We start from the raw sequence: 72,089 nt of genomic DNA on the forward strand, positions 1-72,089 counted from the left end.
CCATACGCTCCAAAACCTTACAGACACTACTCGTGAGAGAAATGGGGCGATAGCTAGAGGGGAGATGTTTGTCCTTTCCAGGTTTCGGAACGGGAACGACAATAGCTTCCCGCCATCGCCTGCGAAAGGTACTGTCGGTCCAAATTCGATTATAAAGGCGAAGGAGGTGACGCAGGCTATGGGTTGATAAATGCAGCAACATTTGGACATGGATACCATCCGGTCCTGGAGCGGAGGAGCGAGAAGTAGAGAGTGCATGTTGGAGTTCGCGCATGGAGAAAACAGTATTGTAGCTTTCGCGATTTTGAGAGGAGAAAGCAAGATGCCGCACTTCTGCTGCACGTTTCTTCGGGAGAAACGCTGGCGGGTAATTTGAAGAGCTCGAAATCTCAGCAAAGTGCTGACCCAATGAGTTAGAAATTGCGACGGGGTCCACTAAGGTATCATGCGCGACAGTGAGCCCAGAGACCGGGGAGAAACTAGGCGCGCCTGAGAACCGTCGAAGCCGACTCCAAACTTCCGAGGAGGGAGTGAAGTTGTTAAATGAGCTAGTAAAGAATTTCCAGCTTGCCTTCTTGCTATCGCGGATGACGCGACGGCATCGCGCACGGAGCTGCTTATATCGGATACAGTTGGCCAAAGTTGGATGGTGACGGAAAATGCGAAGAGCACGTCGCCGCTCACGTATTGCGTCACGGCAGGCCTCGTTCCACCAAGGAACTGGAGGGCGCCGGGGAAATTCGGAGGTGCGTGGTATTGAACGTTCCGCAGCTGTGAGAATAACGTCGGTAAAATGTGTGACCTCATCGTCGACGCTGGGAAAGCGACGGTCATCGAATGTCGCTAGAGACGAAAAAAGTGTCCAATCGGCTTGGGCAAACTTCCAGCGTCGCGAGCGCATATATGGCAGTTGAGGCTGCAGTCGAAGAACACATGGAAAGTGGTCACTCGAGTGTGTATCATCAAAGGCGAACCATTCGAAGCGCCGAGCTAGCGGAACAGTACCGACCGCAAGGTCCAAATGGGATAAATTTGCCGTGGAGGCAGACAAAAATGTAGGGACCCCAGTGTTGAGGCAGACTAGATCCGCTTGTTGGAAGACGTCTAGCAATAGTGAGCCACGTGGACAAGGATGTGGAGATCCCCAAAGCGGGTGGTGGGCATTGAAGTCCCCAACCAGCAAATAGGGGGGTGGAAGCTGATCAAGAAGATGAAGGAGATCAGCTCGTGCCATTGGTGTAGACGATGGAATGTATACCGTACAAAGAGAGAACGTGTATCCAGAAAGGGAAAGACGGACGGCGACAGCTTGGAAGGAAGTGTTTAAGGGGATTGGGTGATAATGGAGAGTATCATGGAGCAGAATCATGAGTCCTCCATTGGCTGGAGTGCCTTCAACTGAGGGGAGGTCATATCGGACGGACTGAAAATGAGGGAGAACAAAGCGGTCATGGGGACGCAGCTTTGTTTCCTGAAGACAGAAGATGACCGGCGAGTAGGATCGTAAGAGGATCGACAATTCCTCCCGATTGGCGCGAATGCCGCGGATATTCCAGTGGATAATGGACATAGGGTGAACAGAAAATGGAGGAACGGCACCAAGGGTGCTGTCAACTCAACGACTGCTCAGAGCTTGCGACCGACAGCATGGAATGGCATTCAGTCGAAGGCAGAAGATCCTGATCCATAGGTTGGTCAGGAGCAGCTCCTGCCACCAACGATCGGCCAGTTGACCGGCCACCAACAGTGCGCCTCGGCGACACAGAAGATGGCCGAGGGCGATTTCCGCCAGGTGGTGCTGTAGATGGGACACGCCTTGGCGGAGAAGGAGAGGAACTGTGTTTCTTCGTAGCCTTCTTGGAGGTATGTTTAGATGAAGGAGGAACCGATGGTTGTGAAGTTGCAGTACGTAAAAACTCTTTACGAGAATGCTCTTTTTTCGAAGACTTGGCGTCTGACTTTTGGGCTCGAGATTTAGCAGAACCCGACGAAGGGTGAGCCATAGAGTGGGCAGGCGAAAGAGGTGAGGTTGAACGGGCGATCTTTGCGCTGGCCGATCTGACGACCGTGGTACTAAATGTGAGGTCGCAAGTCTGCGTGGCCGCCTCCTTTGTTGGCCGAGAAGAAGCAAGGACAGCGCTGTATTTTCCTTTCTGAGGCACGGTGGGCTGTCGACTGGCGAGTAACTTTCGAGCAGCAAAGGTCGACACCTTTTCCTTCACTCTTATTTCCTGGATCAGCTTTTCGTCCTTAAAAACAGGGCAATCTCGAGAGGAAGCAGCGTGGTCACCCATACAGTTGATGCAGCGAGGGGATGGAGGTGGACAAGCACCCTCATGGGCATCCCTGCCACACGTAACACATTTGGCCGGATTGGAACAGGACTGGCTGGTGTGATTAAACCGCTGACATCGATAGCAACGCGTAGGGTTTGGGACATAAGGGCGAACGGAAATTATCTCATAGCCTGCTTTGATTTTTGATGGGAGTTGAACTTTGTCAAAAGTCAAGAAGACAGTGCGGGTTGGAATGATGTTCGAGTCAACCCTTTTCATAACCCGATGAACAGCGGTGACGCCCTGGTCAGACAGGTAGTGCTGAATTTCTTCGTCAGACAATCCATCGAGGGAGCGTGTATAAACGACTCCACGCGAGGAATTTAAGGTACGGTGCGGTTCCACCCGGACAGGGAAGGTGTGGAGCAGAGAAGTACGCAGCAATTTTTGAGCCTGGAGGGCACTGTGTGTTTCTAACAACAGGGTACCATTCCGTAATCTGGAACAAGACTTTACAGGACCTGCAATTGCGTCGACACCTTTCTGAATAATGAAAGGGTTGACCGTGGAAAAGTCGTGACCTTCGTCAGACCGAGAAACAACAAGGAACTGTGGCAACGATGGAAGAACCGTCTGTGGCTGAGACTCAGTGAACTTACGTTTGTGAGCAGACATAGTGGAAGGTGAGGAAACCATTGCGGAAGAATCCCCCATGATTACCGGCGTCTCCGATGGCGCGCTCCTCCCTTGTGGGGGCCCTCACCGAGGGCACACCCGCCTTAGGTGATTGTTCACACCTCAGGTCACACCTCCCGACATACGGACGGAGGGACCAATCGGCACTTTCGGAAGGTATCAGCTCGGGTAATCACCCCTCCCTGGGCCTGGCCTTTACCAGGGGGTACGTACGTGTCCTACCTGTCTACCCGGGGCGGGGAATTACGCGTTACCCCGTCACCGGCTACGCATGGAAGTGCGTGGGTCGGCCTTCAGACACGCACAGGGAGGAAGAAAGAGAAAGGGAAAGGAAAGAAGAGGGGGTCTCAAACGCCGCAGCGGAGAAAAGGGTAAAGAGAAGAGGTAAGGAAAGGAGATGGACAAAGGAAGGAAGAAGACATACAAGCAAGGAAGAAGAAGAATGCGGTACATTTACAAGCGTCCGTCTCCGGACGTAGGCGCAAACCATACTCCCAGAGGGGGAGAAAGTGAAGGAAAGAGCAAGAGGTGAGGGGGGGGGGGGGGGTGAAGACAGGGGATGGGGAAGGATGCGGAAAGGGAAGGTATGCAGCCCGGAAAGGAAGGAAGGCCACATTAGCTCGGGGCCCCGTGCTCGCTACGCACGTATCCACAAAAGAGTTGTGGATCCCCTGGGGGGTCTCTGGGCACTGCAGTAGATCGCGAAGTCATCGACAAAGAGAGAGCCTGAGACATTAGGTGGTTTGCAATCCATAATTGGATTGATCGCGATGGCAAAAAGGGGTACGCTCAAGACGAAGCCCTGAGGCACTCCGTTCTCCTGGAGGAAGACGTTTGACAATACGGAACCCGCACGTACCCTAAACTTTCGATCCGTTAAAGAGGAATCAATAAAAAGGGGCAGGCGACCGCGTAGGCCCCACCTGTGCATAGTGCGGAGGATACCTCCTCTCCAACAGGCATCATAAGCCTTTTCCAATTCGAAGAACACAGCTACCGTTTCGCGCCTTCGCAAAAAGTTGTTCATGATGAATGTCGACAAGGTCACAAGGTGGTCAACAGCGGAGCGGCGGCGACGAAAGCCGCATTGGACATTGGTAAGTAGCCGTCGAGATTCAAGAATCCGAACTAACCGAGCATGAACCATGCGCTCCATCACCTTACAGACAAAGCTTGTAACAGAAATGGGGTGGTAACTAGAAGGAAGGTGTCTATCCTTCCCGGGTTTGGGTATAGGAACAACGACGGCATCACGCCAACGCATGGGGACCTGACCTTCGGTCCAGACGCGATTGTAGGTACGAAGAAGGAAGCTTTCGCCCGCCGGAGAAAGGTGTGCCAGCATCTGAACGTGTATGTCATCTGGCCCCAGAGCAGAACACCGGGACAGTGCAAGCGCACGCTCGAGTTCCCGCATAGTAAAGGGGGCATTATATATTTCCGAGTGGAAGGAAGGTCGCCGAGTCTCTTCTGCCTCTTTCCTGGGAAAGAAGGCAGGGTGGTAATGGGTGGAGCTTGAAACCTCCGCGAAAAACCGGCAGAAGGCGTTGGAGACAACCACAGGATCAATGAGGACCTAATTACCTGAGGTCAGGCCAGGTACCAAGGAGTGGGCCTTAATGCCCGACAGCCGGCGCAGGCCACCCCAGACGACAGAAGAGGGAGTAAAACTATTAAAGGAGCTGGTGAAAGAGGCCCAACAAGCTTTTTTGCTGTCTTTGATGACTCTACAGCACTGCGCTCGGAGTCGTTTGTATCCAATACAATTCGCCAACGTAGGATGGCGGCGAAAGGTGCGTAAAGCACGTCGTCGAGCATGGATAGCGTCTCTACAAGCCTCGTTCCACCAGAGGATGGAGACGCGACATGAAGAAGAGTTAGTACGAGTAATGGAACGTTCGGCAGCATTGATGATAACAGCCGTGAGGTATTCGACCTGACTGTCACAACTGAAAAAATCGTGGTCCGGAAAGGTCACCAGGGAGGAGTAAAGTACCCAGTCAGCTTTCGGTATGTTCCAGCTCGATGGGGTGTGGTGTAGGAGACGAACGACACAGGGAAAGTGGTCGCTCAAATAGGTGTCAGAAAGGACATACCACTCGAACCGATGGGCAAGAGTGGTAGAACAGATCGGTAGGTCCAAGTGGGAGTAGGTATGAGTAGAGTCTGAGAGGAAAGTCGGGGCGCCAGTATTGAGGCAGACAAGATTGAAATGGTTGAAGACATACGCCAAGAGTGAGCCTCTTTGACAGGATGCAGGATTGCCCCAAAGGGGATGATGGGCATTGAAGTCGCCAAACAATAAAAACGGCGGGGGAAGCTGAACGATCAGGTGCATCATGTCAGCCCGACTAACAGCAGATGACGATGGAGTGCAGATGGTACAAACTGAAAAAGTAAAAGCAGAAAGAATAATACGGACAGCTATTGCTTGGAGTGGGGTGGTCAATGTGATGGGGTGGTAATAGACATCGTCCTGAACGAGCAACATGACTCCACCATGAGCTCGGATACCGTCCACAGGGGTGAGGTCATACTGCTCCGAGGTATAGTGGGTAAAGGCAATATGGTCGGTCGGGCGCAACTTGGTTTCCTGGAGACCAAGGACGAGCGGACAGTGCAGGCGGAGGAGCAGTTGTAATTCCTCCCGATTAGATCGAATACCTCTTATGTTCCAATGTAACAAGGTCATCACTAGTCAAAAAAGAGGAGGAACGAGACGGGGGACGAGCTGGTCACCTCAACGTCCGCGGAGGGCCAGGTTTCGAGGGAACAACGCTACAACCAGCGGGAGGCGGATCCTGTTCCATCGAGTCGTCGCCAGCTGCGGCTGCTGTCCCTGGTTGTGTAGGAGGGGCAGCATCATTTGCCGACGAGAGGCCAGCTGAGCACCTGGCAGCAGAGCGTCCCGGCGAAACTGAGGACGGCCGGGAGCAGCAACTCACGGATGGAGCGTCAGACGAAACGCGCCGGGGTGGAGAGGGGGATAGAGACTTCTTCTTGGAGGTCTTCTTGGAAGGCCGAGGAGGCACAGGGATGGTGGGCTGGACCCGAAGAAGGTCCTCACGCGCGGGGTCCGTTTTGGAACGCCGGACCTCGGAAGCTGGCGTCCGGAACGTTTTCCCAATGGACGCCTGAGAAGATGATCGCTTCTCAGGCGGCGGGGGGGGGGAGGAGGAGGAGGAGGAGGAGGAGGAGGAGGAGGAGGAGGAGGAGGAGGGTGGCCCCTGGGGCAGAGGGGGTGGGGGCCACGGGGGAGGAGGATTTGGGAGGCAGAGGCAGAGACCCCGGATGGGGGGAGGAGGCTGAGGGGGGACAGGATAGGGGTGAGGAAGGAGTGGACACAACTGAGGCAAACGAAGTGGTCAATGGCATCGGATGGAGGCGGTCATACTTCTTCCTGGCCTCAGAATAAGAGAGCCGATCCAAAGTTTTGAGTTCTTGTATCTTCTTCTCCTTCTGATATGCGGGGCAGTCTGAGGATCTGGGCAAGTGGATGCCAGGACAATTAACGCACTGAGGTGGTGGGGTGCATGTATGTTCCTCACGAAGAGGACATCCACAGTCGCCACAAAGGGGCTCAGCCTCACACTGAGACGACATGTGCCCAAAGCGCAAACACCGAAAACAGCACATAGGAGGCAGGACGTAAGGTCGCACGTCGCACCGGTAGCACATCACCTTTACCTTCTCCAGGAGAACGTCCCCCTCAAAGGCGAGGATGAAGGCCCCGGTGTCGATGCGACGGTCTTTGGGGCCACGCTGGACTCGCCGGACGAAATGCACGCCTCGGCGCTCCAGGTTGGCCCTGAGCTCCTCATCAGATTGCAGCAGGAGGTCCCGATGAAAAATAACCCCCTGCGTCCTATTTAGTGCCAGATGAAGGACAATGGACACTGGGATGTCCCCTAGGCGGTCGCACGCCTGGAGCGCCGCCGACCGTGTGGCGGAGGTGGTCTTTATAAGAACGGACCCCGAATGCATTTTACTAAGAGCCTAGATTTCCCCGAAGATGTCCTCAATGTGCTGAACAAAGAACATGGGCTTGGAGGTGGCGAACGTCTCCCCATTGGTTCGAGAACAGACCAAATAGCGGGGGAAGTACTTCGCCCCAAGCCGGCGGGCCTGTCCCTCCTCCCAGGGAGTGGCCAAGGGGGAAAGGGCAGGAGAACCAGAACTAGAAACAGTACCTTTCCTTTTTAAAGACTCGGCCGCAGTGCGACCTGATACGTGTTGACGTTTCATCTGCGAAACGTCCACCCCGATACCACCCACTCCGACCAGGGGCTCTCCCCACAGGCGCCACCCAGCCTCAGCAAGGGCCACCTGGCAGGATGACCGTTGCCGGGAGTCTTGATGCCCCAAGGAGACGGGCATCTACTCCTTGGCCGACATGGGGAGGGTGCAGCTCAGGTATCGGCAGTACGATCCCTGTGTTGTCAGGGAGCTACAACCTAGAGGGTACATGACGACCCCACCACAATGGGCTGGCTACCGTGCTGGATTTCTGGTGCTATGGAAAGTCCATCATGATCGTAGGTGCAGATGGGGACGCACTATGGGCGTAACTTGTACAACCCATCAGGCGTTTAGGCCCAATTTGAGGAATAATGGGTATGGTTACAACGCCAGTACAATACTGAGTGCCAAGGTCTTAGTGCACTGAGGACCAGTGGTACACCACCTAAGGCGTCCTTCCCCAAAAGGCTCGTACTTGTGCAGAATTTCGAAAAATGGAGGTCAAACCCCAAGGGGGACCATCACATGGAAGGCCGAAATGGTTGAAACTCCTTTTAGTCGCCTCTTACGACAGGCAGGAATACCTCGGGCCTCTTCTTACCCCAGACCCATTGGGGGAAGGCTTGGGGGGTAATCTCTGAGGAAAATGTTCCGCAGTGGCGTTTGCGTCGGTACATAACTCGCTATTTATGTTAACACCAGGGACAGTCGTTAGGGCCTGGTACCTGAAAAGACGTTTGATCTTTGGCCAGACTTCGGAAGGTGAAGTGTGGAACCCAATGGTGGAGATGTGTAACTCCCAACACTCCTTTCATTGTTTGATAAAGTAGTGAACACAGGCATGAAGCTATTTAGAGGCTATGATGTGGTCCAGCCTTATGCTGCAGTAAAGCTCACCGATGCTCCTTAATGGCTTCAGCGACTTCTGGAGATCACCGAGGGACTGCCTTATGCCTCAGGCACCCTAAATAGGGACACACAGCGTTTTCTACTGCAGGAACCATTGTGCTAATCACCTGCTCAACTATCACATCTATGTTACCGTGTGGGGGAGATTCAGCAGTGACAGCAGAGGTGAAAGTTCCCCAGTCCCACTTGTTCAAAGCCCATCTGGGCAGGCGTCCAGGTGCCTGATGCTGGGGCAGTGACAGGAAAATGGGGAAGGGTCACTACCACACAGGTCGTAATGTGCACTCCAGTGGATAGATGGGGGAAGTCCTGGGCTGCAATTTGATAAATCAATGGCCGAGTAACTACCATGAGCCACATTGAAATGTGTGGCGACCCCAGTATTTAAGAGGCACAGGTTGAATTGCGAAAGTAAAGTTTCTTTATCTCTGCCTCAGTAAGTAATCATGGTACCAGTTCACACAGAGTTATGGGAATTAAAATCTCCCATAAGTAGTAAAGGTTTACGGAGTTTATCAATCAGTGCAGCTAATACATTCAGGAGTACTGCACCATCTGGAGGAAGATATACATTGCAGACAGTTATTTCCCACGTCATTCTGACAGCCACAACTTCAAGAGGGGTTTTAAGTGGTACGTGTTCACTACTGACCATTTAGGATATAAATGCAAATTCCACCTGACTCTTGATTATAGTTGCTACAGTTCCTGTAATATCCCTTATAGCCACCCAGGTCAGGGGCCGCATTACTGGGAACCAGGTTTCCTGGACAGCAAACGAGACAGCAGGTGTAAAGTTGAACAGTTGCTGTAGCTCAGCCTGGCAGTGGAAAAAAACGCCTCACTTCCACTGCAGGCTGACATCTTGAGAATGGGAGGGTATGGAACGTTCAATGCGGGAGGTTACGCCTCAGTCACCTGCTGCCACCGATTTATTGCCTGAGCAGTCTGTACCCATTGTGTCCGATGGTCTGGCGAGATCTAGGTCCTCAGGATGCCAAAATCTCCGCCACATCCTCAGCTGCAGAGCTTTTATGTAGCAATTTCCTTGGTCTTAGGGGTTTTCTTTTTTGATTTCTCTCGCTGCTTCTTGGGTTTCTCTGGCTGGGAGGACTTCACTGGCTCAGCCTCTGGGACTCAGGATGAGCATGGAGCTCTACCACCAGCTGCTCTTGGGCTCTTCAGCCACTGGCAGGTGTCTTCTTTCCAACTAGAAGAAACCTGGGAAGGGAGCGACCCAAGAGACCCTTTCCTAGTGGGAGAAGCAAAGAAGACTTGCACTCCTCCAGTTTAGAAGTGGGGATGGATGTCCCCTATGGTTGGTGGGTCTTACTCCCAAAGTGGGAGGTGCAGGAGCAACAGGTAGGGAAATGCACCTGACCATCAAGGGGGCAGGTATAGTCTTCCAGCTCCGAGATGTGCCATGGGTTGGTGGAGCTGATGGTGCCAGAACTGTTGTTGCATCCTGTGTGTATGTCATCGTCTTATGCCACTGCAAGTGTTCAAATTTTCTCTTAGAGTCAGTGTAGGTGAGTTGGTCCAGGGTCTTCCACTCCATGATTTTCCTTTCTTTCTGGAGAATCCTGCTGTCAGGTGTGCAAGGCAAATGGTGCTCTCTGCAGTTGACACAAATGGGAGGCGGGGCACATGTAGTATTGGGATGTGATTCGCATCTGCAATGATGCTGGAAGTACCGTGGGTAGACATATGGCCAAAGTTACAGCACTTAAAGCACTCCAGCGGGGGAGCGATACAGGGCTTTACATCACAGTGGTAAACTATCTCCTTGACGTCCTCGGGCAATGTATCACCCTAAAAGGTCAAGATGAAGGCACTGGTGGCAACCTGATTATCCCTTGGACCCCAGTGGACACGCAAGACGAAGTGTAAACCTATGGACCAGTCCTCCACCTCCCCAAACTTGTTCTCGAAATGCTCAACAAAAAATTGAGGCTTCATCGTCACGAAAGGTTCCCCATCAGCTCTCGAACATACAAGGTACTGGGGCGAGTAAGATTCGCTACCATCCTTATGACACTCCTCCCATGGTATGGTCAGGGAAGGACCGATTTGGTGTTCATACTTCTTTGCATTGAATTCAGCTCGTGAACACTTAGAGACTGGTGGTGTTTCACCACCATCAAGAGATGATGGACTACGCTTTATCACATGTCATCTGCCCACTCCCAACAATGGCCCTCCCCACGGGCGCCACCCAGCCTCAGCAAAAGCCGCCTGGCAAGATGGCCATTGCCGAGAGTTCCAACGCCTCAGAGGGATGGGCATCTACCCCATGGCATACATGGAGAGTTAACGGCGCAGGCATCAGCAGGCCGAACCCTGTGTGGTTCAAATGGCTCGGAGCACTATGGGACTTAACTTCTAAGGTCATCAGTCCCCTAGAACTTAGAACTACTTAAACCTAACTAACCTAAGGATATCACACACATCCATGCCCGAGGCAGGATTCGAACCTGCGACCGTAGCAGTCCCAGGGTTCCGGACTGAGTGCCTAGAACCGCGAGACCACTGCAGCCGGCAAACCCTGTGTGGTCAGGGTGCTAAACCAACAGGGTACATGGTGGCCTCACCACAACAGACTGGCTACTGTGGTGGATATCAGGTGCAACCAAGCAAAGAAGTCTATTAGCATCGTCAATGGAGAAAACATACTGCACAGATTATGGAAAAATACCTACCCAGGTGGGTGACCTCACCCAACAATTGGAGAATGAACTGATGTGCCGATCTACATCAATGAACGATGCGAGGTGTCTCAGGACATTGACACTATGCACCATGTAAGGCGTCTTTCCCAAATTGGCTCGCTCTTCGGGAAAGTTTTCAAAAATGGAGGCCAAACCCTACAGGGAATCGTCAAATATAGGGTGAAACGTAAGAGGCAACTAAAAGGAGTCTCACGACAGGCAGGAATACCTCGGGCCTATTCTAATCCCCGGACCCGCAGGGGTCTCCGGTTGCCTTGCGGCTTTGGTTTTTATGCTTGGTGTGGCAACTACGGCGAAAGACGTGTAAATATGGCGCGAACGGAAACACTGGGCTGCACTGTGAGTCGTTCTGTTAAGGCGAGGTCGGTTGGGTTGTTTTCGGGGACCAGACCACACAGCGAGGTCATCGGTCTCAACGGATTAGGAAAGGAAGTCGGCCGGGCCCTTTCGAAGAAACAATCCCGGCATTTGCCTGGAGCGATTTAGGGAAATCACGGAAAACCTAAATCAGGATGGCCGGACACGGGATTGAACCGTCGTCCTCCCGAATGCGAGTCCAGTGTGCTAGCCACTGCACCACCTCACTCTGTGTTAAGGTGAGACCTAGGTCCTCACGTACTGTTGTGTCGGTAGACCAACGAACCAGTTTCGTAACCGACTGCAGTACGCGATCACAGTGCCCCGTGTTGTGATTTGTTGATATGATAAGTGTGTACGCGATTCCTGTTGGTTTTACACAAGAACAGAAATGGGAGTCTGTCTTGGCTGTCTGAAGAGTAACAAGGCCAGACAAGCCAAGATAAATGCTGGCAAAGAAGTGGCTAACAGAAGGAAAGTAGTTGACTTACTTTGTTACTTAGACGGTAGCTTATGATTTTCGTAATATCTGAGAACTGCTGAATATCAAACCGTTCTTAACGAAAAATAAATACATCGTAGGTTGTAAGCTGCGAGGAGAAGCGTCTCGCTACATTGCGATTTCTAGCCACTGGGAGGATTTAACCGGACTTCAAATTCAGTGCTGTTGTATGCACACAATTATTGACTAAATGATTCATTTCTCTGCAAAGCGATTTACACTTGACCGAGGAAATACAGCACGGTTAAGCAAAATAAAAGACGTTGACAAACGTTGTAATTCCAATGGCGAAACGTGACATTTTTGGTAGATTAGGTTGAGAATCACTAATTCGAACGCATCTGAACTATTCTTAAACACTAAAAATAAGTCATTTCCACTAAGACAAACTACAAATTTTTTTATAAATAAACGCAAGAAATATTGAACACGTACACATTCATCAAGATGTAATACTTAGGAATGCAGAGTTTAACCTTTTTATAAAGTTGTTCTGTCATCCAGCCCTTTTTCCTGGGCTTAAACCGGTGACGAGAGATATGAAATCCTGCCGAATTTATTTCCAAGTTCCCTTCTCTACAGCCAACACAGTCAAGCCGGACAATGTCACTTGCCAATGGGTTGTGAACGTATGCTTTAACGCGTTTCAGCGTTCACGCTTATTTATTTATTTCTTCAAGACACGGTGGTTCGTGGAATTGTAAGAACCAACGACAGTCATTTCACTCATCCAGAGAACGGTTTCTTTAATTAATTGTTTATAATGGATTGAAGGAGGTCCTGAAGCTCCAGACGTTTATCCTAACTGCTGTACAGAAACTGTTGTCTTCAGTTTTTCATTGTCAAAGGATATATTTTAAGTAGTTTTTTACATTACGTATAGGAAAATTGTTTCACGGTTGTCCTGTAATCTAGTTTCCGTGTTTACTACTACTGTGTCAATTACCTCTAATACTAGCCTTCTTCATTTCTGAATACATACTCCTGCAGAATTTATAAGTTTCTAACCTTCCACTTCGCGTTTTACACAGTCTCACTAGGCTTAATGCAGTTTTCTGTTTCAGTCATACAGCTTCGTAAGTCCAAAGTTTTACCTTGCAGGATGTCGAACAAGATACTTGTATGCTGGAAAATCTATTTCTACAGCTGCAGTAGAAAAAGGCGAATCTGGTGATCAGAAGACAACTTTTGCCATGCTGAAAAGCAGATAGTCGTAATGCATCTACTATACTTCTGTTTCGGTAGCCTTCTCGTGTTTCATAGTTCGTGCTGCTTCTGAAAGAGCATGGGCAATTCTTATTTAACAGATGCTGTGGCATGTCAAATTGAATCTTGGTACTTTTTAGCATTCGAAATAAAATTTTGAAGCCCCTTCGCCTAGTCCCCACTTATTCCATTAACTGTCAATCATTCCAAACATCACACAGTACGAACGAAACAAGTAGTTCCTTACAACGCTGCCACCTAACCATCGTTTTGAATTTTACTATTGTGTGGAATCTTCTTACAAATTTTCCCTAAAATTTAAGAGAAACTGCTTCAGATTTCGTTTTTACACTCATCCAGAGATACAAGTAAATAATGCATGGTTTTCAACTAAAAACTTGCGCGTCTTGTGATGAAAAACGCGTCCATGAGAGTTTGACGTAGACGGCAATAGCATGCTTTGCAACAATGATTTAAATATTACACATCTTACCGTTTTTCTTTCGACAACCGTGTCAAGACATTGTTGTTGACACCTGACAGGACACACCGAAACATACTTCACTAGTCGGTTTATCACCAACACTGCTTACCGCTTAATTCATGTTAGAGGTTTCACTGCAAGCATGCCTATGTTGATTTGAGAAACTACGAACACTCTGCAGTACTACTATCGTATGGGATATGTAAGGCTACTAAATTTTAATCTGAGGAACAATGAAAACACGAGCTGCGTCTCTCACGAGCTGTCATCTTGCAGCAACATCCAATGATGAATTCACATTTTAGACTAATTATAAATGTGTTTTTGTTCTTTGTGTTTCGCATTATTCTATACTTGCTGCTGGCGTGCAAGACGCTGCTAAGTCCAGTATTAGACCATCGTATTTCTTTGACAAAGGAATATCAAATATTCGTCGAAGATCTTGGACGTGGCGCTAAAAAGTGGATTACACTGTCATATTTTTCGTCAAATTTCAAGATGGCAGACGGTAACTTACGCGCTGCAGCTGCTAGTACCGCAATTGCATTTTGTGTGTATTTGGAAGAAAAGCGGTAGAGAAAGAGTAAACACTTGAATGAAGCCCTAGGTTTTACTTCTAGATAGTGAAAACATTCAGCAAAATTGGTTACGACAGCTGCAAGTGTATGAAGTCAAGTCTTAACATATAAAATTCTTACAAATGGATGAGAGTAAGTATTTCCTCAGTGAAGTGGCTTCTCATGTTTCAAAAGAGAATACTCTTAGAAATGCTATACGTCCAGAAGACAAAATGCGTCACTTTCATTTCCTGATACACGCGAGCACACTAATATCACATTGCAACAATCAAAATAATTCCAGAATCGAGTGAAACGATTTATAAAGCAACGAAGGGGAATATGTGAAGGTAGAAACGTTTAGTACACTTTATGGACTATGAGAACAATTTCCAATTTTGAATAGTTTAATTACTGGAATCAGTGTACCCACAACTACAAAATTAATAATAGTACGAAAGATTAAGCGCTTTTTAACTTCTCGCATCCAGAAATCAAAAATGGACGAAGTAGAAAGGAAAGATAAACAAGAATTTTTGAGTGACCACATCCTCTATTCCGGCTTGCTGCATGTATGTTTCCAGATGCAGAGTTGGACGGCTGTAGCTGTGTTTGTGGACATGAAGTCGCCTGCAGCGTATTCCACCTCCCATCAACACAATCGATAGCATCTACTATGGCACTATGGCTCTGTCTCCTTCCCCCCCCCCCCCACTACTACAGCCGAAGCTAGTTTGTTTAAAAAGTCTCAGAAACTGACTTCGAAGCAATGTTCAGAAACACTAAACAGACGTCAAATAGCTGTGGCGACGCCAGTGACGAAGCAATTACATTTAACATTTCATTGAACAGAATATGAACGACTTCTATGACCAAATCTACGGTGAGGCCCTAGATTTGATCATATTTGACGACACGCGTGTTTTGACAAAGTTCTTTATTACACCATCAAATTTCTTTCACATATTTTTGACAAAGATAAATGATAGTGTATTCCCGGTCCAAGTAGTGCTCTGTTAGAGAACTCTAAAAAGACGTTACACAGGCGTGTATCCATCTGCTCGCGAGAAGCAGAAAAATATGACGTCAGCTTTTAAAAAACGTATCCACGCTGCAGAAGCTCCAGTCCATCACGGAAAAGAAACTGGCTTATTGCGCATGTTTATAAGAAGCACAGAATTTCGAGCTGCTATTGGTTATACTGCTGCGAGTGATGCATTCTTCTTTGTGTATATACGAAGTTCAAACGTAAAATATTTGAAAACATTTAAATTCAGTATCGGAGAATTATTTTGATTTTTTTTTTTTGGTAGGCTCGGCCTCAACCTTCATGGACGCTTCGCCACCATTGAATTCATGTACGCAGCCAAGTTTAAGACTCATTTGGAAAACACTACACAGCGGTGCAGCAAATCTAATAAATAGAACATACATAAGAAACGAAGAATCTGAAATAAAAGACAAAAACAGAAACACGGAAGGTCGGCCGACTTGCACTGTTCTGGACGAAGTCACTATTGATTCGTTGAAAACTGAGGAAAGAGCTTAATTTATTGCATCTATATTGATACACTCCTCGACGTGTCCCACAAACATGTGCAGATCTCTCCAGAAACACTGAAGACAAACGTCTAGCAGGCGGTTGGCACAGCCGCCCAATATCCCGACAAGAAAAGTTTGTCGGTCGAGACGCCTACACACGTTCTATACGTCGACTTGTCGGCGCGCGTGCAGCGGTCTTACCACAACCTTTGGGATTTACTCACATCCATTAGCTACGCCAATTCACCTTTCAACCTAATTTAAACCTGCAGCCCTGCTGCAGACCGATCTGTCACACAACCAAGATTCCAGGGGCCGAGGCAGAGGGGGGGGAGGGGGGGGGGGGAAGGGGTCGCAAAATCTGTGCACTTCATACGTGGTCACAATTTCAAATGACTCTCAGTAACCACGAATCCCACCCATAGTGCCGACGACAAAAATAGCAGTTCGTCGCGAGCGGAAATGTGAATTTAGTCCTTGCAACAGGTGCGGTGGCTCTCCGAAGGCAGAATTAATCACTGTCACAGGTACCTCCGATCCCTTGTGCTGATAGTTGACACCCCCATAAACGACCAATCTTTGACGAATCCGAAACCAGTAAAGGGCAAGTTTAAGAAACACGAACAGGTACGAGTTTATCACTTGTCTCTCTTTGAAGCATACCCTGCCCGTATTTTGACAGAGGCCACTAATGCAGATAAAGAAGCTGTGGCTTCGATTTCGACGCCGTCTACAAATGACAAAAAGACGCTGGTTCAGGGAATGGCTTACAATGCGAGTGATTTACCTACGAAACTCCTCGAAAGGAAATGTTTCTCTCCAAGTTTGATTACATGAACTTTATTCCAATAGTCAATGAAACATGTAACTATTAATGTTACTTCGCTCTCAGTGGAACAGGGATGCGAAGATTTATGCTCATTTCAGCCTTTTATGACAGTTGCTTAAACTTTGGAATATGCAGCCCACGTCGCGCGTTGAAGAACCCGTGAACTTTTATTACTTTTTATTTCGTTGCGCTTCCGTCTCTACTATGGGTACGATATATATTCCCATCTTAACCCATTCCTAAAAGATACAGCACTGACACTTTGGTAATTGACAGTGCTACTTCGTTTCTACCCTTGATTGTAGTTTCCATACTTGTGGAGACTCACGATACAGTGAGATGAATTCTAATGAAACTATTTCACTTGAGATATGTGGCGAAACTTGAACATCCGGCATCTTGTCTAGCTTTTCGTCAAAAAATTCTCAAAACACGATATATGCTTAAAGACCGTAAAAATACACTTTACGTCTATTAGATATCGTAAAGTCTGACATCCGTTGCTACCGCACGGGGGGGGCAGCGTCTTCACGCTACTGTAGTCTAACCACTATCCCGTCACAAACTGACACGCGATAGCTATTGGTGAAAGCTGTAACAGTCAACATGTACATGGTTAGCTACTTCCAGTTATGGAACACCCTTTGCGCCCGACTTCCAACACTTGCCAGTTGTGGTCGATCTTTCCCGTGAGCAAATTCTACGAAATTTGACTACAGAGCTGAACTACGAAGCTAAGTCTCCCTAGGCAATTACTACACAAACCGCCAGAAATCTCGAATTAACATTTGTTCTAACCATTTTCATTTAGGTACTCCGAGTACGCTGAAGCAACTGACTTTTCATCTTTTTTCAACTAAGTGAGAACACTTTAAGCAATTAAAGTGGCCCAAAGTTCGTTACACAGCATGTACTGACATCCCGGATTAGCTTTTTCGTAGCGCGCCTATTAAAAAGTCAGTACTCTTTAACAGCACTATGCGGGGTATCACCAAAGAGTGTTTCGTACTTACCAGCTCAGCCGTCAGGCAGTCGACAGCGGCGAGATACGAACCCAGGGCGCCGCCCGCACAACACGTACAGCCGCCTCCGTAGCTGTCGCCCTCGCCTCCATTTCGTTGTCACCTACGCGCAAGTCGCCGGATCGCGGTCGAATGAAATGATTCGCAGACGGCGGCCCAACACCGGAAATGGAACTCCCGTCCAAAATACGCACTTTTGACCGTAAACTGTGGTACCGCCGCTTTCACTCCCAACTGAAACTAAAGCCTCACGCCACAAGCCCGAAGTGAGGCACTCAGTGCTACGAGAGTTAATGGGGTAGCACCGTGTGACAGATACCGCGTGTATCGACTCCGTACCAGCAATCGACACGGATCACTTCTCGATATCAGACAGACTCGCAACATACATGTCGGTAGGGAACTCTCAGGGCAGACTTTCCAGTCATAATTGTATATTTTAATATGTACATTTTAATATGAAGAGTCTTAGTTTCTGGCACTGTGCAGCTTATTAAGTTATGAATGAGGTGTTAGGTGTAGCAATTCCCTGGGCTATGGAAAACAGTTTCAGTTAACCTGTGAAGGCAATTTCATCAATGCGATATTCCACTTAAGCAGGGAAGATGGCAGACTAGCGTCCACTGTAACGTTTCTCTTCTTATGGGTAGTTAAAAGTGAAAGAAATATTCAAATCAATAAAAAAAATATTCTGCGAATTATTATTAGGTTGCCACGGAAGGACACGTTACGAATACGATGCCACGGTGTGGTTAGTATCCATACGCACATCTACATACATCTAAATAATCCTTTTAGTATACTGGACAATTACTATATTTTAACTTTCAGGCCAACGCTGTTACATTCTTTCGATGTATGAGACACCAGTTGTTATTAAACACTGTCGACAAGCACTGTCTGAAGGTTCGTTGACTGTAAAACACTACTGTGAATTATCGACCGGTCTTTATAAAAACGGATCTCCAGGTCCGACCTGTGGAGAACAACATACTTAACAGGCACAACGCGATAAGCAGTCGTTCATTTTGCTTTCAAATAACGTGACCGCCATTTCGTGATACATCTACCTCAAAAACATAAAATCATTAAAGAAATTTAATGTGGTAATATGAAAAGCTTCACTACAATAACTGCAGACGCCGATATTTACCAATAATAATCTTATTATTCCATAAACAATATATAGCATAGTGATTTCGGCAACCTACCTCTTAGTACATCGAATGTCAAAACAGAAGTGAATCATAACAAGACAAAGTCTTCGTTTCTTTACAAAGCCATCTGGTTTTTACGAAAAATTAATTTATTTTTTCCTACAGAGGTTTCCTTTAACGTTTCATACATATAGGCTCTGAGTTTTTCATTAACATCCGTTACTTAATCATTGACATTATATACAGGGTGTTACAAAAAGGTACGGCCAAACTTTCAGGAAACATTCCTCACTCACAAAGAAAGAAAATATGTTATGTGAACATGTGTCCAGAAACGCTTACGTTCCATGTTAGAGGTTATTTTCTTACTTCTCTTCAAATCACATTAATCATGGAATGGAAACACACAGCAACAGAACCTACCAGCGTGACTTCAAATACTTTGTTACAGGAAATGTTCAAAATGTCCTCCGTTAGCGAGGATACATGCATCCACCCTCCGTCAAACGGAATCCGTGATGCGCTGATGCAGCCCTGGAGAATGGCGTATTGTATTACAGCCGTCCACAATACGAGCACCAAGAGTCTCTATATTTGGTACCGGGGTTGCGTAGACAAGAGCTTTCAAATGCCCCCGTAAATGAAAGTCAAGAGGGTTGAGGTCAGGAGAGCGTGGAGGCCACGGAATTGGTCCGCCTCTACCAATCCATCGGTCACCCAGTCTGTTGTTGAGAAGCGTACAAACACTTCGAATGAAATGTGCAGGAGCTCCATCGTGCATGAACCACATGTTGTGTCGTACTTGGAAAGGCACATGTTCTAGCAGCACAGGTAAAGTATCCCATATGAAATCATGATAACGTGCTCCATTGAGCGTACGTGGAAGAACATGGGGCCCAATCAAGACATCACCAACAATGCCTGCCCAAACGTTCACAGAAAATCCGTGTTGATGACGTGATTGCACCGAAGTCAACATTACCTTCCTTCAATTGGGCCAACTGGCGGTGATTCGAGGAAGTACAGTACATACTGACGAAACTAAAATGATCTCTAACATGGAAATTAAGCGTTTCCGAACACATGTCCACATAACATTTTTTCTTTGTTTGTGTGTGAGGAATGTTTCCTGAAAGTTTGGCCGTACCTTTTTGTAACACCCTGTATAGTACTTGCGATACAAGAGTTTTTAAGATTTTGAAGTTTCCTTCTATAAGATACCCTTCAGTGACCTTCTGAATTCTGGAAGCTACCGTATAACAGAATCTCACTTCTAGCATTAGGCTGAAATCGGGGTGGCTACTTGACTAGATTACCCACAGGTTCCTTCGTTCACACATACGGACAAGTTAACAAAAACTGACTATTGAGCGCAAAACGTTTGTGCATTTAGTGATTCGTTCCAGAAGTGTGGAAATATTTTGTCCTTGGTCCGGACTGATATTTTGGTTTGCTCACCAATTTGGACTCGTGTTGAGAAAACCGGTCTTAAAAACATCTATCTTTAAACTTTTTTACTTTCAATGTTTTTGATTCATGACTTTCAGTAGCTGGTACATTTTGGAGCTGAAAAGCGCCGTGGAATAAGTGCTCGCTTTGTAAAAAGACAAAGAATAATTTTAGTATTTTTAGTTGCAGGATAAGAAGAATTAACTTTTGAATAGGTTTTCTTGATGTATATTGTTCTACCGCGGTACGGGAGAGTTTTAACACCAGCCTCATGAATTGTATGTTGTTAAGTGCTGATGCCCATTATTAAGCATTTCTTAAATGTAAAATTATAATAAATAAACAGCTGTATGTTACAATAAAAACCACCTTCAAAGACGTAATATTAAGAGCTAGAACATATTGCTGCATTCATAAATACTCGCTGTAACAACAGGAAGAGCACTAAAGATGTTTCTTCACAGGGAATTTTACACGTTCCCTGTTTTAACTTGTGTGCACATGTGCCTTTTTCTGACGAAGGTTGTTGGCCTGACGAACAGGGAAACGACGTCGTGACGCATTTCTGGAAACTTTCAAGATATTGTAGAAATTATCTTTTGCATCACTCCGTCCCATTTCGCCCATGAAAACTGCAAAATATCACTTCAAACATGATTATTTTATTGAACCAGTCAACTGAAGGGGAAGTGAGCCCATCCCTGGAGATTACGGAGGTGCTGTCATCGCGAGTGATATAATCTGAATCAGGAAGAAGTTTCTCAGAGACTGGACCCAAGAAACTGTCAATGTAACATCGAATCTGGCCTCGTGTGCAAAACGGTCTAATTTGTTGTTTTATTGAAGGAAAAAACAGATGAGTAGTAAAAGATATCCTCTAAATTCCCGTTACACGTTAAATCACTCACATCTAAAGACTATAAACTCAAGTAAATACTTAGGGATTACAATTACGAATAAATTTAATTGGAACGATCAGATAGATCATGTTGTGGGAGAGAAAGCAAGATAAAAACTGCTATTTGTTGACAAAAGACTTAGCAAATGCAACAGATCTATTAAAGAGACTGCTTGCACTGCGCCTATACGCCCTCTTCTTGAGTACTGCCGTGCAGCCCGGGATCCGCATCAGATCGGATTAACGGAGGACCTCGAGAAAGTTCAAAGAAAGGCAGATTGTTTTGCATTTCCGCGAAACAGGGGCGAGAGTTCCACGGGTATATGATATGCGAATTGGGAAGAATACCATTAAAACAAAGCCTTTTTTCCGTTGGCGCAGGATCTTCTCATGAAATTTCCGTCAGTAACTTTCTCCTTCGAATTGGAAACTATTTTATTGGCGCCCATCTACGTAGGAAGAAATGAGCAGCGTAATAAAATGGGAGAAATTGGAGTTCATATAGAAATATTTAAGTGCTCGCTTTTCCCTCGCGCTGTTTGTGAGTGGAATAATGTAATAATATTTTATACTTTCGTGAAATTTTCAAAAAAGAAAATCTGCAATAGTAATAATACTGAATTTGCAATGTATAAAATATAAGGTGACATAATATACGACCTGCTATTAACAAAGGCAACACGCCTTTACTTGATGAATAAATAAATAATAAATAAATGCCCTTACTCTCGTAACGTCATGACCGACACGAAAATCACCTGCATGGCGTTACATGACAAGTGTACAAGTGTACGCCTATGCCACTTCGTACCAGGATACAGCTTGTCCCTCATTAACGTTCTGAAAAGTGAAAAGGTTCAGGGTTACAAGCTAATTTGTGCATAGCCCGACTTACGACTGGGTGAAGAAACCGAGCAGGTGCATTTATTTTAAGTGCCCGTCAATCACAAGTACCATAATGCACGTCTTCTAATTTTTACTCTTGCGAGTTGCTGCGATACTATGGCCGCTAGATTCCATTCCTCCACTCCTAGCTCCCAAACTTAATCTGCAAGAAGGTTAGTTAGTTGGAAATTGCAAGGGTCATTTTGTACGACAAATCGTAACGATTTTGAACGAGTCATTTTTCATTCACGTCGCTGACTGATTTCTAAACTGGACGTAGCTACATGATGAACATTTATAGCTATGTTTCCGTACCTCAATCTGCAAAAACTGAACGCTTAGAGGATCGCTTAGCTGTCCATCTGCGTCTCTCTGTCTGTCTATCATTCCGACTCTTAACAACCCTTTTTCTCATGAATCAATAGATGAATCAAGTTCAAATTTCTGTCACGTATCAAGGTCTATAATCCCTTGGCAGTGTACAAATTTTAAGCTTCTAAGTCCAATTCAATCAAATGATACCGCTACTTTTTTCAACCTGTACAACCTCGGTGTCGGGTTAACGTCTCCGGTTGGTAATCAAAACATGCTAGATACCGGGTTCGAAGCCATCCACACCTTAAACTTTGAACAACAGTCATCGGCAATGGCGCCCGAAGACTTCCAGCATAAGAAGACGTCCTCATTTTGGCAATGATCTTGTCAGAGAGGGTGGAGGAGCGGACAGAGTTTATGGGCATTCTCTTGGGCTCAGTGGGAGAAACTGACCTTGTATGCGGATGGCAGAGGCAATGGAAACCACTGCATTAAGATACGTAACGTGTATCCACAGGACACGTGGCCTGTAATTGCTAAGTGTCATGATGATCTCTCCACTGGTAAAAGGTCCCGGACTATTCCCCTATTCAGATCTGCGGTGGGGCACTGCCGAGGGGAATGTGACCATGAGAAAAAATTAAGTAACCGACGGAAAGATAACGTTCTACGCGTCGGGGCGTGGGATGTCACGAGTTTTGGACGTGGTAGGGAAGTAAGAAAATCTGAAAAGCTAGATGGTAAGGCTGGGTCTAGGTACAGACTGCGCCAGTGAAGTGAAATGGAGAGAAGACAAGAATTTCTGGTCAGATGAATATAAATATCGACAGCATGAGAAGACGGTATAACTGAGTAGGATGCATTACGAATAGGAAGGTAGGGCAGAGAGAGAGAGAGAGTTACTGTGAGCTCAGCGACAATCTACCTTTAGCAGCGGAGCACCTGGCACGTGTTTACGTCGCGGTTGCAAAGCGCTCCAGGAAGCGGCGACGTTTACGCCAGTGGTACTCGCGTGTGCTACTTGTTTGAACAATACAATTGGTAGGTAAGTTTGGAAAAATCACGGTAAAGTTTACGTTCTCTAATGAATACGCAAGACCGTAAGCATTTGAAATAGAACTTTTCTCGAGAGATGAGGTGCATATTAATTACACAGAACTCATTGGAATTTATGTATTAATCGTGTGCAGCTCTGTTTATGTAAAAATGGTGGACGACACAGCGTGTCCAACGATTAGAGAAGCCGCCAAAGGAGGATTCCAGTTTCGAGACCGTCGACGGTCATATTAATGTTCTTTTAGTGGCTAGTGTGGAACCTGGCGCGCACAGTATTCGAATGTTCGAAGTGCCTTTCGAAGTACCTGAATCACTGATTACAGACATATGGCAGAGAATCTAGTCATACAGCCGAACGTTGGGCAAGTTTTTGCACGTATCCAGTGCTCAACAATGTTCAACAGGTGCGAATCATCTTTACAGAGCATGTGCCCTCCTAATGAAATATAGGCGTTTGTAGGTTATCTACAATGGCCAACCCCCGACGTGCTCTGGACGTGGTGGGGAAGGACATCTTCGATCTGAGTGCACAAAGAGGAGTCTCGAGCAGCTATCCAGCGGAAGCCTACCGACGCCCGCCGAGCCGCCTCACTACCGCTGACACTACGACTGCGCCCCGCGACGAGGTCAGCCGAGCTCGGGTCAACGCCGCAGGCGACTGAGGGGCGCTCAGGGCACAGTGTTGCCCAGGTGGTTCCTACTGCACTCCGGCCCCAGACGCTGCCGCTGACAGACCGCGAGGACGGCCACACGACGAAACACGCGGAAACTGAAGTGGAGGGGTCGACGGACGCTGTGGCAACGGTGATGCGAGAGGAGCTGCAGGATTCGAACGCGCCGGAGCGTCGTAAGAAACGCCGCCTCCACTCTGGAGTTTCGGCCCCTCCTCGTACCGAGACACCAGATAACTCTGCTGGTCCGTGTCAGACAGGTCCTCATCACCAGACACCGGACTTCGCATTTGGGCAGTGAAAAGGTGCCGTCTCGTTCCGACGAGGCGTCCTCTCGGGTGTCCGTCGATTCTCCGGCAGCGCAGGACGGTGCTGCGGAAAGTGCACGGACGCCGCATACCGGTAGAGCCCCCACGGTAGTGGAAACTGACTGGGCTGAGCTGGACGACGACGTCACCGACGTGGCTGCTCCCCCTGGTGGACACTCGCATTCCTCTTCCACCACTGAGCGCAACTGACGGCCCGGGAAGACGTCGGAGGGGCAGTCTTCTGAGTACCTGTAGTGAGATGACGGGCTTTGGAACTACCCCTGTCGGGTATTGTGCAAGGGTGACAGATGCTCGGACCCAGGCACACCAATTAGCGACAGATAACGTTAATACTATTACTTAGACTGTGAAACAACAGCTTTTCCACGACATTCTGTATGCGTCAGATGTGGATATGGTGATGGTGCAGCAAATCTGTACTACCGCGTTCCAGAAAGTAGACGGCTACGTCTCCTACACAGTGCCGAACTCGACAGCGAGAGTGGAAGGGCGATACTGGTCCGAGAGGGGATCCTGGCTTATACACCTTCGGAACAAGGATTGGCGATAACAGTACGTGGTATCTGTATTGTCCACGTTTACGCCCATCCGGCACAGAAAACAGACGAGCATGTGCAAAATATTGTTGGGAAGCGATCGTGTCCTTCCTTACTGGCGAATTCAATCATTTACTGGTGGAGGGGGACTTTAGTTGTGTATTGGCGCCAAAATTCGAGCAATGTAAAGGGAAATGGACTTGTACAACACTAGGGGCAGAACCCGTGAGACTCGCGAGGGATATAAGTTTTTTACTACTCACTAGCCGAGTCGACTCGATGTTTCTGGTGGGCTACGCGATAAGGAGGTCAATGCTGAACGATAGCCACTGCCTGTATTGACTATCTAGTTTATCTGTGTATCATCTCCCATCCTCAACAACACGTGTGGAGAAGCCGCGGCACACGAAAGCTCAGTTCGTCACTGTTGGCGGACACCGAATGTCGTCAGGAAGTCGAGGATGTGTGGGCGACGTGACAACACCGGGTTCTAGCATACCCCTCGGTGCGTCTCTTGTGGTCAGAATGTGTTAAACTTATGATACGACGAGTACTTATACAGTACGATCGGGATAAGACGAGGGGGATGCAGGAGACTCTTGATTATTATTGCACAATGCTTCGTGAGTTGTCATTTCAGGATCCCTCTTCAGAATATCGTGCAGACGTTCGTCGCGCCAAGGCACGCGTCCTAGCGTGACGACGACTGCCAAGTCAGCGTGATCCGGGCAAGGTGTCTAGGCAACATCGCTGGGGAACGCGCCTCGACGTACCATGTGTCGCGAAAACACAAACGCTACCGCCGATCATTAGTCACAGATCTTCGTGAGTCAGAGGGACCTCAACTGATAACATTTCGGTTGGATTTTTTGAGCATTTCTGCCACCTCTTTGCCGACTCACCGACGGCTCACGGGGTTCATAGTTGATGGTCGCGGAGACGACATTGCTGTTAAAGGTAGTCTGAGATAACCAGTTATAGACGTCGGACGCCGATGCATCGTGTATACGGATGGTGTTAACCCCGTCAGAGTCAGCTAAGTCCTGAAGAAGGTCCTCTGAAGCACCGAAACTGGTAGCCACAAAATAAATAACATCGTAACGACGGCTGTAGGTGTTACATTTCACTACACTATATTTTATCGTCAGTTGTGAGCCAAATGGCGGTTCCATCAGTCTTCATCTCCGTAGTTAGGAGCTGCATCAAAGATGATGGTAAACTGTCGCGAAGCAGGCTCGTCTCAGATTGACAACTCAGTCCGACTACGACGCCCGCTTTCAGTGGTGGTCCCTGCGATAGCACTGGAGCCACCGACGCACGTTATGCGACTCTGTCTCAGTGGAACAACGCTGCACGAGAGCTCATTCGCCTGCCGTGTCTGCGCACGCCACCTGATACTCCTCGTCCGCTCAGGACACGAAGTGCGACAGGCTGTCGGGCATCTCAGAACTTACATGATGGCGGCAGGTGGTGACGTTAACGTTACAATCTCCTGAATACTACACACTGTACGAGGCACGGAAGACGTACCGCGACCGTTGTGCACGGTGGAAACGCTGCTATACCTAAGGATCGCATTTACTCGTTCTCTTCGCCGGTCAGCGGAGGCGAGTTGTCGGCGGCGGTTTCGTAATGTCCGATTGTCCATACGTAACGCTTCGTTGACAGCCGTTCACCTCGCGTCACGGCCGCCACATTTAGGGCAGATCCTGCCGATACCGAAGGATATCGCGTACTGCCGCACGGCTTCCTTTGTGTAATATGTCAGCACTGGGATGTTATTTAAGATCAGTTACGACACGTTTCACTACCGTTCCGGAACTGTGGCCTCAAACTTACGAAAGTGCACATCAAAGCTTTGGCGCTTAATCTGCGAGCAGTACTTCGGAATTGGCAACAGCGAAAAGACACCATTACGTCATCTCTGGTACACGAATCTCTTCCGCCGTCGTTCGAACCTGCCATAGAGGTGGACCAAATCTCGGCTGCAATTTCACACATTTTGTGGATTACAGTAATGTTCATCTGGAAGTATCTTCCGTGGGAACGCCCACGACTCGGGAGATCTATCGCTACCGGATGAGTCTCCACGGGCGCGACGTCATGGATATCAGACACCCAACTGGAGCCTGGCAGCATACCTGGCGCGCAGTGTGTCCGCCGCTGCTGCCAACGGCTGCGTCATCGCCATACGTGTATCCTCATCAGCCGAAAAACTGTGAGACAGGACCGGCTGTGCGCCATTCGTATGGCCGCAGTGTCGGAGGACGTTTGGATGCTCACGCGTTTTCTTACTTTCTTTCTTTCTTTTTGTTTTTACCAGACACGACGTTCATTCCGAAATAAGAGACGCATGTAGTCAACTGCATCGCTGGACATTCGATGCAATACGTGTTTGCGCCAGATGTATTCCCCGTGATGGCTTATTGGATATACCTACAACATTGAAACGTCCCCTTTGAACAATTCTACATGACTGTGCTTAAACTGACACACAATATTTTGTTAGCGCAACGCAATCTGACTTTCAAAATTCCCTACAAAAGAATGGCCCTGACTAACATTAAACTATACCTTTCACAAATCACTTACCTCACAAAAATCTTCGCTGCTCAAGCTACTGCAATACAGCGAGCGCCACTACTGCCAGCTAAATAAAAGATTCAAACTATGGAAGGCACTAACTACTGATAGGGATAGTTCGCAAATGAAAGATATTAATAGAGAACAAACAATGTATTTACCTTGATATCATCATATATAAATATAGCAGTTCATGACAAATTTCAAAACTCCGCCATCTCTCTCCCCACATCCACCACTGCTGGCGGCTCACCTCCAACTGCGCAACGCTACGCGCTGTTCACAGCCAGCTGCCCAACACTACAATGGCGAGTATTACAACAATGCAAAGCAGACATAGACTGCCCACAGCACAGCCAGTGATTGTCATACAGAGGTGGCGTTACCAATAAAAAACCTAAACAGCCTACTTACATAGAGAAAACATAAACAGCCTACTTACATAGAGAAAACATAAACAGCCTACTTACATAGCCCCCATGCTCCCCACAAAAATTTTTACAAATGGTGTTGGGCACTGGCCAATACAGATTTGACAAAAATTTTTCACAATTACAGTAACAAAGAAATCAAATGCACACACTTATTGATATTGTTGGTCAAAAGCTAAAATTTTCTCACAGTCCATAAAGACAGTCCTGATCATTCATTACGGTAAAATATAGTGTTTTTCTCAAAGTCTGAGCAGTAGAAGAAAATGCACACGGAAGTAGTGGATTTCCATGCAGTCTTGAAGAAGTAGTGTTGTCCTTCCAGCGGAAAAACAGTGCTGACTCTTGACATGCAGACAGGTAATGCTCCACAACAGAGCAAACCCACAGCAGAGTCATTCGACGTTTTGAAGAATATTGGTAGGTAGGTCATCACAGAACAGACCCACTGTAGTCCTGGTAGAGATTACGGTATTGGTGGGCCACCAGAGGTGCAGACCCACTGCAGTCCTTGTAGAAAGTGTGAACAGGCCCACTGTAGTCCTGGTAGAGATGACCAGCAGCCATCTGTTATGACTGTGCAGGTGCACAATCACCACTGAAGAGTCTTGCGGACAATATAGCAAGTCCATAAACCACCACTTGTGCACTCACAAAGTTTTTGGAATTGTCCTTAGAACCAGCAATGCTGTTATCCAGTCCCTTGCTGAATTATCAACACACGTGCAAACACTAACAGTCCCTACTTCTCACATATTGTCCATATACTATGACCAACAGAAACGTGTGCAGTGAAAGGAATGCTTACAAGTTAATAGTATCATGAACTGGTGACAATTACAATTTTATAACAGAAGAATACAATAACAAAGGTACAAAATACATCATTAAAAACATAACAATATAGATAACATTTGTAGTAATATGGGCTTTACAAAAGAATCGAAATAAACATATACATCAGTGTTACAGGAATTATGACATAAGTACATACATAAAAGATCACAATAAACTTTGAAACATCAACTTCACACATGAGCATTAAACAGAACAGAATTAATAATATCTAACATCTTTACAAAGTAAATAACATATTATTAATGTCAATTATATTCGAGGATAACAGTATTCCTCATCATAGTGAATGTAGCTTAATATTAAAAGAAGAAAAAATTCTATGAAACTACACAGAGACAGGAAGAAAACAAATACACAAGGGTACACACACACATAGTGGGATAACACCAATAGGAAAGGACAGGGTTTGTTTCATTGCAGTATTTCGCAAACAAAACTTTCTTTGCTTCTTGGAGATCTCCCTTCATTCATCATTATTCCCAAAAGTCCTATCTAAGCCTGCCTTCTGTATTTCGTTCACATCGTCTGTCAAAAATAGTTTTTCTCTCTACTATCTGTATTCTGTTCACATCCTCTGTCAATAATAGTTTTTCCCCACTGTACAGTATCCTTTTTATTTTGCCAGACCATTTTCTGATAGCTTCTCAATGCATTTCTTATAAATTTATAATAGTTAGTTCCTTATATAGTCTCCTCTTAAGCTAACTTAAATCTACTGAGCTCAGATACTAAACTAAGGGATGAGGCAATGCAGCAGCACATAACAAATCAACACAAACAGCAATGCAAAAAATGCAAATTGGCAAAGCTAGCAGCATAAATGAGCAAAAGTCAAATTCAATAACACTATGCCTGGCAAACAGCAGCAACTTATACCTAAACATGACATAGCGCAAGCAGAAAAAATAATACACTAAAGATAACAATGCAGAAAAGGGAAATGTATAATCACATCTTAATGTCTAAGTAATTAAAGTGGTGCACCACAAGAAGTTATTCTACCAAAAAATTACCAAGTACTTGAAAAGAAAATTATGAATGCAGTTACTGGTTTTAGTCCCTTCTTATTGTTCTCTCCATTCCAAGAGCTCCTTTTTCGAAGAATGTGGATCATAAAATAATTATTTAATAGATCTGTTGACAGAAAGTGTTCACATTAGGAAATGCATTTAATTTTATTTTATGAAACCAATGCTGCAACACAGCTGGAAAACAGATGTCAAATGAAATAAGCAATTACGCAAACCAAAGCATAAAAATATCATTCAATAGTCATGTGACATTTCATAATTTAGTAGAAATTCTCTCAACTCTCGTAGAAAGACGCTTGTCATAATCAGGTGTGCAGATGTAAGAATATTTCCGAGGATAATGGCCTCCCCTTTTTTTTTGTTCTACCTGTGCCGCTGAAAAGGGCTCGCAATAATGGCTTTTTCTCCAGGCGTCTGACACAGCTGGGTGCCCGCGACGCATTACGTGCAGGTGGTCACTTAACTTTTTTACGGAAATATTTACCGCTACAGTGACAGTCTCACATAAAAATATTTCACAGGTCAAGAATTAGCGTTGCAAATCTGTAGAAACAAAATCCTATGAATATAAGTGCCCAAGAAAAATATTGGTCAGCATTGTGATACAGTCACACATTTCATAACTCTTAAAGTACGTTTCTTGGTTTCCAACATCCTTTTCATAAATCAGAGTCCCTAAACACTACTCATTATTCCTTACCTCATTATACATATACATATTCGTTGACACTTCTTCAATATTTCATCGTGAGAAATACGTAGCATAATAAACATTCCTCAACAACATAATACACATCGTCGTCGTAATAATAACATCATAAAACTTCAGTCAAATCTCAAAATCGTCGTAGCTTCCTCCAATAACTTCTAAGCCTAAAAAAATTCTCTGCTCATTTCAATAGTGTCATCTACCTCAAACGTACTTTAAAAATCATGATCTCATACCAAATACATCATTCAAAGCTCTCATAGTATCACAATGATTCCGAAAAAATATGAACAGTTTACAAAGTACAGACAAAATACAGTTTCATAAGTGTGAAGTTATCCAACTGTGTAATTATGTAAACATCTGTCACTGATATAGTAAAAATAAATGTTTGTCTCTCTCAGTTAAATGATCAGATAGCTGTGTAAATTGTGTGTTAGAGAAATATGGTACCGATGTGTAAAGTTGTATAAGCAAATACCATATTAGCTAGGGTTCCTTGTGCTTGCCAAACACATGGTACACAAAGTAGGCGTGTACCCCCCTGAGGATTAATGTAATTATACCCTCAGGTGTTACAGATTACACCAATGGAATGAAATATATCACGGAAAACTTTCTTTGTAATTCAAAAATCTTTAAAAATAAATGTTTTAAGTACAAAATTAATCACTGAAATGCGTGTCCTGTAGCGCTAAATGTGCATCTTGTTGTAAGATAATCTCTGTGGAAGTGTCGTAGTTATTTTCCTCCGAAAGCTAAGTTCTGCAGAAGTCAATGTACTTACCTCATGATAAACAAAAATGAAATGCTTTGCGTATAGATATCGTAGTTATTATGCTTATTGGCGTGATGAAGAAAGTACTGTACAGTAACGTATTGTTGTGCCACAAAAAAGGCTGTCTCATTGTTGCTATACCACAAAAGTTACTACTAAAACATGTTTTTCTTCCTAGAAGAATTCAGAAAACTGTGCAGATATAAAACAGATACACTGCAAAAGCAACATTGTAAATTGTCACTCATTAGTAGCGTCGTGATAAAATCGTGTAACTGTCACATAAACTAACACTGTGTCATCTGGTATCTCACAGAAAGTACTTTAAATCCAGAATGTATTTTCAAGTAAACCAAAATGTTGCATTAAAATCTCATTAGCAGTACTGGTAAATGTTCTAAGTATGTAAGCCTTATAGTCGTTCCATAATCGTGCAACAAACAAGCAAGAATGTACACACACAATAACACTGTGACGTCTGTTCACTATAACAATGCATTCGTCATTTCTGTTTAAATAAGTTATCTTGGTTCTTGATTGGATATTTAACTTCAAACATTGTTGTATGTTAACAGATTCTTAAGCATACTAGTAACGTGAAGTGAAACGTTTTATGGCAAAGACAAAGTTAAAAAGCAGATTATCTCTCAATAAATGGTTTTACATGTGAAATGTGGTGTAAACCTTTACTCTTCCTAGTACGCAGAGTTTCAACTTCAAAGCAATTATCATGTTGTATACATCGGTAAAGAATGCTAAAATTTTTCTCCAGGCTAGCGTCTTATGTTATTTTTCTCGGAGCCAGCGGGCGCACGCGGCTGCCTGCTGTGCGAGTCATTGTCTGTCTCTTTGTTGGCGCGCGTCGTTATTGGGATTATGAGACCTAACTTCTACAAATTCGCCTTGCCGAGAGGGCCCAGCTCTGTTTAAAGCTCGCCAGTTCTGATGGAATTCAGGTCTGTCGTTTTGTCGGTAGTTTACACAGTTTCTTTCGTGTCGGTCATGTGGTGGAGAATTTCTCCCTGAATCGTAACTGCGCGCTGAACTGTTGCGTCTGAAATTATTCTGCCTCCCTTGATAATAATTGTTTTGGTTCCCATATTGTCTGTTTCTCTGATTGTCTCTGTAATAGTCATTACTACGGAAATGCGATCTTTCTCTGTAACTATTATTACTCTGCCAATGGTTGTCATATGGGTGGTGTCTGTTTTGGTCACGATTTGCGTTGTAAGAATAGGCTTGTCGTGGCCAGTTATTGTTACTGTCGTCACGGAATTGTGACGTATGTGACCTGTAGTGATTGTTTTCCTGTTTTCGCATCCGGCGACTGTCTGTGTCAATTTCTAATTCTTGTAGGAGTCCCTGAAATGCTTCAATGTCGTCTTTGCAACGTCCTGCCAAAATAATATGTCGTAAATGTTCAGGCAGTTTGATTAAGCAAATGCGGATGAATTCTGAGGGGCTGTATGGGTTTGTCAGGTACTGATTCTTGTGCAACATGTCTTCAAAATATTTCACAAGACTGGAAAATTGAGACTGTTCAAAGTGCTTCATCATCATGATGCTATGTTTTACACGGTCTTGTGTGGCTTGAGACCAATATGCTGAGAGGAAGGCATGGTAAAACTCTCCTTCATTGTGGCAATCGTGAATTACCGATCGCATTCTTACAGCTGGTTCTTTCTCTAAGTAGCCACACATAAATTCTAATCTGTGCTCCAATGACCAGTTGGGAGGAAAACAATGAGAGAATTGATGGAGCCATGCTTGTGGATGAATGTCGTTGCCATAATTCTTAAATGTTTTGAATTTACATGTAGTAATGAACAGCTTATAGTCAAAATCGTCATGTCGGCGAGTCGCATATCGGTCATTGTTAGGTCGTGTCGGCCGTTCCATCTCACAATTCGGTGCACATTGCCAATTTCTTTCATAACTTCCGAAATGCCCTGTGTTATTATTTTGTGGCTGTTCCGTATTTCTGTGTCCCTCTTCCCGTATTGGGGCGCGAGTATCCTCTGAAATACGTAATTCTTGTACTACTTGTGCCAACTGATCTTGCACTTCCCGGATTTCTCTTTTGTACTGTGTATTGATTTGATTTTGATTTTGTTTGAATTTTCTAATTTCTACATACTCTTCAGTGTCAGTGAAGGCTACAGGTGTTGTGTTATTCAGATCATCATCTACCTTTGTAGAGAAGTTAGTGAACTGATCTGAAAGTTCTGCTACTTTATCCGATAGTGAAATTATTTCCTCTGTATGTTTTTCTGAACCAAGTTTCAGAGTATCTACTGTGTCCTTTAAGTTTTCCTGAGTTTTTGCAAGTTGCGTAACCGAATCGGTAGATGCAACTGAGTCAATTTTAGCTTGCAAGGTGTTGTGATTTTCATGAACAATAGTTTGCAGTTCTTTTATGGCTGCTTCGTGATTCCGTAATGCATTTTCATGCCGCGAAAAAATATGTTGAAAATGCTCACAAATTTGTGTTTTTACGTCATTACAGACTTTTTGACATTTCGATTCAATGTGATGTAACTCAGTAGTTAAATCCTCACGTGTTTGTTCAAGAGTTTGCTCCAATGAGTCTAACTTTTGAAGATTCTGTTCCATTGTGTCTAACTTTTTAAGATTCTGCTGTGTTTGTCTCTGATTTTGTTCCATTGTGTGTAACTGTTGCTGTGTTTGTTTCTGATTTTGTTCAAGCGTTGTGTCTAACTTTTGTAGCCTTTGTCCCATTTGTTGCATTAACTGTAATAACAATGCACTGGTGTCTGAAACATGTTCCTCAGTGCTTTTCGGCAGTGAATTTGCACCGGCAACATTCACATTTTGACAAGCGGAAAACGTGTCTTGACTCATTTGAGAAAACGGTGAGGACGCAAAACCTGAATCTACAGTGTTTGCAAAATTGTGTCCTATCATTTCGGATTCCTGAGGCGAGCTGTTGCCGACCGATCGATCGATAATGCTTCCCTCTTCACTAATTGTTTCACTGTCCACGCCATTGTTTGCCGCCCGCTCCATTTCCCTATGCACATTTATCAAATTACTACTTTGAACATCAGTTAACTCATTACTCGGTGGCGCTAACACACTGCTTTCATTTTCACTGTCATTTCTCAGTTTACTTTGGAGCCTAGTATTACGTTTTTCACACGCCATTATTGTCACAGTATTTCACACGACAACACAGAAAAACACAATTTGAAGATCAAAAATAAGAGAACACATTAACATAGCACTGAAAATAATATCTAGTTAATTGCAGCTGCGAAATACTTGGTGCAAATCTACATGCATGCGACAACTGTTTCACTGTACAACAATGAAAGACTGCAACTACAAAGGAGATTTTCTCTACAATTACGCGCTAGCAATAAACAATAGCTACACTAACTACACAAACTACAAGAAAAAAAATCAGAAGATTCCAGTGAGGTATCCTCGGCTAAGGGTCGACATATGAAACGTCCCCTTTGAACAATTATACATGACTGTGCTTAAACTGACACACAATATTTTGTTAGCGCAACGCAATCTGACTTTCAAAATTCCCTACAAAAGAATGGCCCTGACTAACATTAAACTATACCTTTCACAAATCACTTACCTCACAAAAATCTTCGCTGCTCAAGCTACTGCAATACAGCGAGCGCCACTACTGCCAGCTAAATAAAAGATTCAAACTATGGAAGGCACTAACTACTGATAGGGATAGTTCGCAAATGAAAGATATTAATAGAGAACAAACAATGTATTTACCTTGATATCATCATATATAAATATAGCAGTTCATGACAAATTTCAAAACTCCGCCATCTCTCTCCCCACATCCACCACTGCTGGCGGCTCACCTCCAACTGCGCAACGCTACGCGCTGTTCACAGCCAGCTGCCTAACACTACAATGGTGAGTATTACAACAATGCAAAGCAGACACAGACTGCCCACAGCACAGCCAGTGATTGTCATACAGAGGTGGCGTTACCAATAAAAAACCTAAACAGCCTACTTACATAGAGAAAACATAAACAGCCTACTTACATAGAGAAAACATAAACAGCCTACTTACAACATCAGGAGCTTATAGTTGTCACACGAAATGTAGAACTTACTTTGTCAACTATCTGGGAAGACTGTTCCACAATCCACCCGACAGCTCGGGTGTCCCACGAATGAGACGACTGGATAATGCTTGCGAATCCTACGAACGATGGTAGGCAGATATATCGACACACGTAAAGTTCCACCAAATAGTCGCCACCCGAAATAGGGGTGCAGCCCCACTAGAAGGGATAATTAAGTTTAACCCGCGGGACGCAAGATTTAATGATACATCACCGTGTGCTGCTGGGAGTGTGACACAGGTGACTGTTGTCTTTTGACTCCCGCCCCTGACGACGATAGCCACTTGCCATTCCATTTCGTTGTATTAAAATAATAAAAGAAATGAAGCAGTGCTTGGAGTGTAAATAAAAAACAACTTTCTTACTTCTAAGCTGGTAAGACGACCGCTCGTGGAAAAAGAAGCGGTTAGGGCTCGAGTGCTGGTCGCATTCGTAGCTGATGGTTTTTTGTATTCAAAACTGCGATTACATTCCAGTAGGGATATTTTTTGAAGGTTGTCAAAACGCTTTTAAAACTTGTAAGGAACTAAGTAAACGGTCGCACAAAATCTTAACACAGGAACCGCACTGATTCATTGTCTCCTGAAACAGAGGACAGAGCAGCTGGTACGACGGTTGCAACTCTCTATTTTGATATAACTCGCATTCTGTTAAAATTTGAAGTGGGTAACGTCTTTGCTTGGCAATGACAACATCTTCGACTGGGGTTCGAACCCAGACAACGCTTAAATTTTGAATAAAAATTATCATCAGTGGTGGTCAAAGACTTCCTGCACGGGAAGTCACCCCTCATTCAGCCAACGACTTTGTAAAAGATGGCGGAAAGAGGAAGAGGTTCGAGGCACTCTTGCCATTGGGGTGGGAACTACCCCTAAGGGCGGAAGAATCAGCAATGATCAATGGCATGAGGATGCAGAAGGCAATGGAAACCACAGTATTGGAATAAATTTCATTCTTTGCCACCCTACATTGTTGCCAGATGTATCCAAGATGGTGGTCATGACGTCATTCAATATGGCGGATTTTGGCAGGAAGTTTGAACATTGGCAGGAAGAAGATCAATTCACCTACCTCCACTAACCTAACTCCCCTTCCCCAGAAAATGGCGGCAAGTTCAAATTACAACAGGATCATGCACCACACCACGGTTATCTCTACTAAGCTAAGAAAATCGCGAGAAAGAAAGACACTTGTACTAACCTCAGTCACCCGACCGCCACCTACTCCTACAAACTGGCGCCAAGTTTGAATTTTGGCAGTAAAGAGAGTTGACTTGGGGTTTCGCTGTCAACCTAAGAAAACTGCGGGAAACAAAGCTCACCTCCACTGACCTTAGTCACCCGACCAACATCTCTCCCTACGGATTGGTGGGAAAAGGACTCAGCCTGCACTGGGCTGGCGGAGAGAGGAAGCAGTGTACTTTATTAATTTTAGAGCAATTTACTTAGTGATGGAGTATATTTATAACAGTGATACAGAACACACGCTCTGACATGCTGCATTTCTTGGAGACCTGCAAACTACTCCTAAGTAACTCAGGTATAATGCTCTACACACACGCCTGCTAATTGTAAACCGTCAAAATAACGCATTCACAGCCTACAGACATACAAATCACTCGTAAATAATGCAATAATTTACGTCCAGATTGCCAAACAACTCGCAAATTGTCAAAATAATAATCCATCTAAATCGCTCTGCAAACATGCTTCCTAATCATTAACTATCTAAATCATGCACCAGTCTTTATTTAAACAACTATAGACAGCTGCACCACCCAGTGTGTTCGCCAGGACACCACTTACCCTTACCCACCCATGTTGTCAGGCTAATGTACACTAATGTGCACTGACGTGTACTAACGTGCACAACGCATGACGTAACCCTAGATGGTGGGTGTAAATGGTGATAAAACGACTCTGCCTGTGCTTTTTATTTTGCAGGCAGTGTCTCCACCACGAGATCCAGACTCCAACTGACCTAGTATACAGTACTGGCACCAGAGGGCGCTGTCGCCCCTGACGTCACCTGTTCAACAGCTTCGTCTCTGTCGCCATTCTAACCGGACATGTCCGACATGCGCTACTAACGTCACAGGGTCAAGCTCGTACTGACGATACAGACTGTGCAACAGAAATCTGGCCGCGATTAAACAGAACACGTGGACGCCGCTGCCCCCCTGGACCCGACACAACCCCGGCCGCAGCCGGGCACTCCCGCCGAAGTGGCGTGGCTGCCAGACCGCACGCAGACGTCCGTTCGGGTCCTGCACGCATGAGGTGGTGGCATCCCCATCATACTTGACACACCTGAGAAATTCCCCTCCAAATACGTCATCACCTAGGCACATTTGATGATGCCATCGTACGGGCGCGAAGCCCTATTTTCAAAGCACAGACGCTGCAAGGTGGCCCGTGCACATGTGCACGCTTGCAAAAACACCCTTAATCGGCATTCTCCATGTTTGGAAATAGATAACTGTCTAAGCACAGACGGGGGCGATCATTGGAAGAGCATCTAACAATGTTGTCAACATTATACTGATGTCGCATGACTATGTAAAAATAAGAACCGAGTCGACCTTGTTGAAATTGTGTATTGTCCAAGAAACAGTTAACGCTCACATTCTCGATGTCTCAGCTCGTATGCACGGAAATTCTTGCCCTAACAGAATCTGTTTGCATTCGACATCATTCTGCATTATTTTCGTAGTCTTCCTCGCAGGCCTAACGCGATACCCCCTCCGTCACGTGCAACCCTTCCTGCTTTCAACACACATAAGCGTTCCCTCCACAGATGATGAAAAGACTGAAGGAATTGAAGCTTTTCTCTCTCACACACATTCTTTCTATGAATTTATAGTGCACGAAAATATTGTAGGAGGTAACTATTAAGCAAAGCTTTCCCAGTATGTCACAGCAAAGAAAATTAGTCACTGCCGTATACTTACGTGACAGGCGGGACAAACGTCTGTAGACGAGAAACTTGAGCAAAATATATGAAAAAATTAAATTCTGCTTGCGTAAGAAGGCGCCAGCACTCCAGGCGGCAAAGAGGTTGCGAGAACAATAACAGACGCCAGAGTGAGGGAGCCTATCAGATAGGAGGCCAAAGACAGACTCGCAGGAAATGCACCGCCGACGCCCTCTCGGCCCCCAGTACTCAGATGGCCACAGCGGAACGGTGCGGCCGGTCAGCCCGTCATCCGCTGAGCCGCCAGTCGCAGCCCGGTGGCAGCGGCAGCCGCACTTAGCTCGGCCTCCGGCTCTGAGATTGGCAGCGTGTAGCGACCAGAGCAGTGTACTTCACCAGCAGTGAGGCTAATGTGGACTGTTACGAAATATATTATACCACAACACGTGGTGCATCTTAAGTAACTTCTTGTTGTCAAGAATAAAGAACACTGTTGATACCTGTGTGCAGTTGTGTTGCAGAAAGTAAATACCAGCCACCAGCAACATCCTCTCCTCGCTTCCCATGGAACAACCGCACAGTGACAAAGAGACGACACAAAAACTGGCGACGGGAATAATTCGGTCAAGATCTTGCTTGCTTCTCTCGTGCTATAGCTTGCAAGGGTGCTCATTTCACATTGCTAATTTGTTGTTGTCTTCTTGCATGTATTCCAGGAGGGGATCAGCAGAACTAATCAAATTTCTCTTTTCAGAGGCTTTCCTTGCTTTTTTTCTATAACGTATCTGTGTAAACAATGGTTACCCTGCCCCCTCCACCCCCAGCCCCCGCGCCTCAGCCGCAGATGGCCAATGTGACTGATCTAACACAGGCTTTTCAGTTTCAGAACCGACAAATTGCTGCTTTGCCGACGACGGTACAACGACTTCTCGCTGCACGAACCGTGTCGGCTGTAAAATGGTGCTCCCGCATTTGGAATTGCTCTAAAAATGATTAACTCGCCGCCAAGAAGAAATGAAGAGACCAGATACTTGTCACTTGCTTGCCACCACTATTGCGCCACTGCTTCAACTACTTCGGAAAACATATGTATACCGGTGTGAACCAGTGTTTTTTTTTGCGGTAATAATTCAAATGTTGAAAAACTTGTGTTTCACCATTGAAATTTTCCACTTCGTCCTATGCTATAAGTGCTAAAGATCGAGTATCTTGTTTGTGAAGAACTAATAATTTGTTTTTAATTTAAATGTGCCAAAGTTTCAGTGCTAAAGAGCATAAATGTTGACAGTTAAAATCGTTTGCTTCACAAGTAGTAAAAGAGGCACATAATATTAAACTTGCGAGAAGCTTCAGTTTGCTATGAACTGATTTTACTTTGAAAATGCCAAAGTGTTAGGACTAATGAACATAAATGCGGTCAGTTAAAATCACTTGCTGCACAAGTGTCGTTGTAAAGCACTTAATTTTCATCCTATTTGAAATTTACCTCTAACTTGAAATTATTTTGAAGTTAATTAGGTATATTGTCAGTGCAAATGGTTATAAAGCACTGCAAGATAATTAATATCAAGTGGGATGGGCAATCAGTATTACTGTAATGAAAAGTGTTTCTGTAAGATGCACATAGTTCATGATAAAGGAAGCAGGAGAAAGTTAATTTGAATCTGGTTTTTTGCTCACGAATCTGAAACATTGCCACTGTGGAATGAATATGAAATGTGTTATTTCAGTGTCATATTATTCCATTTGTGAGATGTATATGTTTATTAGTCAAACTTTAACTCTTGTCAGGTGCCACATAGTCTCGTGTTGTCTTTGGGAAATTTTTTTGCGCTGAATTAGTTAAAGGTTGAGGTGATGATTGTAGTTAACAGAAGTAAAGTCACTTTTACGTTTCTCCACTTTTCATTCGCAGCCACACTACACGACAACGGTTCGGCATCTCGTGGGGAAGGAGGGGGGGGGGATGTGCTAGCATAAGCTGGCGCCAGCACTCCTAGCGGGAAAGACGTAGTGGGAAGACAGATAATAGACGCCGGGGCAAGCGAGCCTATCAGAAGGGAGGCCGATGCCCTCTCGCCCCCGGTAGTTAGATCGCTGCCGCGGACCGGAGGGCCCGGTCGATCCCGTTCGGTCGTCCGGTGAGTCGACGAGTCGAGTCGTCGGTCGCAGCCCGGTGGCAGTCGCAGTCGCAGCCAGCTCGGCCCGTAGCTCAGTCGGCACCTGGCGACCGGAGTAGTGTGCGCAGCGGGACGTGTGCTCCGTCAGCAGTGAGGCTAACGTGGGCCGTTACGGAAGAGCTCGTAACGCGACAACGTTCCTGAGTAATTATCTGTTCTGATAAATAACGAACCCTGCTAACACCTGTGTGCAGTTGTTTTATAGAAAGAGGGTACTGGCCACCAGTAACATCCTCTCCTCGCTCGCCACAGTACAAGTCTACGGTGACAACGAGACGACACAAAAGAAATTAATTGATTCTGATAAAAGATGCCAACTGAGCGTCTGTTTGCGTCACCCTCCCATAATATCCTCAGCCAGAGGTCTCTCAAACGACTGCCAACGTCATTGTTCGACGATAGTGGACCGATCTGCTTGACATTATTCTGATGCAGAGGTACACGCAATAAATGAAGGAAATGAATGTCAATTTGATCTCGCAGTGGTTCGACCTAGGGACATCGATATAAGTGAAGGAAGAACGCGTAATGCATCTGGTCGTTCTAACCGGGAAGGGTCACTCGAGCGAAAACGCTCGCTATTGGGTGGAGTGCCGTCACGTCACGACGAGGACCCTAGCGCAGCGCAGCCGTACGCTTACGCGGCAAATGCGCCGCACCGCAGACTCCGTGCCGTGTTACTCGTTCGTTTTACTTTCGGTTTCGTTTGATACGCACCTGTACAAGTAAAAACGAGGGGCCTGACGGGTTCTGTACACATTAGGAGTAAATAAATGATAATTAACATGAAGAATAACTCACTCGTTCGATGAAGAAGCAGATCCTGTCTGTTTCTACTTCCGTTTACCAGACAACGATGCAATCCGTAACTGCTTCCTCTTTGCGGCACATTTCTTCATTGCTTCCAACTTTGCTCCTCGACTGAGATGCCTAATCCTTATAAATGTTCTCGTTTTTACGTAAAGAGTAATAAATGCTTCACGAACTGCAGGAAACTTTTGTTTTAAAATAGACCACAGAGACTTTAAGACATTTTTTGTTTACACACACCATTTCTGTGAAAAGCAGCAAATTCTTCTTCAAACTGCAACACTCTGTTTTCCCATCCTGGCGTTGGAGTGTAAAGACCACCACGAGATATAATGATATCCATTGTGCAGCATCATCTCCTTCACTTTTTGCTGCTGCAAGGCTTAGTGATTTACCAGTGTTGTGGCACTTAAATGCAATATAGCCTGCAATGTATTTTACCGCATCTGGAAGAACATCTGAGACTACAGAGTCATCCCCCATTGTTACCACATCTGTCAGTAAATTTTCTTCAACATTCACAGTTTCTGGGATTTCTCGTAGCGGCGCTTCGTCAACAACATTTACACACAGCTCACTGGCAATGAAGCTTAGGGATGCAGAATCCGGGTCGACGTCACACTGGGAAGACTCTGTGTTTAATCCTATAGTAACTGGTGTGTTCCCAGAGAAAGAAATATCACTTGGATTACCCGTCAGTATAAGAAGACGTATCCTGTTCCTTACGTCAAAAGGCGTAGGACTGTTATATAATATACCTAATCCTCGTACCCAAGAAAAAAAGTTTTCCAGGCAATCGTGATTCAGTCTACAAGTTAATATATACCTAACTTTCATACTTTTCAGACTCTCGAAAAGACCAAAGAGAGATTTTACTGAAGTTATGAAACCTTTTTGGAAAGGCAACATTCTTTCTTTGTCACCAACGCGCATTGCTGAACAGATATCTAAGAATCTCTTCAAAGTATTTTCTTGAATTCTGACATTCATTCCAAACCCACTACGCAGGGGTGAGCATTCATCTTTTGCAACTCTAGGGTTCAAGACATCAAAGATGTCGTTAACGAGTTCAACAAAATTACTTTCAACGTCTTTATGAAGAACATCCTTCAAAGCCTGAGCTGTTTGTCGTGAAAATAGGCGCGCTGCCATCCGTACATTCTGCCTTGCTCTTCCAGTTACGTTTAAGTGCGCTTCAGTAGCGTGGCGTGTTATCGTCGAGTCACTCTCTTGATGCTTTAAAAACTCCTGCCTTAGATGTTTTGTATCCATCAGGTAGCGTAATGCCTGTATCCAAGAAATGGTTCCGTAATAACTTTAACAGATGTGGTACATCGAAGAAAACCCATACATTCCTTGTGTCGTCTGCTGGATTTACGAAATAAGTTCTCTGCATCGACAGACAGTTCCTTCCAAACTTTTATATTTTTCCCGCCCATATAACACGTCACAGGAACTGCCTTAATGATGCTCTGAAGCAAATTACTAGTCATTGCAGTGTCGAAATCATAGTAAACTAGTTGTTTCCACTGTTTACGCAACTCACATATCATGCAAACTTGTACATTGGAATGTGGTCCGACTACTACGTCTTCAGACGAAACCATATGCGGTCATCAACATTTATTTCGTCAAATATCAGAACTGCTAGTCTCTCTTGAGTAGTAAAAGTGTGTGACTTGGCTTTCAATAAACACGGGATATCTTCAAGAATACCCGGTCTGCATTTAAATTCCTTCGTCCATTTCTGAAGGGTTGCCCTGCATGGCAAAGGAATTTTTCGCTTTCGCAGATCAAGTGTATGCTTTAGGTGACAGAGCTCTTCATCTACATCTACATTTATACTCCGCAAGCCACCCAACGGTGTGTGACTCTTAAAGTCAATGCATAGGCAATGTCCTCTGAATTCCACTTTACCCTTTGTTTTGCCGGCCGTGGTGGCCGTGCGGTTCTAGGCGCTTCAGTCCGGAACCGCGAGACTGCTACGGTCACAGGTTCGAATCCTGCCTCGGGTATGGATGTGTGTGATGTCCTTAGGTTAGTTAGGTTTAAGTGGTTTTAAGTTCTAGGGGACTGATGACCTCAGATGTTAAGTCCCATAGTGCTCAGAGCCATTTGAACCATTTTTACCCATTGTTTTCATTTAATAGGCATCTTATTTGCGCCGGTGTAAAACACTTTGACAATACACTATTTATACTTTTGAGAAATTTGACTTTTTCTTTCGCGCCAGATGACTTTCTGTCCGCTTCAACGAAAGAACACGTCAGAGATCGTTCGTTTTACTTCGTGAGGCTGCATCACATTCTTTTAGTGCCACTTCTTTCTGTGCATTCAGTTTTTTGTAAAGTTCAATATCGGCCCTCAGTTCCTTAATTTCCAAATCCTTATTCACTACTTCAGTGAGCTCATGAGCGCAATCTGTACATGTGGTTCAGTCGACTTTCTTTTTTTTCGGTGACACAGTTTCTAAAGTCGTCAAAGCTCGCTTTTGCAAACTTCTTGCTCCACAGCGTTGTGCACGACTTGCGCATCCCTAACGAATGAATTTAATTTTAATTTTATTATTCCTAAAATTATTTACCGAGAAGGCCTACTATTTCTAAAAAATTTTACTGAGTACTAGGCAACTGCATTATTTCTCACTAAAAATCAGATAAATTGACAAAAGTGATTAAATATCAGTGGCATAAGCGGCTACAATAGCTTAATTTGATAAAATGTAAAAATAAAATTTTTTGCGGATATACAGTCAAACGAACCAATAGCCTCCAACACAGGAATCACAAACCATACGACTACACTACGAAGTCAACTGGTCACTATCACATATTCTTACAGAAGTAAAGCTAAACAAGTTACGCGAAATATGCTGATTTTGTCATTTGAACTATATACTAGCTCTAAAATAGTTAACATATCGAGAATACGTAAAAATAGGGCTATTTCTACGACAAATGAAGCTATTATATCCAGGAGGAAAAGCAAATACACCTGAGCAACATTATTTATTGCCTGTACAATATAATCATTCCCTCCAGTAAAGCAGTACAGTAATGCATCAAAAAGCGTTGCATTTATGTTAATTCATTTGCATTACGGTAATTTTTCAGTTTCAATTATTTACAGTGTTATGTATGTGCAGACGTCTTACCCTTTCGTTTGCATCACCGCTTTCCGCAATTTCTTCTCCATGTCATTTCGGAATGTTTATGCAGGGGATTACTGTTGGTAATAACTTCTTTCTTGAAGGTAACACTAGAAGCTCATTTCTCAGATCCCGTTCACAATCTTCAAGCCGAAAATGAGCTGAACGCACACGTGCAGTTTTCACGTTCACTTTGTCCTTGCGTTTGCATCGAACTGTCCATTCACGTTGCAAGTGCTCATCCTTGCGAAAAACGTGATAAATAACGTCCGTCGTCGTTCGAGCAGTATTAATGCAATGTGCCATGGCACAGTTACAGTGACTGTCTCAAAACAAACTACTCTTTGTGATGCACTCTACCACTCCCGTGTTCCACTGAATTCACAGCACTGCAGCGTCCTCTCCGTGACGTCAAGGCGCGCAAGGGCGTCTGGGACTTTTTTACTCGCTTGGGGCCGGAATGGCCTACCTGCATTTTCTGTATACCTTGGTTCTACCCTCGATCAATTCGTCATACTCCTTTCTTTACTGGCTGTCAACAGAAATACATAGTAATAGTAATTCATACATAGTAATAGTTGTATCACAAAAATCAGAGAGGTTTGCTTTTTAAATAAACTCGACTCACAGATTTCCGGTAAATACCATATGTTTAAGTAAATACAGAGGAACATACGAGCAGATGCTTACACTATAAGATACCCGACAGATATAAGCGCCGCCGTAGTGCCAGAATAAATGAAGTACATAATGATCGCTTATTTGTTTACCGACACTATACATTTTTCATTTCCGCTTCGTTCACTTAGCAAATGCCTCTAGCCAAATGATTTTAATTAAAAATCTTATTTCTTTATGTGAAAAAGAAGAAAATACTATTTTACTATAAAATACAGTATTAATAGATTTCTATAAATATGGTTTTGAAATCACTGTGGGGGCGATGCATAAATGTCCTTCGTAAATAACAATCATGTATAACGTTTTAGGGGCCCCTTGAGTGCACGAAGTTATGTAATGAACAGAACATAGTTTGGGCATTCAAACAGTTGACTAGTAGACACATTTTCGCTTAAATATTTGGCAAAAGAGTTTTGTTCTTTTTAAACGATTTAGTTTTGATTTTCTGATAGCAACCTATATTAAGAAATATTTTAGTTTTGCTTTAATCATGTAATAAAGTACGAATTATTTGGTATCTGTGCGCTGATCGATAAATTATCAGTCTTTATTAGAAGGTTTACCTTGGATTAGAGCTTTTTACTATATCTACTTTCGACTTTATGAGGCACAAGTGAATAGTTGTGTTTATGTGGCGTTTCATTTTGTCTGATTCCATCCCTCGCCCCTGGGTGCAGCAGACGGGAAAAAAGCCCCCGTTCCCTCCCACCCCCCACCTCTAAAAAAAGAAACGCAGCGAGGGATAAAATTTCCATCCAGTTTACTCAGTTTAACATAAAAAAATTGCTCCATATTTACAATTTTATCGAAAGGTACCGTTACAAAAAACAGAATTTCGTACTTAATTTTTTCGCTTTGTGTTATCAAAGTTATCGTGTTGATTGTTTTGAAATCTGAGCTATTTTTGGTTCCACAGTTTACAAATTGTAATAAAGTTCTTAAACTTTAGACCAATGTGACCCTCGTCAGCAATTAAGTCTTCTGCTCTATCTAATTGATACGGAGATCAGGCAGTCGCCGACCTCTGTCATCTGTTGCAGCTCCGCCTGCACACAAGCTGCTTGATACGAACAAACGCCTGCTGCTCGCACCAGGGCTGCCACGGCGTGTCGGGGGCTGCGCTCTGCTTCGCAGCTCAGCATCGTTTATACGAAGCAAATTAAGGGCAGCATCAGGGAGACGAAACACATTAGTTACGCGCTTGCGGCCCTGAAAAGAATTTTGCTTAGTGTACTTGTCTTGTCAAAAGTTTAATGTAGGTTATACGTAGTTACTCCTGTTCATTCATTTCGTGAAGTGAGAACTTCCGTTTTCTTGTTACGTGTACGTTGGCATCACTGTCACCTGTCAGAACTCCGCATGGCTCTCACTAAACAATCTCTCTCAGCGTGTTGCTTGTAGTTCAGTACTCAGCGAAGCATATTACGAAAGTGTCCTCCACAATCAGTAGTTGAGCGTTCTTGTAGGACACACGTATGTTTGGTCTTTAAAGTTTTTGCACGTTAAACGAACACAATCGTACCTGACAACAATAGTCGGCACATTAAGCACTGTTACCGAGTAACAAAACGGCAGACGTCAGTTGGTTTCCGCGGTACCACCTTCATCACATGTGTTTATTTGTGGTTTCGCGCAACGAAAGTTATGAAGACACACTGGATGAAAAGCGTTCGTCAGCCGATTACTTCCACAATCCGACGCAGCAGAGGTGAGTACAAATTCACGTACTACTGCGGGCTTTCAAATGTGTTATCTGCTTATGCTTGTGGAGTCTTTCAGCATCACTTAAATGAGTGTCGTGAGCTTCATAGTGGGTTTTAAACTGCAGTACATACAGAATCACTGCGTCTCTTGTCTTAGGAGCTTCTATCTACCTTTCCAATCAAATAGTTGCTGTTCAAATATTTTGTTATCACAGTACGTGAAACTTGATACAACTCTAAAATTATTTACACATTTAATATCTCTCTTTTGCGATATTTGCAGTGGAGTTGTATATACAAGATTTTTATACTGTCATAATAATGGGTCATGTACTTAGTGGCTCCGTTCAGTGGCCTGACGTTTACCTGTGAGATGTCTTTCATAAAATAAAGTCGTGTTTTCCGTCGTTCAGGGCGCCACTTTTCGCACTTTACTTGCGTAGAAATTATGGTGTCTACGAAAGAAGCTAAAATTACCAGAGCAAAACGTGGTCCACCGCGTACGCGAATGAATAATGTGCATCCAGCGATACACAAAGAGAAATTTTGCCTAGTTAAGAGATTGACAAGACATGGCGATAAGCAACTCATTGCTAGATTTTTCAACTAGTACTATGATCTTGCTTCATTCAAACAGAACAATTCACTAGAAACGTACTTAATTACTTGTTCCTGCACAAAGCGTTTGTCATAATAAACAAAACTTAAGGTTTGTGCATTGCTTGCGTAGCAAACGCTTTTTTACTTCTCTGTGCTTGGCAGTATATCCTACTCATGCTGGCTGCGCTTACAGGGAAATTATCATTTTATGTTTTACACGTTTTAATATTCATTCACATACCACGTATCTCTGTCATAAATTAGTACTTTCCAAATTATTTGGGATTAACCACTGCAGCCTATTGTTCAGGACGTGTCTGCAGATCATAGCTTTACATGCCACTGTGTAGTCTATGAAACAAAACACTTCTACCGCTTCAAAGCTTGTGTCCAAATCTTAATCAGTTCTTATTCAAATATGTTTGCATATGTACGTTAGTCCGTGAGATTAGCACAGCTGGATCTGTCTGTGACTGTCAAGAATTATACACAAATATTTAGATTCCATACTTAATTACGAGAAGTTCATTCATCCTTGAAGAAGCATACTTAAAAATTACAGAAGCACTTTCATTCTTAAAAGAAGAATTCGTCAGACTTAATTCATAATAAGTCCAATCATAGCAAGTAACGAATGAAGTGAAATTATATACAAATACTGGATATTCCTCGTGCATTTCTTTCACCACCGCCCGTCCGGCCCAGGGAATGGAATAGCTCGCATGACGATACAGTGTGTACAGACTAATATGGCGCGCGGTGAGTGACCTAAAGGCATTTCCCATTTAAAGTCGCTACTGCGCCAGATGTCAATTCAGTTTGCGCGAATAATACATTTGATATGGAACTACCTGCAAGTGATATTGGTACTCCTTAATAATGCGAGGATCATTTGAGAACACATTTGAATATTATTTAGCAAATTAAGTAGTTGAGCCTTTTGTTGTTCTGTTAAATGCTAGGATTGTGTTATTTTCGTTTGAATACAGGAAAAAATACTCATGCGAGCCTCTATGTTCTGACGTTCCAGTGCATTACGAACACAGTACTGCCCTACTGCGCCTTAGTTTCTACCACTTTGAGATTTTGACCTTCACTTTCTCGCACTAAGTGCCACGAGATCCTTAATGAACTTAAAACTAATTTCCTACCACCTACTACTAAATGCCAAGTTCCGTTTGGAAAGTCGATCTTTGCGTAACCTCCAACCAGAAATTCCGAGCCTAACAGACAAGAGACAAATTCTTTACAGCGAGAAACGTCGAGTCCGCGCAGAATAATAACGTGTGGGGAGAGTGAGTGGTGGTGGTGGAAGGCGCTGGAGGGGTAGCGCCCTTCTACACTGAAGGGTACGGCCGTAACTTTTGTTAAGTATTCAGTGGAGCCCACACTTGTATGGCGACCATTCAAGAAGATCTGTCACCACTGCTTTCGTTGGTAGTTAAAAAGAACTCCGCTGAATTTGTTTTCGCCTGGCTTGTTAACGATTTGTAACATTCAGAGAAGCGTCACGAGTGGCGAATTTTGAGTAAAACTGACACATTTAACTTTTGCTTCTTTTCCTAAAGCACGGCAGAGCTTACAGTTTCATCTCGCTACCCTGTGTTCTGAAACAGAGTTTTACGAAGTTTGTTAAGGAAGTGAGGAACAGGAAAGTCAGTAGCTTACGAAAAAGCACATCCTCGATACAAAAATAAACAAGTAATATCTTCACTTATATTGTTTCAAAACCTGTAGCATTTCTCCTTTCACCAGCTATCGATGGCCCTTAAAAATTGCGTCTGTGGTTAGTGGCATAACACGGTAAATGATGCAGTTCTGCCTGACAACCGTATGGAAAAATAGTCTCCTCTTCGCGTGCTGTCATTTGCCAAAATCTCATTTCGATATCTCAAACCGTTTAGGAAATATGAGGAATGTTGCCCATATTATGCCCTGGCTTTATTGCTAGCGGGTCGTAAGTGAGTGTGCTATGTCAGATCAACTTTTTCGAGATCAATGACAGATGGAGACCAACTCCTAAGTCTAAAGACAAATTCAGTACTTTAGCTAAATTTAATACAGCGAAACATATAACGTAATATCTACCAAATGTAAAATCGTAGCGACTTTTTCGTAACTCGCGCAGTGTCTTACTTCCGTGCAAATATCACCATAACTATGACCATCAACGAATGATGTGCACATTATCATGAAGCTGACACAATTATAAGCTATAAGTAACGCAAAAATGAACTTTTTTACCGAATAGCTTAAGTAAAATCGGTACGCCTCTATTCTGTTTCGCCGACGTAAAGAGACAAAGACAGTGGACACCCCCCGCCGGAACAAACGAATGAACTTTCCCACCACTTTGGACGAAAACTGGTCACTGCGCTTCGGCTACCGTATTGTGCGCGGGCTGTACATGCTACTCTTCCGCCCTCACATTCCACAGTCACCCAACTAATTGCCCCTTGGCGCCAATAGCACATGAGACTGTACAGTTTTGGAGCGGCATTGTCCGTACACGAGTTTCACTGATTACAATTTTAAAACAATGCGCGTCATGGACGTTAACACCTGCATCTGTGTCCAACACAACTGTCGTGGGTACGCTTTCCACTGCACCATCCAGTGCTGCCCCAACTAATTCATCTTTCTTGCATGTGCGATTTAAAATAAGCACAAAGTTCTTCTCGAATATCTGTATCTTCATTATATCATAGTACCGGAATCTCTTGATCAGTTTCGGCTCGTTGGTGTACATTCTGGAAGTTCACAAATTTTGAAATTCAGAGAAATATGAGAGTGCGAAATTAATGTGTGTGTGAAACGATATGGGACTTAACTGCTAAGGTCATCAGTCCCTAAGCTTACACACTGCTTAACCTAAATTATCCTAAGGAAAAACACACACACCCATGCCCGAGGGAGGACTCGAACCTCCGCCGGGACCAGCGCGAAATTAATAGTGCCTACTGTACAACAGTTATGCTTATCAACATATCTATACAACTTCCGTTGCTGACCATAATAATAATAATAATAATAATAATAATAATGTGCATAACTTGTCTGAAAAAAAGAAGGAACAGTTTCTGTGGAATTTTGTTGTTTTGTACGCAATAAAGTACAGTTTATGATAAGAACGAAATAATGTTTAGGCTTTCGCTACTCTCCGTTCCGCCATTTTCTGTGAGTAGGAGTTGTCGTTCTTTTCTTATTTTTTCGTAAAATTGTACTAGATCCCTAATGTGGTCAGAGAGGCCCCACTTCCTTTGCGGCTAACTTTTCCTAGTAATTTTTTTTTCTGTTAGCGCTTAATACAGTTTCATCAAAGAGTTAATGTTGACACTGCACAGGAAAGCCGATTCCTGCACAGTAAACAACCAAATACAAAGAACCGTTTGCGGAAATTATTAAAGACAAGAAGTGCTACCTACCAGCAAGGTCACTTCACCAGAATACAAATGAGGCGCTGAAAGCCACGGGGGCCAAAAGCACAATGTCCTCGGCCTCCAAAGTTAAGTGAATATCAGAGGAACCAGTGAGACAGATTTTAGCGGATGTTCAGATACAGTGTAATGTGGGCCTACAGAACAGGTAAACCTGACCCACCGTAGCGTGAGTAAACGCTAGTCTCCAGTTGACGATGATGTGCTTTATGGTTCTCAGCGCCTCTAATGGATTATTGTGTGATAAAACCAAAAATTTAATATACTATATCTCACTCAGAACTCCACAAAATAGGTTTTTTATCAGTAGAACTTTAAAATAAACTGATTACCAATCTAATGTTACTATAATGAGTGAATTGGCGTATCTGTGCAGTGTGCCTAGTGGGATTTATGCCAAGCAAACGTCTGCTGCAGAGTAAACTTCTAGTTGAGTGATGCCCATCCTGTTTCGGCACTTTCCTCTAGGCGGACCAAGACATATGCGACGCACTCAATTCATCTGCCACATCTTGGTCATAAAATCGAGTCTTCAGTTGCATAACTACGGTGATTGTAAAGTTAGAGACACGTATTTGTGAGGTACTGAATCCCCATGTATATACATCTGATAGACAGATGTCCTATTTATAGAGTTAGTGACGGCATAATTTCGCATGTCAAACACGGCTGATATGTGTTGGTTTCCCTGTAAGAGGCGTTCTCCGTTACTAACGAACATTTTATATGAGTGATGCAAGCAGCACTATTCTAAAAGAGGACGGACAAGCGTAGTGTAGGCACTCTCCTTAGTAGATCTGTTAAATTTTCTCAGTGTCCTGCCAATAAAACGCAGTCTTTGGTTAGCCTTCCTCACAACATTTTCTATGTGTTCCTTCCAATTTCAGTTCCTTGTAGTTGTAATTCTTAGGTATTTAGTTGAATTTACGGCCTTTATATTTGACTGGTCTACCGTGAAATCAAAGTTTAATGGATTCCTTTTAGCCCTCATGTGGATGACCTCACACTCCGTTATTTAGGGACAACTGCCAATTTTCGCAGCATTCAGATATATTTTCTGCATCATTTTGCAGTTTGTTTTGATATTATGATGACTTTATTAGTCGATAAACGACAGCGTCACCTGCAACAACCGAAGACGCCTGCTCAGATTGTCTCAAAAATCGTTTATATAGATAAGGAATAGCAAAGGGCATATAACACTACCTAGGGGAACGCCATCACTTCTGTTTTACTCTATGACTTTCCGTCAGTTACTATGTACTGTGACCTCTCTCACACCAAGTCACCAATGCAGTCACATAATTGAGACGATATTCCATAAGCAGGCAATATCACTGTAAGCCGCTTGTGTGGTACAGTGTCAAAAGCCTTCTGGAAATCCAGAAATACGGAATCGATCTGAAATCCCTTGTCAGTACCACTCAACACTTCATGCTATTCGCATGTGTTTCGCTGTGTTTCACAAGAACGGTGTTTTCTAAACCCATCTTGACTGTGTGTCAATACACTGATTTCTTAGAGGTAATTCATAGTGTTTGAACACAATATATGTTTCAAAATCGTGCTGCATATCGACGTTAACGATATGGGCCTGTGATCTAATGTGTTACTCCTACTACCTTTCTTGAATATTGGTGTGACCTGTGCTACTTTCCAGTCTTTGGGTACGGATCTTACGTCGAGCGAACGGTTGTATATGATTGTCAGGTATGAAGCTAATGCATCAGCAGTCTCTGAAAGGAACCTAATTGATATACAGTCTGGACCAGAAGACTTGCTTTTATTAAGTGATTTAAGTTCCTTAATTACTCCGAGGATATTTACTTCTACATTACTCACGTTGGCAGCTGTTCCTGATTCGAATTCTGGAATATTTACTTCGTCTTCTTTTGTGAAGGCAGTGTTTAGTAACTCTGCTTTCGCAGCACTGTCTTCGATAGTATCTCCATTGCTATCGCGCAGAGAAGGCATTGATTGTTTCTTGCCGCTAACATATTTCACATACGACCAGAATGCCTTTGGATTTTCTGCCAGGTTTCGAGACAAAGTTTCGTTATAGGCATTGAAGTCCGCGCTAAATTTCGAGCTTCTGTAAAAGATCGCCAGTCTTGGGGATTTTGCATCTGTTTAAATTTGGCATGTTTGTTTCGTTGCTTCTGCAACAATGTTCTGACCCGTTTAGTGTACCAAGGAGGATCAGCTCCGACGTTTGTTAATTTATTTCGTATAAATCTCTCAATTGCTGCCGATACTATTTCTTTGAATTTAAGCCACACCTAGTCTACACTTACATCATTAATTTGGAAGGAGTGGAGATTGTCCCTCATAAAGGCGGCAAGTGAATTTTTATCTGATTTTCTGAATAGGTTATCTTTCTTTATTTCTGAAGGTTTTGGGGGTTACAATATTCAATCTCGCTACGACAACCCTGTGTTCACTAATCCGTGTATCAGTTTTGATGCTCGTTATTAACTCAGGATGATTTGTTGCTAAAATGTCAAGTGTGTTTTCACAACCGTTTACTATTAGCGAGGGCTCATAACTAGCTGCTCGAGATAATTGTCAGAGAATGCGTTTAGCACAATTTCGGATGATGTTTTATGCGTACCTCCGGAATGAAACATGTATTTCCGCCAACATATCGATGGCAAATTAAAGTCACCTCCGACTGTAGTCGTAGAGTCAGGTACGTGTTTGAAATCAGACTCAAGTTTTCTGTGAACGTTTCAGCAACTGAATCATCTGAATTGGGAGGTCGGCAAAAGAACCCAATTATTATTTTATTCCGGTTGCCAACAATGACCTCCGCCCATACTAACTCAGAGGAAGTATCTACTTCAATTTCGAGACAAGATAAACTACTTCTAACAGTAACAAACACGCCACCGCCAACCGTGTTTAGCCTATCCTTTCGGATCACCGTTAGGTTCTTCGCAAAAATTTCGGCCTAGCTTACCTCCGGCTTTAGCCAGCTTTCAGTGCCTATAACGATTTGAGCATCAGTGCTTTCTATTAGTGCTTGGAGCTCTGGTACTTTCCCAACAAATTGCAACTGTTATACTGATGGTTCCTGTATCTACGTTCCCCCTGTGTTCGGCCTGCACCCTTTGTGACTGAAGCCGTCTTGTGTTTTCCCGAGACCCTCTAGCCGAAAAAACCGCCCAGTCCACGCCACACAGCCCCTGCTACCTGTGTAGCCGCCTCCTGCGTATAGCGGGCACCTGAAGTAGAACCCGAAACTCAACCACCATCTGGCGCAAGTCGATGAACCGTCGCAGAACCGTCTGAGCCTCTGATTGAGACCCTTCACTCAACTCTGTACCAGATGTCTGCAATCTGTCCTATCGACTATGCTGCAGATGGTCAGCTCTGCTTTCATCTTGTAAGCAAGACTGGCAGCCTTTACCATTTTTGTTAGCCGAAACAAGAGAGAATCTCTTCTGATCCAAAGTGACACACATGATTGGTACCGACGTGAGCCACCACCTGCAGTTGGCTGCACCCTGTACATCCAGGAGGACCCATTCCACATCTGGAATGACTCCACCCGGTTTGCACACTGAGTGCACATTGGTTTTCTTTCCCTTCATGGCAGCCATGTCCCCGAGGGGCCCCATAACGATCATACCGTCGGAGCTCGCAACTACCAACAATCCCACCAGATCTTGCAGGCCGAGAGGTTTCCTCTGAAACAGGACAGGCGACAGCATGTGGCTCAGCGACAGACAGCACGTGGAACCTGTTTGTCAGACAGACCGGGCAGGCCTTACGTGAGGCCTGCTAGCCCGGGGCGACCTCCCACTCGACCACAGGTGAGGGATCGACCTCAGTGCGAGCAGTAACTGGGCTGTCCACCGGGGAGGACCGATGGGAGGACTCGCCTGGACGTCCGTCGGATCCCCACGGCCGGCCCTCAACAGTGGCGCCCATCCACTGCTGCCTCAGGCTGTGTAACCGAAGAGCCGTCACAGAGCTAAGTGTCGCCAAATCGGCTCACATCCGCACAGAACAATCGTAGTCCCTGTCCATACCAAAGACTGTGGAAAATTTAAGTATGCACATAAACGGACTATCGACACGTGCTGCGCAACTCTACTGTAGACCCAGACGAAAACGCAGCAACTCTGTCTAATAAATTAGATTAACACGCAGAGATTCAAAAACATAACTACCGATGCACTCAGGTGAAACTAAATAATTCGCCCCCGATTAGGAACTTGTAATATGTCACAAAATCGATTTGCTTTCCGACGCAAACGAAAACACGAGAACTGTGCCTATTAAATATTAGATAAACACCCAGAATCACAGGAAAGTAAACTATTAAAACACACAGATGATGATATAAAATTCGCTGCTTGTTTCGCGAGCGGCTACTGCTGCCTGACTCTGTGACTCTGGGAGCATCTGTACTTTAATTTGCGCCCTCTTCTTCGTTTCGCTACGAGAGACTATACACCAACTACACAAAATGACTACGTTTATTGTTGCATGTTGCACCTGAACTGCTTCCACACATTCGTCACACAGTGCCAAGAAGTTCGTATTTTTCATTTGTGTCAAACATATTGAGGCAACATAACACAGCAAAACGAATGTAGCAATTTTACGGTTGGACGTGAAAAGTCAGGACCTCATTTTTAATCCCTTGTTCCTCTTCTTAAGAAATACATGTCTGCCAAATAATCAGCTGCACTAGTTAATTACGAATCTATTTTTTCGTCGTATCGTGATGAAACAGAACTTGTAACTGCAGTAATTCAGCTACCTCACATTCACTTCTTTGACGCTGCAGATTTTCTGCAGTTTGTAAAAGCAAGAAGAACTAACTGGATTGTAGATTACTTTTTGCCTTCTAATTCATATGTGCCTCCTGCAATACTTCCTGCAAATTGATTCTCGTTGTTGTTGTTGTGGTCTTCAGTCCTGAGACTGGTTTGATGCAGCTCTACATGCTACTCTATCCTGTGCAAGCTTCTTCATCTCCCAGTACCTTCTGCAACCTACACCCTTCTGAATCTGCTTAGTGTATTCATCTCTTGGTCTCTGTCTACGATTTTTACCCTCCACGCTGCCCTCCAATGCTAAATTTGCGATCCCTTGATGCCTCAGAACATGTCCTACCAACCGGTCCCTTCTTCTTGTCAAGTTGTGCCACAAACAACTCTTCTCCCCAATTCTATTCAACATCTCTTCATTAGTTATGTTATCTACCCATATAATCTTCAGCAATCTCCTATAGTACCACATTTCGATAGCTTCTATTTTCTTCTTGTCCAAACTAATTATCGTCCATATTTCACTTCCATACATGGCTACACTCCATACAAGTACTTTGAGAAATGACTTCCTGACACTTAAAACTATACTTGATGTTAATAAATTTTTCTTCTTCAGAAATCCTTTTCTTGACATTGCCGGTCTACGTTTTATATCCTCTCTACTTCGACCATCGTTTTGCTCCCCAAATAGCAAAACTCATTTACTACTTTAAGCATCTCATTTCCTAAACTAATTCTCTCAGCATCACCCGATTTCACTCGGCTACATTCCTTTATCCTTGTTTTGCTTTCCTTGATGTTCGTCTTATACCCTCCTTTCAAGACACTGTCCATTCCGTTCAACTGCTCTTCCAAGTCCTTTGCTGTCTCTGACAGAATTATAATGTCATCAGCGGACCTCAAAGTTTTTATTTCTTCTCCATGGATTTTAATACCTATTCCGAACTTTTCTTTTGTTTCCTTTACTGCTTGCTCAATATACAGATTGAATAGCATTGGGGAGAGGCTACAACCCTGTCTCACTCCCTTTCCAACCACTGCTTCCCTTTCATGCCCCTCGACTCTTGTAACTGACATCTGCTTTCTGTACGAATTGTAAATAGTCTTTCACTCCCTTTATTTCACCTTCAGAAATTGAAAGAGAGTGTTACAGTCAACATTGTCCTACGCTTTCTCAAAGTCAACAAATGCTAGAAACGTAGGTTTGCCTTTCCTTAATGTTTCTTCTAAGATAAGTCGTAAAGTCAGTATTGCCTCACGTATTGCAATATTTCTACGGAATTAAAACTGTCTTCCCCGAGGTCGGCATCTAGTAGGTTTTCCATTCGTCTGTAAGGAATTTGTGTTAGTATTTTGCAGCTGTGACCGATTAAACTGATAGTCGGTAATTTTCACATCTGTCAACAACTGCTTTCTTTGGGATTGGAATTATTATATTCTTCTTGAAGTCTGAGGATATTTCGCCTGTCTCATACATCTTGCTCACCAGACGGTAGAGGTTTGTCAGGACTGGCTCTCCCAAGGCTGTCAGTAGTTCTAATGGAATGTTGTCGACTATCGGTGCCTTGTTTCGGCTCAGGTCTTTCAGTGCTCTGTCGAACTCTTCACGCAGTATCATATCTCCAACTTCAGCTTCGTCTACATCCTCTTCCATTTCCATAATATTGCCCTTAAGTACATCGCCCTTGTATAGGCCCTCTATATACTCCTTCCACCTTTCTGCTTTCCCTTCGTTGCTTAGAACTGGGTTTCCATCTGAGCTCTTGATATTCATACAAGTGGTTCCCTTTTTTCCAATTGTCTCTTTAATTTTGCTGTAGGCAGTACTTATCTTACCTCTAGCAAGGTAAGCTTCTACATCCTTACATTTGTCCTCTAGCCATGCCTGCTTAGCACTTTTGCACTTCCTGTCGATCTCATTTTTTAGACGTTTGTATTCCTTTTTGCCTGCTTCATTTACTGCATTTTTATATTTCCTCCTCTTATCAATTAAATTCAATACTTCTTCTGTTACAGAAAGATTTCTACTAGCCCTCTTCTTATTACCTACTTGATCCTCTGCTGCCTTCACTACTTCATCCCTCAAATCTACCCATTCTTCTTCTACTATATTTCTGTCCCCCATTCCTGTCAATTGTTCTCTTATGCTCTTCCTGAAACTCTGTTTATCCAGGTCCCATCTCCTTAAATTCCCACCTTGTTGCAGTTTCTTCAGTTTTAATCTACAGTTCATAACCAATGGATTGTGGTCAGAATCCACATCTGCCCCTGGAAATGTTTTACAATTTAAAACCTGGCTCCTAAATCTCTGTCTTACCATTGCATAATCCATCTGATACCTCCTAGTATCTCCAGGCTTCTTCCATGTGTACAACCTTCTTTTATGATTCTTGAACCAAGTGTTAGCTATGATTAAGTTATGCTCTGTGCAAAATTCTACCAGGCGGCTTCCTTTTTTATTTCTTACCCCCAATCCACATTCACCTACCACGTTTCCTTCTCTTCCTTTTCCTACTATCGAATTCCAGTCATCCATGACTTTTAAATTTTCGTCTCCCTTCACTAATTGAATAATTTCGTTTATCTCATCATATATTTCATCAAGTTCTTCATCATCTGCAGAGCTAGTTGGCTTATAAACTTGTACTACTATAGTAGGCGTGGGCTTCGTATCTATCTTGGCCACAATAATGCGTTCACTATGCTGTTTGTAGTAGCTTACCCGCACTCCTATTTTATATTCATTATTAAACCTACCCCTGCATTACCCCTATCTGATTTTGTATTCATAACCCTGTATTCACCTGACCAAAAGTCTGGTTCCTCCTGCCACCGAACATCACTAATTCCCACTATAGCTAACTTAAACCTCTCCATTTCCCTTTTTAAATTTTCTAATCTACCTGCCCTATTAAGGGATCTGACATTGCACGCTCCGATCCGTAGAAGGCAGTTTCCTTTCTTCTGATAACGACGTCCTCTTCAGTAGTCCCCGCCCGGACCTTCGAATGAGGGACTATGGTATCTCCGGAATATTTTACCCAAGAGGACGCCATCATCATTTAACCATACAGTAAAGCTGCATGTCCTCGGGAAAAATTACGGCTGTAGTTTCCCCTTGCTTTCAGCCGTTCACAGTACCAGCTCAGCAAGGCCGTTTTGGTTAATGTTACAAGGCCAGATCAGTCAATCATCCAGACTGTTGCCCCTGCAACTACTGAAGAGGCTGCTGCCCCTCTTCAGGAACCACACGTTTGTCTGGCCTCTCAACAGATACCCATCCGTTGTGGTTGCACCTACGGTACGGTCATCTGTACCGCTGAGGCACGCAAGACTCCCCACCGACGGCAAGGTCCATGGTTCACGAGGGACTTCATTCTCATACCCCTGTAATCTGTAAGTGTAATTCTTATCCTTCACTAAAGCAGCAAATTCATAACACAGTGTGTGCACGGACTCTAGCATAGTGCACAAACTGTTCCAGCGTGTGCGGAACTTTGGCTCCAAGCACGAACAGAAGAAACTTTTCTTTCTATCATTTAACATCGCAAATGTGGCTGAGTGCTGTTGTACAATGAGCACTACAGAGGAGGCTTTCGTGATTTTCCAAAGTTCTTATTGTATTGGGACCCTGGTCGGAGACAAAAACAAAACTATGCAACATGTCTGGCGAAATTTTCGTATCAGTCATCCTCTCTTGCGGGTCTTTCATAGTATTAACGTCCGTCAGCTTAACGTCCGGGAATTCGGTTATAAATAAAACATTATTCAAAAGAGACCAATCTGTGTTTATGTAATATGCTGTAAGTGTCAAGTAATGCACCTTTTATACGAACCAGTCCGCATATCAACTGTCGTAGACAATTTCTTATTAATAACTTGCTTAATAGCAGAAGGCCTTATTCGGTTTCGGGCTGCAAGAAGCCCCTTCTTTGACTTGTCTACTTACAGCAGAAATAGTTGACATAACGTCTGAAACGCTGACTTCTCGATAAAGTGCACTCATATGAATTAATTCTTGGTCTATTTGTTTGAAACCTTCATCAGAAACACCTCTAACGTCTGAAAGGTGTCATCTCTTTAGCACACATTGCAACAAACTTCGCTGTTGTTTTTTACTACTACCTACATTTCTGAAGATGTATCAGAGTGGGATGTCTTACAACAGTATTTGTTTAAATGAGTTGTTCTCGACTAGAAACACAGTAACGTCGATCAGTTTACGCACGACACATATTCTGTAGACTTTCTGTTTTAGTTTACAACAGATATTTATTCCTTAATTCGCTTTTTAGACTCTCCTATTTCTTCTGCGTTTACGCATTGGTTTCAGTATTACTTGTTACTGCACTTCCTCACTCTGCGTGATTACGAACACACCACGAATGAGAAGCCTGCGCTAGAGGTAATCGCGCAGGGATAAAGACGCGTTTGACATTTTTGGAGTCAAACATTGTGCGGGACTCGGCCACGGCCTCTACGCTCGGCCACTGCAAACAGTGCGGGCAGGATGTGCGGGTAGGCTGTGCTCAGCACGGCTCGCATTCTGTGCTCGATTACTCGGCCATGTAAACCTGAGCCACAGTTCTTTAAACGTTTTTCTCCACACACACACACACTTTATCGACCGACAGACAGATTTCAGGATGGTCTACACAACGCACGTTCTGGCCGACTACACTCAATTACTTGTGCGCCGCCCGGCTCCTAGCGCTGGTTGTGACGTTCTGTTCTATGAGATACCGCTTAGTATCCAACAGGAAAAGAATTCGGATGTGGCTTGGCTGTTTTCGAACTAACAAGACCAGAAAAAAGCCATGATAAAAGCTGTGGGCAAACAAATGGATAATGCAATGCATGAAATGCACCTACGCTGTGTTACTTATGGAGCTGGGACACGAAGATTTTCGGAGTTATTTAAGATTGGATGAAAAATGCTTTTCGGAGCTTCTTAACGTCGTCAAACGATAGGTACATCACGATTTCTGGCCACTGGCGGAAGTTACGTGGACCTCAGATGCAGCGCGAGTGGCCCCCACAGTTATTATCTGAAACGATTCTGGAATCCTGCGAGGTGATTCATAGTTGCCTGAGAACAAATGTCGTGATAAAGCAAGATCAAAACGAAAATTAAATAAATTATGTTCGTGGAAACTTTATCAACTTATGTACTTATGTAATATTAATGATATCCCCTGTAAGTTCAAGAAACTCATTTCAAATTATAAGAAGGTACACTGCAAATAGGAGCGGCGCACATTATGTAATAAATTCAGCAACGTATTTATAAAAAATGAAGCACTCAGCAGCTGTTAGAACTTGGGGAAAGCCCTTCAGTTTGCCAGTCAAAGCAGGAGGGATGGCGATATGTTGGATTTTTGTAACACTTCGAACCGAGGGTATTTCATGAATAAAAGTCCGCCGATTGTCTATAATTCGAATTTTTGGTTCTAATTTCGATACGTATCGGGAATGAAATAAAAATCTAATCTGTGTCTATTTTGGTTTTCAGACTTAATTTCAAGCAGACAGACGACTGACAGTTATTCACAAAGGTGTGTATCTTTTATTTTCTCTGGTTGATACATGAGACCATTATGGATTCGTTAAAATTGAAAGAATCGTTTCATTTCTTGCAACTCTATTGCTATACTCCTCGCACGACGCGTCCCACAGACGTCTCGAAAAATTTCCAGAAACTGTGTTATCAAAATTTCGTCTGCCTCGCACACTGTCACGTTAGCCGCATTTGGACGGCATTAAATCCCGCGCGTAGTGAGTGCAAAGGAACTGTTGTCTTGCGGTTTGCACGACAGACTACACACCACGTAATTTGTAGGCGGAATGGGGCCGTGGGGCGGGCCTTGCTGCTGTTTGCTGGTCGTACCTAACCAACCGACCGCAACGAAACATCGGTCGGTCTTATGACCGACAAGCCTACTCACGTACAATTAGTCGGTCGGTCGGCCAACAATCTTCACACGCACAGTTTATCGTTCGGACGATAAACCGGAGCATGTGTAGGGTCCTTTACTGACAATGAGTCTCTGAGAATAATTGAATGAGAGAAAGGGCTCGAAAAACAAGATTTCGCAGCAGCAGATTCCGATATCTCATAACGGGCTTCTGACTGCAGCGTTGAAGGATTTGGATACTGTACCTTGCCAAGTATGTAGTATACCGATGGAGACATTACGACAGCTCACTGGCCACACCCACTGGAGAATTACTGGCAATGTTTGAGACAAGCTCGGTTGGGCAGCTGAGCACGTTCTGTCGCGGTTTGCTTGTAGCCTCAGAACCGTTTCTTGAAACTACTACGAAATTATCGTTCGAGATAACGCAGTGGTTAGGACACTGAACTCGCAATCGGTAGGTTGACAGTTCAAACCTGCTCCCAGCCATTCAGATATTGGTTTTCCATGATTTGCCTAAACTGGTTACTGCAAATGCCGGGATGGTTCCTTTAATAGGGCACGGCCGACTATCCTACTCCATCCTTCCATAGTCCGAGCTTGTGCTACGTCTCGTTGTAGACAGGACGTTAAACTTTAACCTCCTACTCCTCCAACTACGAAATTGGAATTAATATTTGCCCAGATCTATGGATACCACAATTTGGCCACGGAACTTGGTGTCACTAAGAACCTGTGCGCCATACTTTGCGAACGATTCTCCATCGTTCATCCGGAAGTAATTAAAATTTGTTCAAATGGTTCAAATGGCTCTGAGCACTATCGGACTTAACATCTATGGTCATCAGTCCCCTAGAACCTAGAACTACTTAAACCTAACGACATCACACAACACCCAGACATCACGAGGCAGAGAAAATCCCTGAGCCCGCCTGGAATCGAACCCGGGAACCCGGGCGTGGGAAGCGAGAATGCTACCGCACGACCATGATCTGCGGACAATTAAAATTTGTGCCAGGACGAAAACATTTATCCGGCTGCTTTGGCTGTCATCAGAGACCAGGCAAAGGAAACAGAGGCATCTCAGCGTGGGAAAGCAGGGAAGTCGCATTTGTCATTGCTTGAAGTATAAACGAACAATATTTGCGTAGATTAAGGCGTATACGAGGCCCCTACACACGCACCAATTTGTCGGCTGACAGAAGACCAATTCCGTGACAACCTACACGCGTCCCGACCGACTGCAATCAGAGATTCTATTGCGGGCCTATTGTCGAAATTTATTTTATCTTTAGTTCATTGAGTTTATGTCCTACGAGATCCCGCTCGGTTTTTCACAGAAACAAAAACGGGGTTTGCTTTCGCAGTTTTAAAGGTAAAAAGGAAAAAAAGTGGCGAACGCAAGGGCAGAAATTCACCCACCCACCTTCAGGCTGGGAGCCGATAATTTTAGTATTATTTATGAATGGGTGAATCGTGCATTTCGGAACTGCTGAACATCTTAAAACCATTCTTAAGGAAAAATAATGCAGTTCTGAGAGAGATTGTAAACTCCGAGGAGAGACTGTTAGCTACGTATATTACGATTTCTCGCCAATGGCAGCAGACGTAAAATTCAGTGCTTTTCTATCGCCACAGTTATTAACTAAAATTATTTCTGAAATGTGCAACGTCATTTATAATTGACTGAGAAAATACATCGTGCTACGGCAAAATAAATAAAACAAAAGACGTTCGTAAAAACATTATCAATTAAAACAAGATAACCTGCAAATCTCAGAGACTCGTTTTATATTCGAAGAACAAAGACTACACATGGTGGCGGCGCGCGTCATCTAAAAAGTACAACAGATGCGTTAGAAATGAAGCATTTAGCAACTGTTAGAATTGTAAAAAAAATTAATCCCACCCTCTGCTCTACATAGTAGATGGCGTGGATATAGGCTCGACTTTTTCAATACTGACAACAATGAAGCAAGTACATTTTATGAATTAACGTCCAAGGAATGTCGATATTTCGGTTTTTAGATTCCATTTCCTGTAAATATCGGAAATAAAACCCAAAAACAGAAGTAAAGATGCCCGACAGACTTAACGTCGTGTTGCACATAGAGAAACCCTTATGTGTTCGTTAAAAAATTAAACAAGTGCTTCATTTCATAGCTATACTCCTCGCACCACGTGCTGCGCATACATCAGCAAATTTCTTTAAAACCTCTGTCCTTAAACCTTGATCCACCTTGGACATCGACACGTATATTAGAACAGTATTCAATTTCGCGCCCTGTGTCAAAACATGAATTTTAGTAGGGCGGTTGGCACGATCGCGCTACACTCGACACAGTCTGTTGGGTCGGCTGTCGAGTGGTGCGACGCGCCCCACAGTGAAAGTTCGTCCGCCAGTCGGTCGGTCGGTCACAACACCGACACACGGGTCGGCCAATTTGTCGGACGGTCGGTGAGTGAGGCGCCACGAGAGGCGCTGCTGGCGAGTCACGTGATCAGGCTGACGGCTACGACCGACGGAAGGAAGAGCTGTGAATCATTCTTCTTGCTTTACGCAGGTGCTGGAGTATAGAAGTGTTTGGTTTCGCTGCTGAAGTTTTTTTTTTGGAGTGTGGTGTTTGGAGTGAATGTTGTTGCTGGTGGTGGTGTTGGAGCTAGCAGCCACAGTAAGTGAACTCACTTATATTTCTTGTAAATTGTCGTCTGCACTGTTTTCAAATTCCCAATGGAATATGGGAATTCTGGGAATAGCTAAATTTCTTAGCCCAAGTGACAGAGTACACATATCAGTTGATGTTTTGAACGTGTGATGAATAGAAAAAAGGAAATCGAGCAATGTCTAGATTCCTCACTCATTAAAACTTCCTTCTGAGACGCTTAATAGCGGGTTCATTGCGAACGTTTTCTTGGACAGTTAGTATAAAAAACAAAGTACATTTTAAGATATTCTTTTGACAGTTCAGATTCGATAATGGTTGATATTTTTGTTTGTTTAGTTGGCAGTGGCTGCGCTGTTTATTTTTGGTTTAGAGATTTTCTTTCCGTCATTCGACTTCCAATTTCTTAACCATCCAACTCCAAAGGTCTGTGTTGAAGGCTGAGAGAACGGAAGTTTCGAAACAGAGTAAACGTGGCTTAATATTTTTTCAGCTTTTCGGGAAAAGGCAGGGAACGGACATCAATGTTTATTTTAGGGCATTATAGCCCAATGAAATGTAGTGGTGGATCGAACGCGGTGGAGGGGGGAGGGGTATCAAATGGATCTGAGCACTATGGGACTTAAGTGCTGTGGTCATAAGTCCCCTAGAACTTAGAACTACTTAAACCTAACTAACCTAAGGACACCACACACATCCATGCCCGAGGCAGGATTCGAACCTGCGACCGTAGCGGTCGCGCGGATCCAGACTGTAGCGCCTACAACCGCGCGGCCACACGGGCGGCGGGGAGGGGTATCGTAGGAGGCAGTACGCGCTGGGTAGTGTGGATGTGGAAGGCGAACGAATTTATCACAGCGCAAGCGCGGAAATAAATGTAAACTGCCCTTACGAATTTCGCGGTCTTGCCACTAATAAACAAGAGCGAAGGAGGACTATGGTTCATTTCTGTTGCAGTGCCATCCGAAATCCTATCTTCTCTTTGACGGTTCTCGTTCCCTTCTTTCACTACGAGGTTGGCAATGTTGCGCCAGCAGACTGGGAGACTTCAAGGGGCCCTACCGCCCTGAACACGCTTCTTTCATTCATTCACTGTTATTCTGCCCGAAGCATGTGACAGAGGTGCAATAGTTCTTCTGGAAGGAAGGAAGATTAGGTTTAGTGGCCCACCGACATAGAGATCATTAGAGACGGAGCACAAGCTCGGATTGTGTCAAGGATGGGGAAGGAAATCGGCCGTGCCCTTTCAAAGGAATCATGCCGGCATTTGCCTGGAGCAATGTCGGGAAACCACGGATAACCTAAAACTTGGTGGCAGGACGCGGGTTTGAACCGTTGTCCTCCTGAATGAGAGTCCAGCGTGCTAACAACTGCGCCACCTCGCTCGTTCGAGTGCTTCCGTGGACTTTGATTACCTATCGTAACTTGTTTGGACAGCTGTGTGGCCACTGGTTGCATAACGCAACTTGTTTGGACACGGATATGCTGAGAGGTGCCGTAACGTTCCACTGACGTTGATCATCGCCCCCATAGCCTGAATTACCCAGTGATAGGAAAATGTCACCGTCTCGAGTAGTTACTAGAATCTGGGGTGCAGACTTTCTATTAGCAAGGAGTTCATCTCAGAACTATGTTACCCACGAATGCAAACTGATGTTAGTAACTCCTCTCCCCCCCACCTCATACATCAGCAGCCACATTAGAGACTAACCATACAAATTTTCTTTGAACAATTTTGTTTAAAATCACGAAAGTTAAATTGTATTTCATTTTTGTAAGTGTTTTATTAAACTAATAACTACCAGTATGTCATTCATTAATGCTAGTATTTGAAAAAATGTTGGAACTACTCAGTATTAGAAACTTGCTGTATTTATGATAATAGTAACAATAATAGTAGTAATTTATTTTCGTGATTTAGATATGGCAGAACCTTTATTTTCTACCCATCAAAAAATTTAATCTTACGCCTGAGCGGATAATTAGTCAGCTTAGGAACATCCTTACTACAACGTAGTTGTAGCATTGTCGTCCGTGATGGGAAATATTACGGCTTAAACAGTGACTTGATAATTTGGATTTTGTTAAGCCTCTCAAGCGCAGTCGGTGGTAAACGAGTGAGAATTCTGTAATGCCTCTCCCGTAACCGCCCCTCCCTTTCGCGGACGCCTAGCATATTGCGGGGTCCGCAGGGTGTAAACTGTAAACGGTAGCTTACACAACGTACTACAGTGGTGTACGTCAAGTCGAGACGAACAATTCGACTTCCGGTGAACCAAGCACGGGAACTGCCTCTTTACCGGTAAATGTTACTTACTGCAACCTGTTCCATTTTTCAGTATGGAGCGGATATAAACACTGGGTTTCGCTACCGGTCATTTGTTACCACAACCTCTATCTGCCTTTAAAATTCGATTACGCCAGCTCTCTGTCAAATTGTGACCTTGGAACCTAACCTACAGCTCGTTTTGTGAAACGGATCGGTCTGTCACCACACAACGAAGATATGGGGGGGGGAGGGGGGGGGGGTAGGGTAGAGGAGTGTGCCGGCAATACCGCGCTTTAACCTCAGTCAGATGGGCCTACACGAAACACCTAAGCTACATGGCCTGCACATCACGCGAGATTTTTCAACATTCTCTCGCTCTTTCCGTGCAAACAGAGACAAGAAAAATGAATACAACATTTTTGTAGTGTATTTCATGCTGTTTAATTTTTTAATGGTACGCATTTCTGCTAGTGGTCTGTTCTCGTGTTGCTACAGAAAGGCTGACTACACTCCCTTCCTCACGCTCGCCCCTTCATCCTCCCCCTTGTCAGAATGTTTAGTACATTGCTCATTGCACTCCCTTCTGCCACTGCACAAAAATTTGAGATTACCCAAATTATTTCCATATTCGACCGGCTTCATCGGCTATTTCGTTTTTATTACTATTATTTTAGACTTCATTGAACTACCCCCATTAAATTTACAAAGGTTTATAGAATTTGTCGGTCTTCTGCAATAACTGTTCAGTAATAATTCAACAAGGCGATTAATAACACAGTGGTTGTACAAAGTGTTAAAATTTGTTACACAAACGATGTTTTAGTCACCCGTGTGGTCAATATTTCTCCATTCTTTCGGATACTTTTTCTTCTTGTGAGATGAGTCTTGCCGTAGTTATCATGATCTCAGTTTGCAGTCTGCTTTGCCTGTCTTCCCGTAATTTTTTTAATTCTAAAATTTGGAATTCTTGTATCTTCCTTAATTTATGTGAGCCATTTAATATTACTCTTAGTGTTCCACAACTTTTCTATTACTTTTGTACAAATTCTGTTCTCTGGTGTTCTCGTGAGATGTCTAGAAAATGATACGCGGTTCTTATTGATTGTGCTCGTTGATGGCTCTATTTTTTTTTATGGTTTCATTTGGATCTATTCTCCAATGATTTTGTGTGTGGTGTATGTATATTTTTGATTGCCCATTTACTTGCTATTGTTTGTGTGTTTACTAATTATTCTTTGTGTCCTCGGTCCATTTCTGCTGTTAGCTCTGAATATTTTTCAGCTGCATATGTTATTTCTGGTTGTGAAACTGTTTCATAGCGTTTGTTTAGCATATATAGACAGGTCTTTTATTGTTTTTTTAGAAGTGTATTTTTCTTTCTTCAGTTATTCTATTTTGTCATTTTCCGTTCTCATTTGTTTATTACGATTTCATCTAAATATTAAAATTTATCTACAGTTCTGCGTAAAAGGTGCGTATTGGACCCCTCCATCCATTTTTCTATATGGCACAGATGTATATATTAGTCTTTGCGTCTTGTCAATATGTTACCACAACCATATTTCCTACTTCCACATTACTTTGCTTTGCCATCTTAGAACGTAACCCAGACTAAGGACTGTGCTACAAATCCTTGTCACCATGGCCACGATTTCAGGGGAGGGAAGGTGTCCAATACGTAACTTTAACCTAGTTTCGATTCCCTGTTATTATATTGTAATTTTATTTGCAATTCAGATAAGTCAGCCTAACGTTGTTTTTCAAATGACGCTCAGACCAATTTTCTGTGCTGTTTCTCGTAGCGATTTAACTTGTATGGTATCTTGAGTATTGTTCGTTAGGTGAGCAAGAGCATTGCCAAGTCCCAAGCCGCTTAGACTTGCTGAATTTGTTGCACATGCAATTCTTTTCTTTTGATTATCTTTGTACCATTCGCCCGTAACATACTCCAGTGCACATTTGAAGAGTAACAGCTGTCACTTAGTCTGAAGCCGGGATGGTTCAGAAATCACTCCTCTAAACTTCTGTCGATGTGGTATTGGTTAGAGTAAGTGCTGTTAGCGTCATTAAGCTGGTCACTTTTCGAAACGTCATGCGTTAGTTGAGGGATCAATTTTTATAAATAGTACTTACATACGGTAGCGATACATAATACATTCATCTTTTTATATTACATACTGAAGTCGAGGGCCTACAGCTTAGAATTCACTGAGTGCAGACGCCTGTTTACTAGGAAAGCTAACTCCCTGTGGAACATGTTTGTTTCACAGGTTTTTACAGTGTGTGGCAGCTTGTTGAACCATTCATACTCATTAATGGATAGTGTGTTGTTACATTTAATTTTCTCCTCTGCATGAACTTGCCATCCTTTACTTCTAGTGTCGTAATTATGAATATCACTGAACTTGCATGCTCTGTTTTTACTATTCACAAAGAACTATAGTAACTTAACACAGATATAAGGAATACATTGTTAAATATTTGGCAGACAACGATTTCCCACGAGGATTCTCCGGACCCTGGTATGTGCATTAACCTCTTTGCTCTTCTCTAAAATACCACCATTGTATTCAGGTGTAGGACTGCTACGCAGCCCCACGCTTAAATACCGTAATTAAGAAATGATTCCATGTTTCAGGTTTGAGCTGGAACTGCTTTTGCCAATTCGCTTATCAGATGGAAGCTACTGCTAATTTTTCCGCATACAGAATAAATGTGGTTTACCTTACGAAGATTTTTGTTCAGATGGACTCAAAGAAATTAGTTACCTTTGTCTTCTTACGTAATATCACATACATTATTTCATCGTCATCAGAGCAAGTTATTTTAATGTTAGTAGCAGAGTTTGCCTGACTTCAGGATTCAGGCTTCAATGTAGAAAATACGTGATTGCTTCTGTCACTCCTTCAGTTTCAAGCGACTGTAATATTTCAGCTTTGCTGGTGAAGTAAAAGGGTGGTGTCATCAGCGTAGCTTACCAGATGTGAGCGGAAGAACTCTCACATTGTTGTAGTAGTAGTAGGCAGCGACTGCATAGACGAGTCTTTGATGTTGTATGCCTTAAATTTGTTCATGAGCAGCCCACGACTGACTAAATTAGAGGCTTTGGAAAGATGTAGTATTATACCTGTTCTCCTCATTCCTTCATCCAGGATGGTCTACAGGCTTTCCTAAAGCCTTGCAGCATTTTTTTTTTTTGTAAAATGAGCAGAAAGCCCAAGGTAGGGAACAATGATAATGGGCTGTAGTTTGAAGCCTTGTTGTAGGTTACTTGCCTCTTATGCACTGATTTACCTGCTTACTTTTAGGCTACTAAGATGTTTTCCTTAATACAATTCGAGGTAAATTGGTGGTTCCTTCCATGCATTTTCTTCAGGGCTCGACATACCATCCGAGTATTTGTTTTTTAATGTTAAGAGTACCTTGCTTATTTATTTCTCCTTGACCTCGTCAAATTTGAACTTCACGGTTTTGAGTGATACGATGTGGTAATCTTGGTGGATGTCAATAGCCGGTATTGCATTTTCTGTTGGTGATATGAAATGCTTATCAAAATGGGTACATATTGCTTCTTTTATGATACTGCCGTACTGTACTAGGCATAATAGTTTGCTGCCTCCAGATTCCCAATCAGTTTTAACAACGGTTCGCTTGCGTGAGTGGATTCCAGTATTTCGTTAATGTTAGCATTGTTTCCCAAGGTTAGAAACTTCTGCTTTAAGGGTTTTGCACTGTTAAATTTTTAGTAGATATTAGGCAGTTTCATTGTTTTGTACAGGACATCTAGGTCACGACTATTTTGCCCATATTTAACAAGGTTGGCTGGAAGTCTGAATTTGTCATTCCTTCTACTCAGTGTGTCGGCTCTGTCGGCACTTCTTTAATGAGTATCACGAATCAGTATGTCACAGGAATGGCGTAAAGCTCAGAAAATGTTAAAGTGTGTGAATTCCTAGGCTGACACACTACTTCAACTTACGCTAAGAACAACACACACACACGCGTACTCCAGGGAGAACTCGATCCTCCGGCGGGAGGGGCCTCGCAATCAGTGACATAGCGTCTCAAACCGCGCGGCGGTGTAAAGCTCATCTCGTGTATCTTACCCTTCCGCGTGGTAGTGTATCCAATCCCTCATTAGCTATCTTAATGTTAGAGGGAGAGTCGATCTTACTGTTATTCAAAAGCTTGTTACATTTCAAAAGTTCTTGTTATTTTGTAGGAGCGGTTCTGTATTCTACCTGTTGAGTAATGGGAAGTCCACATTATTTAACAAGTGTTACCAGCAATCTTGATAATTATTGCGTAATGCATGCAGGTAGATCTAGAAGCTGAGACCCTGGTGTTCAAGGAAGGCATATTGTAACGACTGTATCAAGTTAATAAAGCTAAGTTTCGTGATAGGTAATTTGCTGGAGCTGACATCAATGTTAGTCTCAAAGTACATTGTCATTGGAAACAGTCTGCTTAATTATGTCATCGAACCTGTAGATAAAATGGATTGCATCTGTACAAGGTCTGTCTTGCCACAGCATCGGTGATTTCTTGCCAAAGCTACTGGTACTTAAAAATTAGTAAAACCGTGGTTTCACGTCGGAACGACTGGTATTTGTCGCTGTGCCAGTCAAAAGCACATTAAACTTCTTTAGCTCGCATTTCAAATAAAATTTCACATGACACTGTCAATGTCTGAAAATTAAATGACCCATTTCAGCGAATTTAAATGCAAGAGTGTGTCGTGAGAGATATACAAAAGCTTAAACAAAAGAAAAGCTTATTACTGCGTATGCCTGAACTGTTACGCAGAAAATCTCGTAATTGAAGTGTTTATATAAGAGATATGCGAAACTAAAAGACAAAATACTTTGGTAAACTACGGATGGAGGTACGGACACATTGTAAAGAGAGGAATTCCCACGCGTCTGGGAATCGTATAATGCATGTGGCAGGAAGATTCGTAAAGTTGCGTGTTACTGGTAGGACGGTCTGTTTGAAGTGCGATCCAATGGATTTTAATGCGGTGTGTGGTGGAACAGCGGCAGACCCGTATAAGGGCTGTGCTGCAGTTCATGACTTCACACACGGATTTAACATCTGTGAAATTTGTAACTTCAGTTGACGGTGATATCACATTCAATTAATATTTTTACATATTCTTATGTGGACTGTGCTATATAGTGATCTATTTGCAGGTTGTGCCAGTCACCACCGCTTTCGTAGGCGAGTTAAAGATGCGGTTAGACCGAGCTTCCTTCACACAAATGTGTCCAAGATATGTGACCACAGTTTCTCGCCATCATGGCGGTTCGTAGAAGGTTTTACGTGCATTTCTAGCTCATTTCTCTTCTTGAAGCTGCAGTAACTTCCGTCGTGTGACAACCAGGTAGCTAGAAAATGACTAATGTGGCAAAATTAGCTAATAGCGATTAATCGCGTTTGTTTAAAAACTAAAACAGCGTACGCAGGACAACGACTTTCCTTAAGAAACTATAACATGTTTGGAAATAAATCAGAGGATAGCTTAAACTTTCAGCATATAGCATAACAATGCCGTAAAAATTTGTATTGCTCTCTATGGTACGCCGATAAGTCCATAATTGTTTTGCGTTAATTTGCGGTTCTTTTATTGACTCTGCATAAGGAAGGAAATGAAGCTCAGGAGGTAGTTGGAGAAGAATTTTTGTTTTCTACGGGGCATTTCAGAGACAGCTACACAGTTCGCGAATTATCGCATTTCATTTTATTTAAACTACACTGAGGGCAGGGTCGGTATTGGTAGTAAACACGCTAAACCTCATTTTGCTCCCATTGTGAGACCGGTGA

The sequence above is a fragment of the Schistocerca americana genome, chromosome 9 (genome assembly GCF_021461395.2).
Source record: "Schistocerca americana isolate TAMUIC-IGC-003095 chromosome 9, iqSchAmer2.1, whole genome shotgun sequence".
In the NCBI taxonomy this organism is placed as follows: domain Eukaryota; kingdom Metazoa; phylum Arthropoda; class Insecta; order Orthoptera; family Acrididae; genus Schistocerca; species Schistocerca americana.